The sequence below is a fragment of the Pelodiscus sinensis genome, chromosome 30 (genome assembly GCF_052426305.1).
Source record: "Pelodiscus sinensis isolate ZL-2025 chromosome 30, ASM5242630v1, whole genome shotgun sequence".
NCBI lineage: Eukaryota > Metazoa > Chordata > Testudines > Trionychidae > Pelodiscus > Pelodiscus sinensis.
The window spans coordinates 4181870-4253401 of NC_143081.1; the positions used below are offsets into that span (position 1 = coordinate 4181870).

The following is a 71532-nucleotide window of genomic DNA, read 5'->3' on the forward strand; positions in this document are numbered from 1 at the left end:
AAGTGGGGGAGGGGAATTGCTTAGTAATTTGAGCATTGGTCTACTAAACCCAAGGTTGTGAGTTCAACCCTTGAAGGGGCTTCTTTAGGGATGGGTGTTAAATCTGCCAGGGATGGTACTTGATCTTCCTGTGAGGTCATGAGACTGGACTTGATGACCTCTCAAGGTCTCTTCCAGCTCTATGAGATCACTATATCTCCCTGAATTTATAATGGAGATTGCCTATCTCCTAGAACTGGAAGGGACCTTGAAAGGTCATCAAGTCTAGTGTGCTGCCTTCTCAATAGGATCAAGTACCATCCCTGATGAATTTTTGCCCCAAATCCCTAAATGGCCTCACCTCTGCAAGGATTGAACTCACAACCCTGGGTTTAGCAAGCCAATGCTCAAACCACTGAGCTATCCCTCCCCCCTAATTTAATAAACAGGGCTCTCAAACAGCCATTAACATCGGTGGCAATTGGTTCCAGGTTCCCTCTGCCAAAATCGTTGGCCCCGTCTTCTGGGTGACACAAATTACATCCTGTCTTTCTCCAAAAACTTCTGCTTCTTTGGGTACTGCATTGTGCAGGGACGGATCAGCCGAAGGCTTTGGTAGAGCAGGAAGAGCTTGTCTACGCTAGAATCACTACAGAGGAAAAATTTTGCCATCGGTCTAATTCCTTCATCTCTCTGAGCCGAGGTAGCTTTATCAAATCTGGGCACCACGGTTCAGAAAAGAGGTGGCGAAATTGGAGAGGGTCCAGAGAAGAGCAACAAAAATGGCGGAAGGTCTAAACCAGTGTTTCTCAACGTTTTTTTCATCAAGTACCCCTTTCGAAAAATTGTAAGTAACCCCAGTACCTACAGTTTTCACAATTTTTTTCTACCATTTTAACATGTTTGTTTAAACAACTTAATTGTAGCTGGGTGGACGATGAAATTTTTGAGTGTAAAAAGTACAAAAATAGTAAAGCGCTGCAAAACTTCAAACAAAATTTCAGTTTTCTTCAAATTTCAGTCATGTTGACGTACCCCCTCAGATTCCTCTCAAGTTCCCCTGAGGGTACTGGTACCACTGGTTCACTAATACTGGTCTAGGAAACAGGAACTAGGAGGGAGTTGGAGGATTGTGTCCAGGTCTGGGCACCATATTTCAGGAAAGATGTGGAGAAATTGGAGACAGTCCAGAGAAGAACAACAAGACTGACGAAAGGTCTAGAGAACATGAGCTATGAGGGAAGGCTGAAAGAATTGGGCTTGTTTAGTTTGGAAAGGAGAAGATTGAGTGGGAACATGAAATGAAAGCGGTTTTCAGATATCTGAAAGGGTGTCACAAGGCGGAGGGAGAAAAATTGTTCTCCTTGGCCTCTAAGGATAGAACAAGAAACAATGGGCTTAAACAGCAACAAGGGAGGTTCAGGTTGGACATTAGGAAAAACTTCCTATCTGTCCGGGTGGTTAAACACTGGAATAAATTGCCCAGGGAGGTTGTGGAATCTCCATCCCTGGAGATATTGAAGAGCAGGTTGGACAGACACCTGTCAGGGATGGTCTAGATGGTCTTTGGTCCTGCCGTGGGGCATTTCCGTTATTTTGGAAGAAAATCGAACTAACAGAGGGCTTTTTCCCATGTTGGCAAACCTCATTCCAGGAGGAATAAAGCCTCTTCTGAAAAGCTCTTTCGGAAGAGGGGCTATGTCTAGACTGCAAGCCTCTTTCGAAAGAGAGCGTCTAGACTGCACGTTGAACTTTCGAAAAAGCGGCTTGCTTTTTTGGAAGAAAGCATCCAGCGAGTCTGGATGCTCTCTTTCGAAGACGGCCTATTTACATTGAAGAACGCCTTCTTTCGAAAGAGGAACTTTCGAAAGAAGGCGTTCTTCCTCGTGAAATGAGGTTTACCGCCATCGAAAGAAAAGCCGCGTTCTTTCAATTTAATTTCGAAAGAACGCGGCTTGAGTCTGGACGCAGGGGACGTTTTTTCGGAAAAAGGCTACTTTTCCCGAAAAAAACCCTGAGTCTGGACACAACCAGGGTGTGTGTAGTCGCTCCACTGCTATTATGTCGAAATAGCCCCACCCCACGGCTGTTCTATGTTACTCCTCCCCAATGCCTCCTGGGAATGCACATTAGGGCAGCCTGCCTGGGACTAATTTTGAAGCTTCCATCGAGTGTGGATGTGCTATTTCGAAATAAGCTATTCCAGAAGATATCCAGAAGAAATAAGCTTACAGTTTAGATGTACCCTCTTTCTCTCTCCTTCCCCCCCCCACAGCCCCTCTTCCCCCCCACAGCCCCTCTATCTATCTATCTATCTATCTATCTATCTATCTATCTATCTATCTATCTATCTATCTATCTATCTATCTATCTATCTATCTATCTATCTATCTATCTATCTGCCTAGCTTAGTAGCTAGGGTCCTGGACAATGGGTGGAAGCTAATTGGCTTCTGTTCCTGGTGATCACTAACCCTGTTCTGCAACCTTAGGCAGTCACAGCCACCGCCTCTTTGTGCCTCAGTTTCCCCCACTGTCAGAGGAGGGCCTGGCTATGATTCTGTCACTGGGAAGTGCTTTGCAGCCTAAGTGTCGTTTCCGATGGGCTGTGTATTTACTCTTCATTTCCCCAGTGCACAGCTGTGCCAAAAGGCAGTTCCCATTGAGATGAACTTGTCGGTGGTTGTCGCCTTGATGTTCACGCAGGTGTAAGAGGATGTGTATGAATACCTCCCCAAATTCCTTAGCTCTCATGGGGGAGCCCTGAAGCTGGAAGACCTGGGGGCGGGGAGGCTGCTTGCTCTTCTAAGCCCAATAAGAATGCCGAGCGAGAGGCATTTCACCGAATTCACGGAGTCAAGCAAAGGAGACTGCGGCTGTCCCATTGGGAGCATGCAGAGATTACGCCGGGAGACTGAGAGCGTGCGAAGAGAGAGCGAGAAGCCAGATTCCGCTCCCCAGATCCAGTCATCTTCAGCCGAGAGGCAGTAGCTCCGCACTCAGGATTGAAGGTACGTGATTCCATGCTAGGGGAAAACCTGAGGCCCTTCCACACATGTTACTCAGTGTTTTCTGCTGATTCAAGTCTCACCACAGAGCACGATTAATGGGTATTTTCCCCGTATCTGGATTTTAGGGTCTGCTTCTTATCCTGCAGGGAATCCTGCTGATGAAAAGGAAATACTCATCCATCCATCCGTCCGTCTGTCTGTCTGTCCATCTATCCATCTATCCATCCATCTGTCTGCCCATCCATCCATCCATCATCCTGCCCATACATTCATCGTCTGCCCATCCACCCATCCATCCACCCATCCATTCATCCATCAGTCTGCCCATACATTCGTCATCTGCCCATTCACCCATCCATCCATGCATCCAACCATCAGTCTGCCCATCCATCCATCCATCTGTCTGTCCATCTGCCCATCCATCCGTCCATCCATCCCTCCTTCCACCCATCCTCAAGTCTGCCCATCCATCCATCCACCCACCCACCTGCCTTCCTGCCCGCCCACCCACTCATCCATCCATCATATGTCCACATATTCACATGTCCACATATTCATTCTGCTGATACCATTATTGGACCTAACCAAGTGAGTTATAAGATCAAGAACACATATTCCTGCGCATCCAGAAATATAATCTACGCTATCATGTGCCGAAAGTGTCCGTCTGCTATGTACATTGGACAAACATCTCAGACACTTCGCCAAAGGATTAATGCCCACAAAACAGATATCAGACAAGATCACAAAGAGAAAACAGTTTCTTGCCACTTTAACCAGAAAGGACACTCTCTAAATGACTTAGCCACCTGCATTCTGCTACAAAGACCTTTTACATCTGCACTTGAAAGGGAATCCTCTGAACTGTCATTCATGTTAAAATTCGACACTTGCCAACAAGGACTTAACAAGAATTTGAACTATCTCACCCATTACCAAGACAGTTTCCCCAATTATCACCTGTAATACCATTAACTCACAAACATCCCACTCTCCCTACCTTTAATATCATCAATTCACAGACACTTACCTTCCTTCCTCCCCCTTCCCCCCCCCCCGCATCCCCCTTCTGTTCTGCAATGTGATTTGTCCTTTTCATATTTGTTCATTTTTTTTAATTGTATCCTTTGGTATATATGGTTGTGACTACTTTCTTCCACTATTTGATCTGAGGAAGTGGGTCTGGCCCACGAAAGCTCATCATCTAATAAACCATCTTGTTAGTCTTTAAAGTGCTACATTGTCCTGCATTTTGCTTCAACTACCCCAGACTAACACGGCTACATTTCTATCACTATCCATCCATCAGTCTGCCAATCCATCAATCCATCCATCCATCCATTTTTATTTTAGTGAAGCCAGAGATATTTAAATCCCCGCTTCATTGACTATGTCGGGTAGCCTATTTTACATGCTTCTGTTGGCAGAGGCATGTAATCTAGATGTACCCAGAGAGAGAGAGAGAGAGAGAGAGGAGAGGAGAGAAAGAAAGATTTACCAAGGGCAAGTCATGCCTAACCAATCTGGTTAGCGTCTATGATGAGGTAACTGGCTCTGTGGATGTGGGGAAGTCGGTGGATGTGATATACCTCGACTTTAGCAAAGCATTTGATACGGTCTCCCACAATATTTTTGCCAGAAAGTTAAGGGAGTCTGGATTGGATAAATGGACTATAAGACGTATAGAAAGCTGGCTAGACTGTCGGGCCCAACGAGTTGTGATCAACAGCTCGATGTCAGGTTGGCGGTTGGTTTCTAGTGGCGGGTCCTGAGGATCGGTGCTAGGGACGGTTTTGTTCGACTTCTTTATCAATGACCTGGATGAGGGGATGGATTGCACCCCCTCAATCCAAAACTGGACGCAATACTCCAGATGTGGCCTCCCCAGTGCCGAATAAAGGGGAATCATCACTTCTCTAGAGCTGCTGGCAATGCTCCTCCTAATGCACCTAATATGCCATTCTCCTTCTTGGCTACAAGGGCGCCCTGTTGACTCCTCTCCAGCTTCTCATCCACTGTCATCCCCAGGGCCTTTTCTGCCGAACTGCTGCTTATTCAGTGACAATGTTTGGGATTCTTCCGTCCCAAGGGCAGGACTCTACACTTGCCCTTGTTAAACCTCATCCGATTTCTTTTGGCCCAATCCTCTACTCTGTCTAGGTCACTCTGGACCCTCTCCGTGCCCTCCAGCATATCTACCTCCTGCCCTAGCTTAGTGTCACCACTGAGAACAGCCTCTTTTCACCCCCTTGGTACCCCCCTTCAGGGAGTTCAAGGCTGCTCTCAAATCTCCCCTCACTCTTCTCTTCTTCAGACTAAACAAGTCCAAATCCCTCAGCCTCTCCTTGTAGGTCATGCGCTCCAGCTCCTGAATTATTTTGGCTGCCCTCTGCTGGACCCTCTCCAGTGAATCCACGTCCTTGCCGTGCCGGGGGCCCCAGAACTGGACGCAAAGTGACCTGGTTGAATATGGATCCTAGTTATTTTGGAACTTTTGTGCATTGTTCTTACTTTTTCTCTGTCAGGGTAGCCACACTGAATGGAGGAAAGGAAGGGGGAAAATCAGACGTCCGCCAGAGAATTCATACTCCTGGGAATCAGCAATGCCCCGGAAGTGCAATTTCTTCTCTTCTTGCTGTTTCTAGTGATCTACGTGGTGACCATGGCCGGGAACATCCTCATTGTGTTGCTAGTGGTGGCCGATCGGCACCTCCACACCCCCATGTACTTCTTCCTGGGGAACTTGTCCTGTTTGGAGACCTGCTACAGCTCCACCCTCCTGCCTCAGCTTCTGGCCGGGCTCCTGACGGGAGACAGGACCATCTCCGTTCCTGGCTGCCTCACACAGCTCTATTTTTTTGGTTTCCTGGCTGCCTCAGAATGTTACCTCCTTGCCGCGATGTCCTATGACCGGTACGTAGCCATATGCAAACCCTTGCACTATGCCGTCCGCATGAAGGCTAGGAACTGCCTCTTGCTGGTGGCTGGGTCTTGGACCGGTGGCTTTCTGGGCAGTACAATCATGATGGCTTTGGTGTCGCAATTACGTTTCTGCGCCCCCAACGAAATCGATCATTTCTTCTGTGACTTCACCCCCTTGATTCAACTCTCCTGCGGGGACACCAGCCTGACCACATGGGTGACGTTGATTCTTTCCTCCATCGAAACCCTGGCCCCCTTCCTCTTGACCATGACGTCGTACGCTTGCATCGTGGTCACCATCTTGCGGATCCCTTCCACGAGCGGGAGACAAAAGGCCTTCTCCACCTGCTCCTCCCACCTTACCGTTGTCACCGTTTTTTACGGCACCATAATCATGGTTTACGTGGTGCCGAAAAATCGCACCCTGAGAGAGTTGAACAAAGTGTTCTCTGTCTTCTACACCCTCCTCACTCCCTTGGTCAATCCCCTGGTCTACAGCCTGAGAAACAGAGAAGTTAAGGAGGCCCTCGGAAAAGTTCTCCATACATTCTTTGGACCAAATTGTCAGCAGAAGCTCCACAGAAGCCAGCGTGACACTGCAAGTTAAAACAATGGCCCAGCTGGTCCATAGTAGTCAGAAGCTGGGTTTCATTTAAGAGGATTAAACCAAAAGTCTGGTAGGGCTGCCTCTACGGTAACTGACATTCAAACCCTCTGGTACTGTGATAGGAGAATATTGGGATATAGTGAGTTCTCAGACAGCTGCATCATCTTCAGAACATCAGAATGGCCAGACTGGGTCAGACCAAAGGTTCATCCAGCCCAGTATCTTGTCTGCCGACAGTGGCCAATGCCAGATGCCCCAGAGGGAAGGAACAGACCAGGGACTCCTCACGTGATCCCTCCCCTGTCACCCATTTCCAGAGAATCAGAGGCTAGGGACCCCATTCCTACCCACCCTGGCTAATAGGCATTGATGGACCTAACCTCGAGGAATGTATCTAGCTCTTTTTGGAACCCTGTTAACGTCCTGAACTTCACAACTTCCTCTGGCAAGGAGTTCCACAGGTTGACCGTGTGCTGTGTGAAGAAAAACTTCCCTTGTTTGTTTCAAGCCTGCTGCCTATTCATTTTATGTGGTGACCGCTAGTTCTCATATTGTGGGAATAGGTAAATAACTTTTCCTTAGTCACTTAGTCTCCTCTTTTCCCAGGTGAAAATTCTAAGCCTTTTAAATCTCTCTTTTTACTCTCCACTGCCCTAGTACCCATTATACCGTATAGCCGCTCCTCCCCCACCCCCACCTTCTGCTGCCCCCTAGTGCCCATTATACAGTATAGCTGCTCCTCCCCCACCCCCACCTTCTGCTGCCCCCTAGTGCCCATTATACAGTATAGCCGCCCCTCCCCCGCCCCACCCTCTGCTGCCCCCTAGTGCCCATTATACAGTATAGCTGCCCCTTCCCCACCCACCGTCTGCTGCCCCCTAGTGCCCATTATACAGTATAGCCGCCCCTTCCCAGCCCCACCCTCTGCTGCCCCCTAGTGCCCATTATACAGTATAGCTGCCCCTTCCCCGCCCACCCTCTGCTGCCCTAGTCCCCATTATACAGTATAGCCGTGTCTCCTCCACCCCACCCTCTGCTGCCCCCTAGTGCCCATTAGACAGTATAGCTGCCCCTTCCCCACCCCACCCTCTGCTGCCCCCTAGTGCCCATTATACAGTATAGCCGCCCCTTCCCCCCCACCCTCTGCTGCCCCCTAGTGCCCATTGTACAGTATAGCCGCCCCTTCCCCACCCCACCCTCTGCTGCCCTAGTGCCCATTGTACAGTATAGCCGCCCCTTCCCCGCCCCACTCTCTGCTGCCCCCTAGTGCCCATTATACAGTGTAGCCGCCCCTTCCCCATCCTTATCCTCTGTTGCTTCCTATTAATGTTTGTACAATAGTGGATTATGTGAACCTACATTGTCATTTCTTCTCATGCACTCAGGAAATCTTTCTTACACCCCCATCAAATATTTCACACCCCTTTTGACACTGCCTCCTGGCCAATTATCAGTGAGGTTATGGTATAAATCCCACCCTGAACATCAGTGTTGGGAGCTAGAGGAAGAAAGTCCAGGGGCAATTTTCCCTCTTCCTTTGGACCCTTCAATGAACGCTGAGACATCGCCCCTTGAATCATGCATTTGTCTTTATTTCCCGACCCATTCCAAGCCAGCCCCTTCTGGAAACCCCTGGCACATGCGCGTTTTGTGTGGAAAATCCCATTGCAGAATCGTTCTGTATCTGTCACCCCCAGCAGATTTTCCCGACTCTCCTGACTTTCACCCCAGAACTCGGTCAATTGTCCAGGCTCAGAGTGTGTCATCGTGGTACATGGTAATCCAAGCCATGAAGCCACTGACAGTTCTAAAATCAAATGGGCTGTTTTGAGGTGGTAGAATTTCTCTCAGGCTTGGTCTACAGCAGGCCAGGCCGTTGGGTTTAAGGTCAACCATGCCAGCTATGCAAAATCATAGACTCCTAGGATTGGAGGAGACCTCAGGAGGTCATAGCTGGTGTTGCGTAGGCGAAACTGGTTGACCTTAAATCAAATCGCCGTGGCGTCCCCACAGTGGAAGACCAATCGGAGCACAAGCTCCTGTCGGCTTCCCTTACTCCTTGCAGATCGAGGAATTCTGGACACTGGCGAGGACTGTCCTCAATGTTCAATTTACTGGTTTGCAGTAAACCTCCTATATCAAATGCTAGATGATTGACCTCTGGGATTGACATTGGTCCTGCCTTGGACAGGGGGCTGGACTTGATGATCTCCTGAAGTCTCTTTGAATCTTCTGCTTCTATGGATCTTCTCCAAACAATGGGCACTTAAGAACAATTTGCACCTTCTCTATCAGCTTCATGTAACATGAACACTCTAATTCACTATTTCTCCCCCTTTCTTCTTCCCCACCCCACATCTCCTACTGATATTGGAACTGGACTTTCAATGCTCCAGTCATCTGAAGAAGTGGATTGTATCCACAAAAGCTCATGATGCCCTCCGCATGTTTTGTTAGTCTTTAAGGTGATGCTAGACGCCTCATGGTTTTGTAAGTTTTTGCAAATAGAGTGATTACTCCAGCAAACATTTTGGATGAGCGTATCTGCGAGGAGATCTTGCAATACTTTTCCTGCTAACAGCTTGATTCAGCTAAGAACATGAGAAAGTCCAGACTGGGTCAGATCAAAGGTCCATCCAGCCCAGTGTCCTCTCTGTCGACTGTGGCCAATACCAGGTGCCCCAGAAGAAGGGAACAGAATAGGGAATCATCAAGTGATCTCTCTCCAGTCATTCCATTTCCTGACAATCAAAGAATAGGGACACCATTCCTGTCCATCCTGGCTAATAGCCAGCGATGGACCTAACTTCAATGAATTTGAGTAGCTCTTTTTTGAACCTTGTCAAAGACCTAGTCTTCACAATATCTTCCAGCAAGGAGTTCCACAGGTTGAATTTGTGCTGCATGAAGAAAAACTTGCAGGATTTGAAGCCAAACTTCCGGATCAGAAGCAAACCTTTCTTGCTTTCAACATAACACCTTGTATGTCGATCAACAGTTTTCAACCTTTTTTGTTTTTCCTTTGGGGTATGTCTAGACTACAGGCTTACTTCGACATAAGTTTTGTCGACAGAATCTGTCGACAAAACTTATGTCGACATAGAGCGTCTAGACTACATCCAGTTCTGTCAACAAAGCAAGCCGCTTTGTCGACATAACAGAGTGGACGCAAAGTACAGTGTAAATGCAATAATGCCTTCTATCGACAGAACTCTGTCGACAAAGGCGTTATTCCTCGTAGAATGAGGTTTACATACGTCGACAAAACTGCTGAGTTTTGTCGACATTATGTCGACATAACTCAAAGTCAGTGTGGACGCAGGTATAGTTTTGTCGACAAAAGTCCACTTTTGTCAACAAAACCCTGTAGTCTAGACAGACCCTTGCAGACCCCCAACAAATCTGAAATGGAGACACAGACCCCTATGGAAATCTTAGCCATAGTCTGCAGACAGAGAGGGGTCTGTAGAGGATGGATTGAAAACCACTCATTTAGACAATCATGCCAAAAGCTTACTGAAGCAGACACGTGCTTGAGCTGATGGATTGTGATGTGCAGAAGAGAGGAAAAATGTATGTTTGTGTTATGTGTGTCTAATTTTTTCTACTAGTTGATTGTTGCTTGGTCTTGATTGCTCTGCGGCCTCCACAAATGAATGCACATAACGGCATTATTGAGAGAGAGGTACATTCATAAACCCATATAACCCTAGAACACTAGAACTGGAAGGGACCTCAAGAGGCCATCGAGTCCAGTCCCCTGCCCTCTCGGCAGGACCAACCTCCCAAAAGAAAGATCAGACAGACAGAGAGGCAGCCAGCCAATAAGTGAAATACGTGTCTTTGGGTTTGGTCATTATAATGGAAATATTAGTCAAACCATTAAAATGCTGCATGGACGAGGGCCATGAAAATTGTCTGTTCACTGTGTCTCATGCTTTCCCATCTTCAGCTCTGGAACGGGTCGTGTTTCTTGCAGTCGTGGTCAGATTGATCGACATCATTTCAGATGCTCCACTTGGTGGGACTCATCTTTTAGCCTTCTAGACTCATGGAATCACATTATTGTGGGGTGGGAGAAGACCTCAGGAGACCATCAAGTCTCAGGACCAACCCCAACTCAACCATCCCACCCAGGGCTATGTCAAGCCGGGACTTGAACACCTCTAGGGATGGAGATTCCAGCCCCTCCCTAGGGAACCCATCCGAGGGCTCGGTCCCCATCCTCGGTCCCCATCGACGGCGAGGGGGCGGCTTCCTGCTGAGGATTACAAGTGAGTGAGACCTCCCCCACTGCAACATGAGACCATTGCTCCTTGTTCTGCCATCTGTCCCCACTGAGAACAGCCTCTCCCCATACTCTACATGCCAGGGATCCCTCTGCCCCACAAATAACCCCATGTACCCAACAAGTAGAAGAAAAACAAACACCTTCCCTAAAGGTAGCAGGTTCAAAACAAATTTCACGCAGCGCACAGTCAACCTGTGGAACTCCCTGCCAGAGGAGGTTGTGAAGAGCAGGACTTTCACCGGGTTCAAAAAAGAACTAGATAAATTCATGAAGGTTAGGTCCATCAATGTCTATTAGCCAGGATGGGTAGGGGATCTGCTGACCCCGGAACCCTTCGTCGGCAGATCCCTGTCTAGACTGCTGTGCTGTGCCAACAATCAGCTGATCGGCACAGCACGGTGGCCATTTTGATTTAAATGAAGTGACGATTATTTAAATCGCTGCTTCATTTCTCTTTGCCATCCTGCCTAATCTACATGGCTCCGTCGATGGAGCCATGTAGCTTAGATACACCCATATTGTCATACAGAAAAAAAATCAGTAACCAAGCCAACTTAATTACATTAATATATTATTACAGAGACGCTCTGGACCCATTCTCTAGTTCTTGGGATGCCCTGAAATGAGAGGTGAGATTAGACAATTTTTATTCTCCTCTTGCTTTTCACCATCAGCAGTACCCTAAACGCCAAACATTTTACATTTTACATTCCATGAGGAGTACAGCTAGTTCGGATTAGAAGCCTAATCCGAACTAGCTACTCCGTGCCGCATGTAGCCGCGCGGCACGGGGTTCGAACTGCCGGCATTTAAAAATGGAGCCGGCCGGCTTTATGCAAATGAAGCCCGGGAAATTCAAATCCCAGGCTTCATTTGCAATTGCGGTATGCCTACATTACCCTCCTATGTCGAATTAGGAGGGTAGTGTAGACATACCCCTAGAGAGTTGACCTCCCAAGTCTGGTCTCTTTCCCTACCTCTCGTCTTTAATACACCGATTTAGCTCTTTATCATCCATGAACAAAGGGAAGGGAGAGACACAAAGGACATTCATTCAATAGTTGATCAAGAGTGAACCCAAACAACCAGACCTGTGACAGTCAACAAGACACAGTTCTGTGTTCAGTGACTCCAGAACACAGCTGAATGTATCGTGTTGCGGTATTGCCAACGGGGACTTAATTCGCTATAATCGACTCCTCGCAAAAGCCACCAATCTATTGACTGATTTCCTGAAGGCCTCCTTGAACTCTTTGTTTCTCAGGCTGTAGATGAGCGGGTTGACCAAAGGGGTCAGGACGGTGTAGAAGACCGAGAAGACTTTGTTCAGGTCTCTCAGCGTGTTTGTTCTTGGTATGACGTACACCATGATGAGGGTCCCGTAGAAAGTGGTCACAACCATCAGGTGAGAGGAGCAGGTGGAAAATGCCCTTCGCTTCCCGGTGGTGGAGGGGATGCTTACAATAGTGGTGATGATATAGATGTAGGACGTCAGGGTTAACAGAAAAGGGGGAAAGATATCTATGGAAGCAAAGCAGAAAGCCACAAGTTCTATCAAGTTGGTCTCGCTGCAGGCGAGTTGGACGACGGGGGTGAAGTCACAAAAGAAGTGGTCAATGTCTCTAGGGCCACAGAAAGTTAACCGGGACATCAAACATATTAATATGGTGACGACCACAAAGGCAATGAGGCAAGAAACCGTTGCTAACTGGACGCAATGTCTCCCGTTCATAACTCTTCCGTAATGCAAGGGTTTACAGATGGCTAAATACCGATCATACGACATCACGGAGAGGAGGTAACACTCCGCCGCGGCAAGGCCAGCGAAGAAATAGTACTGTACGAAACAACCACCCACAGAGATGCTTCCATTCCCACTCAGGAGGCTGGCCAGCAGCCTGGGCAGGACGGTGGAGATGTAGCAAGCTTCCAAGCAGGACAAAATCCCCAGGAAGAAATACATGGGGGTGTGAAGGTGCTGATCTGCCACCACTAGCACAAGAATGAGGATGTTCCCAACCATGGTCATAATGTAGATCAAGAGAAACAACAGGAAGAGACAACTCTGTAATTCGGGGAGGTTTCCAAATCCCAGGAGGATGAATTCTTTGATGGCGGTTTCATTTCCGACTTCCATGTCTGCCATGGGGACCACCTTTGGACAAGAAAAACACATTGGGGGATTTTTCCATGCAGTACCTCATATTTCACAGTAGAAATGTTAAGTCTTTCACCTTCATCGCGTGTGACGTGCCCATATTGCTAATGCAGCATCTTTCCAGCTGTAGACTCTAGTTTTCCAACTTCGCCAAAAAGAGATCAACAAGTTCTCTACCGAAACACACAAGTGACTGTACTCTAAAAGTTTCATTTTTGCGCCCTCAGTGGGACCCTACATTCCTAATATTTTATAGCAGAAACCATATCCTAGGCTGGGATCCCACTTCTGATCCTGTTTGGTGTCCTCCCCCCATGTTTTCGGAGCAGAAATTTACTACAATACACTAATAACCCTTAATATAAACACATAACAGCCATACTGGGTCAGACTAAAGGCCCATCTAGCCCAGTAGCCTGTCTGCCAGCAGTGGCTAATGCCAGGTTCCCCAGAGGGAGTGGACAGAAACCTGTGGAACTCCTTGCCAGAGGTTATTCGGAAAATAAAGACTTTAACAGGGCTCAAAAAAGAGCTAGATAAATCCATGCACGTTTACATATTCACACAATATAAGAACTAGGGGTCACCAAATGAAATTAATAGGCAGCAGGTTTCAAACAAACAGAAGGAAGTTTTTCTTCAGTCAGTGCACAGTCAACCTGTGGAACTCCTTGCCAGAGGATGTGGTGATGGCTAGGACTTTAACAGGGTTCAAAAAAGAGCTAGAGAGATTCCTGGAGGTTAGGTCCGTCAATGGCTGTTAGCCAGGATAGGCAGGGATGCTCTCCCTAGCCTCTGTTTGTCAGGGGCTGGAAATGGATGACAGGAAAGAGATCACATGCTGATTACTTATTCTGTTCACTTCCAAAGCACCTGACATTGTCCATTGTTGAAAGATAGGATACTGGGCTAGATGGACCTTTGATCTGACCCAAGTATGGTAGTTCTCATTTTCTTAGGTAGGTAATCTGGCTCTTCTTTGAACCCTGTTAAAGTCCTGGTCTTCACAATATCCACTGGCAAGGAGTTCCACAGGTGGTCTGTACACTGCATGAAAAAAACTTTCCTTTTTTTCATTTTAAACCTCCTGCCTATTAATTTCATTTGGTGACCCCTACTGCTTATGTTATGGGAACAAGTCAATAACGTTTCCTTTTTCACTTTCTCCACACCTGTCTTGATTTTATAGCCCTCTATCCTACCCTCCCTCACTTTAGCCTCCTCTTTTCTAAGCTAAAAAGTACCAGTCTTTTTAACCTCTCTTCATATGGCACTCGTTTCACATTTTTTGTTCTTTTCTGAACGTTTTCCAATGCTAATCTATCTATCTATCTATTGAGATGAGGTGACCACATCTGTATGCAGTATTCATACAGAGGCAATACAATATTCTCTCTCTTATTTTCCATCCCTTTTAAAATTATTCAAATTAGTCTGTTTTTGTTTGTTTGTTTGTTTGTTTGTTTTTGGCTGCCATCTATTGTTTTTAATAGGGATTGAACACTATTCTTCTAAGATACAGAGTTGAGGTCCCAAATCTTACCTCTTGCCTATCTCTCTATCTCTCTTCTTTAATATCCTGATTTATCTTGTCAGCCTTTTAAAGAATTCACCCTCATTGTAATCAGGCATTATAAAGTGGAAGGTGACAACTATCATTCTGAAAGAAGATTGGAGGAGTGTTCTGTGTCCCACCTCTCATAATGCCAAGAGGCATTTTACTCCCCGAGAAACACCAATTTTCAGCTGGAAAAAAAGTTAAAACCTCAACATATTTTTAAAATATATATTTATCCGTTATTTTTGCTTTTGGTCATGGAATTCAGGGAAAATTACCAAGTTTTTCTCAGCCCCAAACCAAAACGTTTTCCGGTTTTGCCTGAAAATGTTCCTCCTCATTATGTGAGTGTGTGTGTGTGTGTGAGTGTGTGGTGTTGTTGTTGAAGAGTTTTGCAGGAAATCAGACATGTTTGGGAAAAGCTACATCTGTGTCAAAACTTCCATTTTGCAGTTGAGAAACCTTTAGATGACAAATGTTTGACTAGTCTTAATGCCCATAAAAGACTTGGTTTTTGATTGGCATTATCAGACTATCCCCAGGTACATTTATAGTATCTTAAGATTAAAAAAAACCTTTGTTTCTGGGCTTAAAGCAGCATCTCTCTGGGATAATGAAGAAATTGGTTATAAAATCCCAACCCCTCCCTTTCTTGGGGATATTTGATACAGTCTATGCTATCAAACAGAGACCTCCCTGGGTATATGGACCACTGGACTGATCCCTTCTAGACCCTTTTCTATGGTCCTGTCCAACTCCAGGAGTTTCCTCTTATTACGGTGAGAGAATTTTAGGAGTTAAGTGCGAACAGCGACATTTGACGTGCCCAGCCTGTAGCTGGACCCTTTGTAGCTACACCCAACGTGGCTTGGGGCTGCAGAGAAGTTACATGGGACTCCTCTTCTCAGACACCTTCCCGGTGTCTGCAGCTTTCTTTTGGCTGGGCTTGAGTTGTTAGGTTCTAGGGTTAGAAGACACCACCGGGAGCATCGAATTGGACTTTACATCTCGTAAGACATGTCGACGCTGCGCTGTGAACCCAGGTTAGAAGGATTAGCACGTGGGATCCAGTATTCTCAGACCAGCGTTTCAGCGTCCGCACTGTCCTATCCTGATTTTTTACCCTTGATCTATTTCTTTTTCTCGTAGGGCTGTGTCTCTTAAACTGTTCAAGATAGCCACAAGTGACCAGAGATTTGGGGAGTTAAAACACAATAAAGACACTGAGTTTTCAGAAACTACAGCTATCTATCTATCTATCTATCTATCTATCTATCTATCTATCTATCTATCTATCTATCTATCCCCACACACCCTATCTATCTATCTATCTATCTATCTATCTATCTATCTATCTATCTATCTATCTATCTATTCCCACACACCCTATCTATCTATCTATCTATCTATCTATCTATCTATCTATCTATCTATCTATCTATCTATCTATTCCCACACACCCCCTCTATCTATCTATCTATCCCCACACACTCTATCTATCTATCCCCACACACTCTATCTATCTATCTATCTATCTATCTATCTATCTATCTATCTATCTATCTATCTATCTATTCCCACACCCCCCTCTATCTATCTATCTATCTATCTATCTATCTATCTATCTATCTATCTATCTATCTATCTATCTATCTATTCCCACACACCCCATCTATCTATCTATCTATCTATCTATCTATCTATCTATCTATCTATCTATCTATCTATCTATCTATTCCCACACACCCTATCTATCTATCTATCTATCTATCTATCTATCTATCTATCTATCTATCTATCTATCTATCTATCTATTCCCACACACCCCATCCATCTATCTATCTATCTATCTATCTATCTATCTATCTATCTATCTATCTATCTATCTATCTATCTATCTATCTAATCTCCCCCCTTCCCCTGCCCGCACTGGCTGGACAACAAACATCAGTGAAATACCTTAGCTCCTGGTTGCCATTTCAAAATCTCGTGCCGTTGAAACAAAACTATTGGATTTTTACCTTGAATTCGGTTGCACGCGAGACTGATTTTCTGGTGCCCCCTCTTCCCTCTGTGATGTAGAGCCTGGGGTTCTATTTCTGTAGCATCTCGTCTATCATCCTCTGCTCCCCATTCTGCACCATTGCCCGGAGAGCGAGTCACGTGGCGTGGGCCTGGGGTTGCGCGTTGCCGCTGAGAAACGTCCTCGCCAAGTTTCGCATTTATCTCTCTTGTGGGAAGGCCGTCACCTCTTGCTGCTCCCATTGGTTAATGAGAAGAGAAACTCGCTAACGGGCTTGCATTGTGCACTACAAACACCAGAGGGAATGGAGACCACTCAGGAACAGCAGAACGGCCACCCTGGGTTAGATCAAAGGTCCATCCAACCCAGCATCCTGTCAGCCAACAGTGACCAATGCATGATGCCCCAGAGGGAGTGAACAAAATAGGGAATCCTCACGTGATCCCTCCCCTGTTCCCATTCTCAGTCCGTGACAAACCAAGGTGAGGGACACCATTCCTACCCATCCTAGCTAATAAGTATCGATGGCTCTAACCTCCACGAATTTATCTAGCTGGGGTGGGTCTTGCTTTGGGCAGGGGGCTGGACTCGACGACTCGTGAGGTCTCTTGCAACGCTTGGATTCTGTGATATTAATGACCGTTGGGTCACCAGCTTTCATTTTGATCATTCAGAAAACACACTTTATACCTAAATTCTATGACATAAGAACGTTAAACCAGCCATACTGGGTGAGACCATACTGTTATCCAGCAGAGGCTAGTGCCTGATGCTTCAGAGGGAATCAGCAGAAAAGGTCATTTACTGAATGATCCATCCCAGTTTCTGCCAATTGTTGGCTAAGGAGACCCAACGCATGGGATTACGGTCCTGACCATCCTGGCTAATAGACATGGTAATGGACTGATCCTCCATGAAATTATCTAATCCCTTGTTGGCCCCAGTTGTGGTTTTGGTCTTCATAATATCCCCTGGCATAATATCCACAGGTTGCCTGCCAATCTAGACGTGCTTTTCCAAAAATGCTTTTCCATTAAAAGCATTTTCGGAAAATCATGCCAGTGTAGACCTAGCCCAGGTGTCTGGCTGGAAGGTCTTGCCCACATGATCAAGGTCTACTTGGCCCCCTTAGCTAGGGTTTGGAAGGAATTTTCTCCCAGGTCAGATTGGCGGACACCTTGGTTTTCTTTGGGGTTTTGCATTTTTTCCCCGCTTTCCTCTGCAGCCTGAGACATAGTCACTGGCTGGTTTTAACGGGAGTGGATTCCCTAGACCGTGGAATCTTTCAATGGTAACTCAGCCGGCGGTTATGAGCCTCTTACAGGAGTGGAGGCGTGAGTGTCTCTGGTCTGTGATGTGAAGGACATCAGACTAGAACAATAACATGGTCTGTTCTTGTGGGCTCCTGGGAGCAGAGTTACCTTGCCCCTCCACAGGTACAGGTGCTGGCAACTCCCTTTGGCTGTGGATCACTATTCCCAGCTAAAGGGATGTTTGGTGCATGGAATAATTCTGGACACACTGGGTGGAGGTGAAAACAAGCAGAGGATTTATTGAACACACAGCGCTGGTGGAGTACCACCCAGGGGTTAGCTGGAGTACCACCCAGGTGTTAGCCTGGAGAGCACTAACTCAACCAAAACATACACTAGATCATATAGGCAGCAGATGGACGGAGGGGAAGTGATTTGATAGGTCTAGCAGAGGAAATGAGATGAGCACATAAGCCAATGAATTACAAAGATGACACAGTATCTCCGCCGTCTAGACACATTTAGTTCAAAAATTGAAACCTTTTTCGAAAGATCCCAGTAAACCTGAGTTTTCACTTCCGAAATAGCGCTTTTTTGAAAGAGCGCCATGCTGTGATTATGCAAATGAAGCACGGGAAATTCAAATCCCACTTCATTTGCAATTTCGAAGTGTCTAATTTACTTCTCTCTGTCGAAAGGGGAATGTAGTCTAGATGTAACCTAAAATATGTGTCAAAGACAAAACATGATCAAAACTTTTAAACTCTTCCTTTATTTTATTATTACTTATTAGATTTGCAAAGAAAAAAAGATATAACTTCACAGGTCTCTATAACTGTGACATCGCAAATATAGAGTTGTCGACTTGAGTCCCACAACCTGAACTCGAGTCTGACTTAAGTCGCCGAGATGACTCGACTTGAGACTTGACTTGGGTTCATTGTTTGTGACTTGAGACTCGACTTGAGACTTGCTAATTTTGTTAAATCGACTTGTGAAAAAAATGGTCTGAAAATGCCGATATTGATGGCTTGTACAAAAGTGACTTGACATTTTTTAAATTAATACTCAAGACTCAACGTGGGACTTGACTTGAAAGTGACTTTAGGGACTCGAAACTCAACTTGAACTGTAGTGACTAGAGTCTCGACTCGGACTTGACAATGACTGCTTGAAGACAACACCGGGCAAATGAACTGAGAATTATTTTTCTTTCTTGCTTCCTCTCACCAGCTTTCCTCTCCCCAAATTCTCCTCCATCCATGAGAAGAGAAAAACACCAGGTAAAGCATATCAAACAAACACCGGTCGCCTAAAGGCAGCAGCTAATACCTGTCGGAAAATTCAGTGTAATCTGTGTCTGACACAGTTGTCGGCCAGGATATTCCCAGATGTGCGAACGAGCTATGGACTCATCTTCAAGTGATTTGTAGTGAGGTATCAGTGCGCCATTCTCTTCAGCTACTTTGAAATAGCACCTTCTGAAAGCTCATGGGAAATCCAAGACTAGAAGGTGGGGAGAGATAGCTCACTGGTTTGAGCGTTGGTCTATTAAACCAAGGGTTGTGAGTTAAACTTTTGAGGGGATCATTTAGGGATCTGGAGCAAATCAATCAGGGATGGTACTCGGTCCTGTCATGGGGGCAGGGGACTGGACCCAATGACCTCTCAAGGTCCCTTCCAGTTCTATGAGATAGGTATATCTCCAAAAAAAAGAGAAGACTCTGTATAATCCACACACCTAAGCTATGTCTACACTGCAGTTATTCCAGAATAGTTATGCTGAAATAGCTTCTTTCCAAATAGCCTGTCTACACTGCAGGGAAGCCTCAATATGAGTCTGAGGCTGGCTCCCGTAATGTGGACATGCTATCTCGACTTAGAGCTCCAGGAGGCAGTGGAGACAAATGACTTAGAACAGCCTTCGAGAGGGACTAGTTCAAAATAGCAGTAGTAGAGCATCCACGCATACCTGATTTCAAAATAGCTCTTTCAGAAGAGGCATCATTCCACGTGGAATGTTTTTACGGAAGTTGGAATAAGCCGTCCGTTATTTCGAACCTATTTCGAAATAACAAAATGGCTGTGTAGATGCTCGCATAGTTATTGTGGAATAACGGCCACTATTCCGAAATAACTCTGCTGTGTAGACGCACCCTAGGGCTATGCCTACACTGGCGGGTTGTTGTGCCAGAAGTATGCAAATGAGGCTAAGCGTGGAATATCACCGAGCCTCATTTGCATACCTAATGAGCCACCATTTTTGCAGAAGAGGCTCTTGCACTAGAAGGAGCTGTCTACACTGTCCCTTCTTGCGCAAGAAAAACCCTCTTGCGCAATGCCGCTACGCTGATTATCAGGGCTCGGCAAACCGCGGCGAGCCCCGCTCGCCAGCCATGCTGTCCAGCGATGTGCACATGCGAAGATCATTCTGCACATGTGCAGATTGCCCAAACCCGGCTCTTCCGGCTTGTAATCTACTCACCGAGGGTGAGTAGGTTGCATTATTTGACGAGCCCTGCTGATTATTTGCAGGAATAACGGCATTGCGCAAGAGGGTTTTTCTTGCGCAAGAAGGGGCAGTGTAGACAGCTCCCTCTTGCACAAGAGCCTCTTCTGCAAAATGGTGGCTCATTAGGTATGCAAATGAGGCTCGGCAATATTCCACACTTAGCCTCATTTGCATACTTCTGGCGCAGCAACCTGCCAGTGTAGACATAGCCCTAGAGTGGATCACTGTCTCATGGAGTGGCTCTGAGACCATGTAGAGTGAGAGATAAGAACAAGAAAGCTCTTCAGCCTAAGTTGAGAAGCAGCTGGCTTTATCGCTCGAATGGTAGCGGCTCCTACATTAAACTCCAGAAGTCCCAGGTTTGAATCCACCTTGTGGCAGTTACACATGATCCTAACACCTCAAGTCCTCCTTAATAGCTGAGTCTTCTTTCACAAACCCAAAGCACACAACTATCTGATCGTGCAGCAACGTCCATCTTCCAGAATCTCCTCCAGTGGGTTACCAATGGAGATCGGTCCATTTTATCATCTGAACTCTTGCAGAAGCCAGAGCCTTACTGAGAGCTTTTCTCAGGGCTTGCTGGACCTCTTTGTTCCTCAAGCTGTAGATGAGGGGGTTGGCCAAGGGGGTCAGGATGGTGTAGAAAACAGAGAACACCTTGTGTAAGTCCTTTGAAACATGGGCCGTTGGAACCAGGTAGACCATGTTCAGAGTTCCGTAAAACATCGTGATGATGACAAGGTGCGAGGAGCAGGTGGAGAAGGCCTTTTGCCTGCCGGTGGTGGATGGGATCCTCAGGATGGTGGTGATAATACAGAAGTAGGATGCCAAGATTAGTAGAAATGGGGCCAAAGACCCGATGGAGGACATAGTGAAAACGGTGAGTTCTAGCAACTGGGTGTCGCTATAGGACAGCTTTACAATGGGTGGGAAATCGCAGAAGAAGTGGTCCATGACGTGGGTGCCGCAAAATGTTATTTTCGTCATGAGAAGGAGTACGACGGTGCTGCCCAAAAAGCCGCTTGTCCAGGAGCCAGCCGTGAGCTGGAAACACATCCGTCCATTCGTCAGAGTGGTGTAACGGAGGGGAAGGCATATCGCTACGTACCGGTCGCATGACATCACGGCGAGCAGGTAGCATTCAGTGGCGGCTAGCATACTGAAACAATAAAATTGTGTCAAACAATCCCGGATGGAAATGGTCCCATCCCCCGTCAGGAGACTGGAGAGAAGCCGGGGTAGAATGGTGGAGCTGTAGCAGGTTTCTAAGCAGGACAAGTTGCCCAAGAAGAAGTACATGGGAGTGTGAAGATGCTGATCAACTACCACTAGCACCATGATGAGGAGGTTCCCAGCCATGGTCACCATGTAGATCCCTAGAAAGAGCAGGAAGAGGAGGGGCCGCCGTTCAGGGAGATCCCCAAATCCCAGGAGGATGAATTTGGCAGGGGAGGTTTGATTTTGACAGTCTTCCTTGGCCATGGGACGGATCTAGGGTAAATGAATAAAATCAGCCCTAGCATTCCAAGGCGATAAACTCAACTTTTCATTCAGCTCAGTGTGGCACTAGATGAAAATGGACAAACTCTGCAGTAAAAGTTCAAGATGACAAGGGAGATTGGGAAAAATGTATAACCCTAATTTCTGGAGAAGTAGCAGGCCGAAAACCTGTAGAGCCCCTTTGGAAATCCCAGCTACAATAAAATGTCCTCTGTTGCTGAATAATAAAAAATCATAGAATCCCAGGCCTGGCACAGACCTCATGAATCATTGAGTCTAGCTCCCGGCCCAAAGCTGGACCAACCCCAACTCAATCATGCCAACCAGGGCTTCGTCAAGCCGGAACTCGAAAACCTCTAGGGATGGAGATTCCACCCCTTCCCTAAGGAACCCATTCCAGTGCTTCCCACTTGCCTAGGAAAATCATTTTTCCTAAGATCCAACCTAGCCCTCCCCCAGTAACATGCAATCAGAATTAAAATGAATAAAACCCCTGAACATTCACAGCAAAAGGCTGGCGATGAACCTAATAGATTTCTCTTTACAACAAAACAGAACTCTCTGGGTATGTCTAGACTACAGGGTTTTGTCGACAGAAGTTTTGTCGACAGATACTGTCGACAAAGCTTCTGTCGACAAAGAGCGTCTAGACGACATCCAGTTCTGTCGACAAAGCAAACCGCTTTGTCGACATAAGAGTGTGGACGCAAAGGACAGTGTAGATGCAATAATACCTTCTATCAACAGAACTCTGTCGATAAAAGGCATTATTCCTTGTAGAATGAGGTTTCATACATCGACAAAACTGCTGAGTTTTGTCGATGTTATGTCGACATAACTCAAAGGCAGTGTGGTATAGTTTTGTCGACAAAAGTCCACTTTTGTCGACAAAATCCTGTAGTCTAGACACACCCTCAAAGATGTTTAGAATGCAGTAGAGAATGAAATAAACCAACCTAAGAAAGAAATCTCCTTTCGGCTGGCTTAAAAATTATTCAGTGAAGTTATCATGGTCTATTATAAATAAAAATTATTATAAAAACTCCGCTTTGGAAGGAACAATCTGTTTCACACACACAGAATGGGAAGCGACGGTCTAGAAGGAGTCCTGCAGAAAGGGATCTAGGGGTTATAGTGGACCACAAGCTAAATATGAGTCAATAGTGTAACGCTATTGCAAAAAAAGCCAACATGATTCTGGGCTGCATGAACAGAAGTGTTGTGAGCAAGACACAAGAAGTTATTCTTCCTCTCTACTCTGATTAGGCCTCAGTTGGAGTATTGTGTCCAGTTCTGGGCCCCACAGTTCAAGAAAGATGTGGAGAACGTGGAGAAGGTCCAGAGAAGAGCAACAGAAATGATTAAAAGTCTAGAAAACATGAGCTAGGAGGCAAGGCTGAAGGAATGGAGTTTGTTTAGTTTGGAAAAGAGAAGACCGAGAAGGGACATTATAGCGGTTTTCAAGTATCTAAAATGGTGTCACAGAAAAGAGGGAGAAAATTTGTTCTCTTTGACCTCTGAGGATGAGAAAAGAAGCAAGGGGCTTAAACTGCAGCAAGGAAGGTTGAGGTTGGACATTAGGAAAAAGTTCCTACCCGTCTTGGCGGTGAAACAGTGGAATAAATTGCCTAGGGAGGTTGTGGAATCTCCATCCCTATAGATATTTAAGAGCAGGTTAGACTGACACCTGTCAGGGATGATCTAGACGGTGCTTGGTTCTTCTGTGAGGGCAGGGGACTGGACTTGATGACCTCTTGAGGTGCCTTCCAGTTCTAATATTCTATGATTCTGTGATTCTATTCAGTGTCTTTAGCATATTCCCATTAAGAGAAGGAACTAAGATAATTTGCACAAAATATGCATAGCACCTGCTTCAAGGATACTATCACTTATTATGCACGTCACTTTAATCGTGTGCTTATGTTCCATTGAAATTAAAGGGTGAAAACTTGGCAAAACTCTCCTTGATTGAAACACAATCACTGAGTTGGCTTAAACAGGATTCAAGCACACGTTTAAAGTTAAGCACATCCTGAAAGTCTACCCTGAATTCGAGCCTGAACATAAAACATTCCAAGTCACATGGAGGAAATCAGAACTTTCCCAGTGACCACTTATACAGCCTGTCTTGTACAGAAAGCATACACCTTACGCAATAATTTATTATCATTTTGCAGAGTCTGGAGGTTGTTGCCACAACTTCTGTCTTTATTGATGCCATCAAAGGGTGCACTTACGCTGTGGAGCTATTTTGGGATAAGTCTGGTATCCCGAAACAGTTATTCTGCATCTTAAGAGCAAGGCCGTTATATCAAAATGTAATGGGCGTGCTATTCAGACGTCCCTGTAAACCTTATTGCATGAGAGTTAAGGGACATTTCAGAATAGCCTTATTTTGACATTTAGTATGCAGAGAGCGTCATACTATGTATGGATAAGTAGCAGTTCCTCAGAAAAGGATCTGGGGATGACAGATGATGAGAAGCTGGAGATGAGTCAACATTGGGCCCCTGTAGCCAAGAAGGCTAATGGCATATTAGAATGCATTAGGAGGAGAATTGCCAGCAGATCTAGAGAAGTGATTATTCCCCTTTATTTGACTCTGGGGAGGCCACATCTGGAGTATCTGTCCAGTTCTGGGCCCCCAACTATAGAAAGGATGTGGATGCATTGGAGAGGGGCCAGCGGAGGGTGACCAAAATAAGGGGGCTGGAGCGCATGTCCTATGAGGAGATGCTGAGGGATTGGGGTTTGTTTACTCTGCAGAAGAGAAGAGCGAGGGGGGATTTGAGAGCAGCCTTCAACTCCCTGAAGGGGGGTTCCAAAGAGGCTGGAGAGAGGCTGTTCTCAGTGGGGGCAGATGGCAGAACGAGGAGCGATGGGCTCAAGTTACAGTGGGAGAGGTCTAGGCTGGATATTAGGAAAAACAATTTCCCTAGGTGGGTGGGGAAGCACTGGGCTGGGTTCCCTAGGGAGGGGGTGTAATCACCATCCCTAGCGGTTTTTAAATCTTGGCTTGACAAACCCATGTCTGGGCTGTTATAGTTAGGATTGCTCCTGCCTTGGGGAAAGGGCTGGACTTGATGACCTCCTGAAGTCTCTTCCAGCTCTATGATGCTATGAGAGCCAAATTTTGAAATTAGCTCTTTCGGAACCACCTCGAAACCAGCTACGCAATTTGAGTAGCACAAATTGCATCTCTTATTTTGAGGTAAGGGTGCTGTGTAGATGCACCCTAAGGTGCTGCGTGAAGGTGACAATGTCTGTAGGAGAGGTGGGTTCAAATCCCATCTTTGCCAATCTAGCCAGCAGCTGGGTATCCTCACACCTCATGAAGGAGAGGGGGGCTTTTCTTTCATTGGCTGAGATGATTTAGTTGGGATAGGAGACATTTTAGCAGGGGGATGGACTCCGTGACTTCCTGAGGGCTCTTCCCACCCTATGGCAGTGAGACATTTGTGAATGCATTAAAGTTTAAGCGGTGATATTTCTTTTTCCTTCTATTTTATGCTCTCCCCCCTTGATACTCATCGCTTTAAGACAATGGTCTCCAACCTTTTTAACCATGAGATCACTTTTTGAATTTCAGTGCAAGTCCAGATCTACCTCAAACACACATACCCTGGCCCAGCCTCCTTTGTGCTCCTTCTCTGAGGCCCTGCCCCTACTCCCTCAATCCTCCCTACCTCTCCCAACTTTCCTCGCTTTCACCAGGCAGGGACAGTGGGTTGGGGCACAGGCTCTGGTCTTGGGCTACGGGATTTGGAGTGTGAGAGGGGATTTGAGCTATGCCTGGGGCAGGGACGTGGGATGCAGAAGGGGGTTCAGAGTACAGGCTCTGTAAGGCTCTGGGGGGTCGGGGCTAGGGCAGGGGCTTGGGGTACAGGAGGGGGTTCATGACTGGGGCAGGAGATTGGAGCTGTCTCCAGCTGGACACTGCTTACCCCAGGGGGCTCCTGGGTGAGGGTGCAGTGGGGTAAGTCAGGCTCACCCCTGCCCTGGGCCTGCACCACTCCCAAAGCAGCCAGCAAACTCCTTCCCTCCCAAGCCCTGTGGTGCTCCCCCCCCCCCAGTTCTGTGGAGATAGAATACAGGGTGGGGGGCACCTTAATATCAGTACTCCCTCCTCTCTTTCCCTGCTGTGTACCAGGGAAAGGCAGCTCCAAGGCAAAGGGTAGGAGATGTGCAGCAGTGGGGGGAGGGGCAGATAAAGTGCTGGCACTCGAGAGCCTCTTGGCCAAACCAGTCAGGAGCCGCTGTCAGAGGCTCCCAGCTCAACCGGTAGATCCCCAATCGCCTGGCTGGCGAGCCCCGCTTTGCGGTATCTGGAGGTTCAATAATGAAAAGGGAAACCAAACATCTGCTCCACTCAGAAATTCAAAGCTCCCACCCAGGCAGGGAACTCAGCTGATGGGCGGGTGGAGGTGCATCTCACTGAAGAAGCCACTAAAAGGAGCTGCTGTCTGCTTGCACTGAGGAGCTCCCAGAGCCGGTAAAAAGGGAGATAAGGAGACAATTAGGGTGTGTCTAGACTACTGAGTTTTGTCGACAAAAGTGGACTTTTGTCGACAAAACTATACCTGCGTCTACACTACCGCTGAGTTCTGTCGACATAACGTCGACAGAACTCAGCAGTTTTGTCGACGCTGGTAAACCTCATTTTACGAGGCATAACACCTTCTGTCGACAGTGTTCTGTCGACAGAAGGTGTTATTGCCTGTAGGGTTGCGTCTAGACTACAGGGTTTTGTCGACAAAGCAGCTTGCTTTGTCGACAGAACTGAATGTGTCTAGACGCTCTATGTCGACAGAAGTTTTGTCGACAGTATCTGCAAATATTGTGCCCATCTATAAAAAGGGGAATAAGAACAACCCAGGAAACTACAGACCGGTCAGTTTAACATCTGTCCCAGGGAAGATAATGGAGCAGGTAATTAAGGGAATCATATGCAAACACTTGGAAGGTAATAAAGTGATAGGGAATAGCCAGCAAGGGTTTGTGAAGAACAAGTCATGCCAAACTAATCTGATAGCTTTCTTTGATAGGATAATGAGCCTTGTGGATAAGGGAGAAGCGGTGGATGTCATATACCTAGACTTTAGTAAGGCATTTGATACGGTCTTGCATGATATTCTTATTGATAAACTAGGCAAATATAACTTAGATAGGGCCACGATAAGGTGGGTGCATAATTGGCTGGATAACCGTAGTCAGAGAGTTGTTGTTAACGGTGCTAAATCCTGCTGGAAAGGGATAATGAGTGGAGTTCCGCAAGGGTCTGTTTTGGGACCCGTACTGTTCAATATCTTCATCAATGATGTAGATATTGGGATAGAGAGTACGCTTATTAAGTTTGCAGATGATACCAAACTGGGTGGGGTTGCAACTTCTTTGGAGGATAGGGACATAATTCAAAATGACCTTAGCAAGTTAGAGAAATGGTCAGAGGTAAACAGGATGAGGTTTAATAAAGAGAAATGCAAAGTGCTCCACTTAGGAAGGAACAATCAGTTCCATACATACAAGATGGGAAGCGACTGTCTAGGAAGGAGCATGGCGGAAAGGGATCTAGGGGTCATAGTGGACCACAAGTTGAATATGAGTCAACAGTGTGATGCTGTTGCAAAAAAAGCAAATATGATTCTAGGTTGTATCAACAGGTGTGTTGTAAGCAAAACTCATGAAGTCCAATCATTGTGGAAGCTCTCTTTCGAAAAAGCAGAGAGATTTCTCCTTGCTCTATTGCTGTGTAGACACTTTCTTTTGAAAGAAGTTTTTCCAGAAGATCTCTTCCAGAATAGCTTCTTCTGAAAGAAGCCTGCTGTGTAGACGTAGCCATATATGTGTGGAAAGAAAGAAAGAAAGAAAGAAAGAAAGAAAGAAAGAAAGAAAGAAAGAAAGAAAGAAAGAGTTCCTCTCATCTCAAAGAATAAAATGGGTCCTGTCTAAAGAACTCTATCACTTCCTCCCTATTTTCCTATACCCTAAAACTTGCTCTATCAGATTCTGTGCCTGTTTTTGAATGCGATCAATTTCACAATAGCTTTTGTCAGGGACTTTTTGACCTCCTTGTTCCTCAGACTGTAGATAATGGGGGTGATCATGGGATTCAGGACTGTGTAGAAGAGCGAGAACACTTTGTGAAGGACCGTGGACGTGTTGATTGATGGAAACACATAGACAATGATCAGGGTCATGTATAAAATGGACACCACAATGAGGTGGGAAGAGCAGGTGGAAAAGGCCTTTTGCCGCCCGATGGAGGACGGGATTCTGAGGATGGCGGTGATGATACAAACGTAGGAAGCCAATGTCAATAGCAAAGGCACAACCGTTCCTATAGCAGAGATAATTAATGTCACGAGTTGTAGAGTTCGGGTATCACTACAGGAGAGCTTCATCATGGGTGAAAAATCACAGAAGTAATGGTCAATTTCTTTGGAGTCACAGAACGTTAATGAGAAGAAGAAATAATTTAGTGTGCCAACAACCAGAAAAGTACACAGCCAACACCCCACCACTAGCTGGCAACACACCCGTCCGTTCATCAGAGCTGCGTATCGGAGGGGATGGCATATCGCTAAATACCGATCGTAAGACATGGCCATGAGCAGCAGGTTTTCTCCCGTTTTCATGATACCAAACGAATATAATTGCGCAAGGCAGCAGTGAACACAAATTGTCCTGTCCCCAGTCAGAAGCTCTGCCAGGAGGACGGGCAGGATGGTGGAACTGTAGCAAATCTCCACACAATCCAAGTTCCCCAGGAAGAAGTACATGGGGGTGTGAAGATTATGATCAACGACAACTAACGCAACAATGAGGAGGTTTCCAGCAATCGTTACAATGTAGATGAGTAGAAACAAGAGGATGAGAAGAGGCTCCAGTCCGGAGACATCCCCAAATCCTAAGAGGATGAATTCCATGATGAGGGTTCGATTTCTTCCGTCCTCTTTCTCCATATTATGAATCTAGAAATGTAACACCATAAGATATTGAGGTAGCAAAGGCATTCAACTTCCACCGTCAGTTACACTTGATAGAAACACGGAGTAGGTGATTTTGGATCACTGCGCCTCTGCCCGGCAAAAGTGGGGTTGTCAATAAACCGGGAAAAACTCATTTCAATAAGAGTTTGAGCTTCCAAGAACTAAGAGCATGGAACCCTATGGAATTACAGAAATGTTCCTTTCAACTCCATGAAGTTCTCATGAACTTTCAATATGGACTTCTAAGTTGGGATTTTTGAAGGAGGATCGAACCTCTTTAGTCCGGCACTCACTGGTCCAGACAGATCCATTGTCCGGCATGTTTTAAGTTAGCCAGATGTCCAATTTCATAGGTGTAGCCAAGTTCCTCTTGGTCCTAAAAAAGTTTGTTTACAACCACTAGTCCTGGCTCTGATTGTTCTGTGCTGTTATTTAGCTCTAATATACCCCAACATGTCTTCTTAGATCCCAGCAGACTATAAGAAGTGTTGGTAATGCTGCTAGACAATATTGACCTCTCCGGTCTGGCAAATTCTCTGGTACAGAATTGGTCAGGTCCTGAGGGTGCTGAACATCAGTGTCATATCAACAAATCTCTGTGACATAAAAAGATCATTACATTGGTTAGGAAAGATACTCAGAGTTCAATTACAGGTAGGTCTACCCTTTAGTTGTGAGTTGAAATGCTCACCTTGGGAATACGTACATGCTCTTACATTGATGAAGCTAGCAGAGTAAACTAACCAGCTTCATTTGAATGTACACAAGTTCAACTGACATGACATCCAACAATTGATACAGAAAACGAAGTGAAAAAAATGAAAACACATGAAGAAGTCTACGGAGGTCATGGGGGAGGTTTAGGTTGGACATTAGGAAAAACAATTTCTTGATGAGAGTGGGGAAGCAGTGGGATGTGTTTCCTAGGGAGGAGGTGGAATCTCTGTCTGTAGAGGTTAAGTCCCGGCTTGACACATCCCTGGCTGGGATGATTGAGTTGCAGTTGGTCCTGATTTGGGCGGGGAGCTGGACTCTATGACGTCCTCAGGTCTCTGCCAGTGCTAGGAGGCTATGTCTAGACTGCAAGCCTCTTTCGAAAGAGGCTCTTTCGAAAGAGAGCGTCTTGACTGCACACGGAACTTTCGAAAAAGCGGCTTGCTTTTTCGAAAGAAAGCACCCAGTGAGTCTGGATGCTCTCTTTCGAAGAAGCTCTATTTACATTCAAGAACGCCTTCTTTCGAAAGATGAGCTTTCGAAAGAAGGCGTTCTTCCTCGTGCAATGAGGTTTACCGCCGTCGAAAGAAAAGCCGCGTTCTTTCGATTTAATTTCGAAAGAACGCGGCTGCAGTCTAGACGCAGGTGAAGTTTTTTCGAAAAAAGGCTATTTTTTTCGAAAAAACCGCTGAGTCTGGACACAGCCGGAGTGTATGATTCTAAGGGTATGTCTACACTTGCAACCTATTTCTAAATAGGAATGCAAATGAAGACTTTCGAAATTGCAAATGAAGCTGGGATTTAAATATCCCGCGCTTCAATTGCATAATAGACTTACGGCGCTATTTTGAAATAGCGCTATAGTGAAATAAAACACACTGAATAGATGCGTTATTTTGAGAGAAAACCCTTCTCTTGAAATAATGTTAAACCTCATTTTAGAAGGAATAAGGGTTATTTTGAGAGAAGGGTGTTCTCTCGAAATAACGAGTTTGCACAGTGTGTTTTATTTTGAAATAATGCTCTTTCGAAATAGCGCCCTAACAGGATTATGCAAATGAAGTGCTGGATATTTAAATCCCAGCTTCATTTGCAATTTTGATTGTCTTAATTTGCATCCCTATTTCAAAACAGGAATAGATACACAGACAGAATTAGATGAATACATGGACACAAAGAGAGAGAGAGAATGAGATAGTGAGAGAGAGAGAGAGAGAGAGAGAGAGAGAGAGAAAGAGAGATCGTTTAGTTACCCAGTTTATGAGAAATAAAAAGAGATCCTTACTGTTACAGGAAAGGAACTGGAGACAATAACTGTGACAGCTCCTCCTACGACTCAATTCTTGATCTATCCTGCCTTCTAAATACCTCAACATCTGGTGTGTGAAGTACTCCTATATACACTCTCTACACCAGGAGTTTCAATGGCTCATTGACATTGGTGGAACATCCGTGTAGGATGGAAGAATGGAAATGGAGAAAGAAAAAAACAACCCGCCTGTACACAGTGAAGAAAAACGGCATTTTATTCAAAATAATAAATGAGTAATAAAATTCATTTGGTGGAAAATAAAATTCTTACACGAGACTCCAATAAACTAGAACGACTCCTGGAGGACAGGTCCATCCATGACTTCTTGATGTCAAAAGCTGGAAATGGGTGACAGGATATGGGTCCCAAAATTATCAATGGTTTTGTTAATTCCCTATAAAGCACCTGGCTTTGGCCCCGGTTAGAAGACAGGGTATGTCTACACTAGCCCCCTAGTTCAATCTATGGAGGTTAATGAGGGCGACTGAAACTGCAAATGAAGTGTGTTATTCCAGGAGGAATACCAGCTAATTCGATTTAGGGCTTTAATTTGGAATCTCGTTTCACTATCGCGTGTAGATGCGGGCAGTTACTTTGGGCTAGTCAATTTCTAAAATGGCGACTGGCCAGGAGCATGCAAATAAAGTACGAGATATTGAAATCCCGTATTTCATTTGAAATTTCGGTTGCTCTCATTAGCCTCCGTAGATCGACCTAGGGGGCTAGTGTAGATGTACCCACGGGCTACTGAACTGGATGGACCTTTCCTCTCACCCAATATGAGCCTTACTTATGTTCTAAATGTGAGAGCCGTTCTTTGTTCTTTCTCAACCACCTTTTGCTATAACCAATCTGCAATTGGTTCATAGAATCCCAGGGCTGACAGAGACCTCAGGAGTCAGCAAGTCCAGCCCCCTGCCTGAAGCAAGACCAGACCCAACCTAATCATCCCAGCCAAGGCTTGGTCAAGCCGGGACTTAAAAACATCTAGGGATGGAGATTCCACCACCTCCCATTCCAATGCTTTACCATCCTCCTAATACAATAGTTTTTTCACTAATATCCAACCTAGACTTCCCCACTGCAACTTTAGACCATTGCTCCTCATTCTGCCATCTGGGTTCTCTCGCAGTGCTACCCGGAACTGGGGTTCCACTCAACCTTCTCACCCACTCGCCTTCAATTCCTCTCACACTGTGCTGCTGTGGATAGCTGCCGACTCATTCCTAGGCCGACACTTCCTGCAGTATTTACAAAGGAAGGAATACGTGTAGCTGTGGGTACAAGCAGGATCTCTGACCAGGCTCTGCACTAGTTAGGCCTCAGCTGGAGTACTGTGTCCAGTTCTGGGCGCCACATTTCAAGAAAGATGTGGAGAAATTGGAAAGGGTACAGAGAAGAGCGACAAGAATGATTAAAGGTCTAGAGAACATGACCTATGAAGCCAGGCTTCATGAACTGGGCTTGTTTAGTTTGGAAAAAAGAAGATGAAGGGGGGACATGATAGCGGTTTTCAAATATCTAAAAGGGTGTCACAAGGAGGAAGGAGAAAATTTGTTCCTCTTGGTTTCTGAGGACAGGACAAGGAGTAATGGGCTTAAAGTGCAGCAGGGGAGGTTTAGATTGGACATTAGGAAAAAATTCCTGCCTGTCAGGGTGGTCAAATATTGGAATAAATTGCCAAGGGAGGTGGTGGAATCTCCCTCTCTGGAGATATTTAAGAACAGGTTAGATAGACATCTGTCAGGGATGGTGTAGACGGAGCTTGATCCTGCCTTGAGGGCGGGGGGCTGGACTCGATGACCTCTCGAGGTCCCTTCCAGTCCTAGTATTCTATGATTCTATGATTCTATGAGCCAACAATGTAAAGTTACAGTGGAGACCACCTCCAGCTCCCCAGCCTAGGACTTCACAGATGCACGGCCCTGCCTTGCTCACAATCCCGAGACGCGGGATTTCATTACTTGGTTCGCCTTCCGCTCAATGAGGAGAGGAACATGAGCCCTCATGCGAACCAAGTTGAGATTCTCCCCCGGATGCTTCATTTCAGGGGACCCTGGTTTAGGTTAAGCTACCGAGAAGAGTGTTAATTAGAAAATAAAGAGGGTACGTGATTTTGCCAAGCAGAACACAGCGCCAGCACCGAAATAAAAATACAAACAAAGGATAACACACGAGTTACATTAAGCATGAAGGTGCAGTGTCTCACCCTGACTGATGACACCAGCAAAGTGGCAGAATCTCAAGGCAAAAGCTTTGCTACGATAGTTTTTCAGGCTTCTCAAAATACCCTAGAAATCTCTTTTGTCTGAGTCTATATCCTCCCCCCAATTTCGTCTTTGTTCCTCAGGTCTTTCCAGGAGTCCTCTTGCGCAGGAAGGGAAGAAGAACTGGTGATGTTACCCTCCGGTCTGTATAGATTTCGTGCAGGGCGGGAACCCTTTGTTTCGATACTTAATTCCCAGACCATTGTGTGGAAAAATACAAACATCTCAAAATGGTGCCCAGAGACACCAGCCTGGCCAGTGCCCTTGGAGAGTCAGAGCAACCATTAATTACCGGCTCTCTGGAGACTTCTCAAGAAGGTTCACCAGGTGGGAAAGAAACTTCTCCCAAGGCCCATGATTTTCCCTAGTTGCTCGTTACCCGGAATAGGCCCTCCCAACCAGCTCACTAGACGAGTCATCTCTCCTAGTGGGAGTTTCCAGGAGTAGCTACACTGGAAATAGCGACAGATGCATTAATGACAACATCAGATACAACCATGATACATGCATACAAATAGGAACATCATAGGCAGGAAATCAGAATTGTTCCAGGGACACCTTATACAGCCTGACTTGCACTAAAGGCCTAATTATTCTCCAATAATAATCTTATCACAATATCACTCTGAAGAAAATGGCAGACATTGCTTCAACGGCCAACTTCCTTACTGCTCCTTTTGGCTAGCTCACGTAATCCTCTTGTTTCTTAGGGTACGTCTAGACTAAACTGTAGTTTTGAAAGAGGATATGCAAATTTCTAATGGAATTTGCATATCTTCTTCCGATCTCACTTTCGAAAGTAGGTCATTCGAAAGTGAAAGTAGTCTGGACACGGGTTTTTTTCGGGGAAAAAAAACCTTTTTCAAAAAATCACGTAACCCTCCTTTTGTAATGGCCCTTTTTGTGGTCTTACGTGGGAAACATCGTTTACGTGTTCCCATAACACAAGACCGAGGGGGCCCCAAAACATACAGAAGGTAGTGTTTCTTCACACTACCCACAACTAACCTGTGGAACTCCTTGCCAGAGGATGTTGTGAAGACTGGACTTTTAAACTGGGTTTAAAAAAGAATTAGATAAATGCATAGATGTTAGGCCCATCGAAGGCTATTAATCAGGATGGATAGGAATGTTTGTCAGAAGGTGGGAATGGATGAAAGGGGAAGGATCACTTGATGGTTTCCTGTTCTGTTCACTGTCTCTGGGGCACCTGGCTTTGGCCACTATCAGCAGACAGGACAGTGGGCTGGACTGACCTTTGGTCTGACCCAGTCTGGTGGTTCTTATGTTCGTATGTTCACCTCGGACAGGGGAGATATTGAACATGATCTTCCACCCTGCTGCCCACATGAATTCTCTAACCACCAGGTTATCTGGAATGATTGATCTTTGCTGAAAACATTTGGCTCATTGGAGAAAAATGAGTGAATCCCTTTGGGATGCACAAATCAAGGATGCAGCCCAAGAAAGGTGGACACATGAGGCCAAGGATAACTCTGCAGCACGGGAGCTTATGGTGCCAGACGGCTTCTCTTTGCAAGTTATCTCCCTGTGTCACTATCTGTATTGCTATGGCCATGAGGCCAAGGATAACTCTGCAGCCAGGGAGTTTATGGTGCACCCTTTGGTGGTGGGAAATAAAATCTCAAAACCCTCTTTTAATTACTTTTTAATGAATTATGCCAAAATCCATCCATTCTTCACACAGCGTGTTGTCAACCTGTGGAACTCCTTGCCAGAGGAGGCTGTGAAGGCTAGGACTATAATAGAGTTTAAAGAGAAGCTGGATAAATTCATGGAGGTTAGGTCCATAAAAGGCTATTAGCCAGGGGATAAAATGGTGTCCTTGGCCTCTGTTTGTCAGAGGCTTGGGAGAGGGATGGCAGGAGACAAATCACTTGATCATTGTCTTTGGTCCACCCTCTCTGGGGCACCTGGTGCTGGCCACTGTCGGTAGACAGGATACTGGGCTAGATGGACCGTTGGTCTGACCCAGTATGGCCGTTCTTATGTTCTTATGTAAATGGCTCCACCTTAAGACGAAAGAGAGAGAGAGAGAGAGAGATTATATATCCCTTTGTCTATGCCCACCATAGGGACTTGTAGGAAGGGACAGCAAGAGGATGTGTGTGGGAGGGGGAGGTAAGGATAACCACGGGAACCTAAGCAATTAAAAGGAAAGTGGGGAATTCCCAGTGTTTTTCGGAAGAAAAAAGGCCATAATAGAAGAAAAAAAAAGCCCCCAGGGTGACTCAGATTTTACTCTTTAATTCTTTTTTTGGGGGGAGGGGAGTTAAAATCTCTTATGTAGTGTATTGCTTGGTTGGATACAGGATGCTACCCTGGCTGACATCGTTAATGTTACCTAATGCAATTTGAATAATCATTTCCTATTTATTTTCGCACATTCATGTCTTTTTATTTGGGTCAGGGAGGGAACCGAGTGTTGAACGTTTGTGCCAGATGGCTTCACTTTGCAAGTTATCTCCCTGTGTTTCTATCTGTATTGCTATCCATCTCTTTCCACATATCGATGTTTTAATGTGGCCTTCACCCTGAAAAGATGGATAAACAAGCAAGAAATTTAACCGGGCAGCAAACGCAGAGATTCCTGCATCTCCCACGGACTTTCATCTTTGGTTTACCAAGCTACAGATCTGCGTAGATCACCACCCATTAAAAGTTCTCCACCCGCTGAAGGGACAACACTTTTTACCGGCATTCTTCTTCTTCGTCTTCTTCGTCTTCGTCTTCTTCAAATTCTCCACCCACTGGAGGGGCAACACGTTTTACCTACATTCTTCTTCTTCTTCAAGTTCTCCACTCACTGGAAGGACAACACTTTTTACCGGCATTCTTCTTCTTCTTCTTCTTCAAGTTCTCCACTCACTGGAAGGACAACACTTTTTACCGGCATTCTTCTTCTTCTTCTTCTACTACTACTTTTGAATGTCATGTTCAATGCTATATTTCTTCATCAAAGTTGGACATCCAAGCTCTCCAACCAGTGAACAGTGTCACTGGTTAGATTGTAGATATCCTCCAATGAGCCCGTGAATTTTCGTATTGGGCATTCCCCACCATTGTGGTGCATATTTTGCGGACTGCCACAATCACAAAGTGGAGATGACAACACATTCCACTTATTCAGTAGATAACCGCACCTGCCCTGACCAGTCCTAAGCCGAGTTAGGACACACCACGATCTCCGGGGAAGATCGAAACCTTACTGCTCAGTGGTGGGAACCGATAGAAGATGTTTGTTTGGGACGTCTACGTGCTGTAATTCTGCTGGCCAAAGTCCTTAACATTGGCTGTGACTTCCTTTCCAAGCTGCCAGGGAGGCTTGCAGGATTTTAGAGGTGATGTTTGTGGCTGATCAAAGTATTTCTGGATAGGAAGAGGTTGGCTGCTGTGGTTGATATGTTGGTAGAGTCTGCATTCCTGCTCCCGTTGACGGATGTTGGTGAGGTGATGTTGCCAGCGGCGGTAACCATTCTACGGCAGTAGGCTTTAAAATTCCTGTTGTCACTCGCATGGCGCAATTCAGTTGAGTGTTAACTAGTTTTGTGTGGGCACCTTCTGACCATACAGGAGATCAATATTCAGTAACAGAATACACCAGGGCTATTGCTGAGGTCCTCAAGGTGCATACTGCAGTTCCTCAATGGGGCTCTAATCAAAACAGAAGATCATAATCAAGGATGAACCAATGTCTTTCATTTCAGTGGGAGTGGGAAAGTCCCAGAGACACACAACAAGGCTGTGTCTAGACTGGCCATTTTTTCCGCAGAATCAGCTGCTTTTGCGGAAAAACTTGCCAGCTGTCCACACTGGCCGCTTGAATTTCCGCAAGAACACTGACGATCTCATGTAAGGTTGTCAGTTTTCTTGCGGAAATGCTATGCTGTTCCCATTCGGGCAAAAGCCTTCTTGTGCAAATCATTTGTGCAAGAGGGCCAGTATAGACAGCACAGTACTGTTTTGCGCAAAAAAGCCCCGATGGCTAAAATGGCGATCGGGGCTTTTTTTGCGCAAAAGCACGTCTAGATTGGCACGGACGCTTTTCTGCAAAAAGTGCTTTTGCGGAAAAGCATCCGTGCCAATCTAGACGCTCTTTTCCAAAAATGCTTTTAACGGAAAACTTTTCCGTTAAAAGTATTTGCGGAAAATCATGCCAATCTAGACGTAGCCCAAATATTCATCTCCTTGCAGAATTTCTTCATGAGTGTTCCTGTCTGGATGAACAAAGAAGGGGTCTTTCCCAAAATGTGTGTCTCGGGAAAAGCCCATAAACATTCTGTCTTTTTAAGGGCCAAGTTTCGTATAATGAAATGTGCATTAATTGTGTGAAAGATGACTATTAAGAAAGAAAGAAAGAAAGAAAGAAAGAAAGAAAGAAAGCCTTGTTCTCAGAATAAAATGGGCCCTTCATCTCTATTTCAATATTGGGGAAAATTTGTCCAATCAGATTCTGTGCCTGTTTCTGAAGGCAACCAGTGTCCCAATCATTTTTCTCAGCGACTCTTTCACCTCCTTGTTCCTCAGGCTGTAGATAATGGGGGTGATCATGGGATTCAGGACTGTGTAGAAGAGCGAGAACACTTTGTGGAGGACTGCAGACGTGTTGAGTGACGGAAACACGTAGACAATGATAAGGGTCACGTATACGATGGACACCACAATGAGGTGGGAGGAGCAGGTGGAAAAGGCCTTTTGCCGCCCGATGGAGGACGGGATTCGCAGGATGGAGGTGATGATACAAACATAGGAAGCCAGGGTCAATAACAAAGGCACTACTGTCCCAATGATAGAGCTAATTAATGTTGTCAGTTTCAGAAACTGGGGGTCGTAGCAGGAGAGCTTTATCACGGGTGAAAAATCACAGAAGTAATGGTCAATTTCTTGAGATTCACAGAACGTTAATGGGAACAAGAAACTAGTCAATACACCGACCACCAGAAAACTGTACAGCCAGGGGCCCGTCACTAGCAGGCAACACACCCAGCCGTTCATTAGGGCGGCGTATCGGAGCGGGTGGCATATCGCTAGATACCGGTCGTAAGACATAGCCATCAGGAGCAGATTTTCTGCCGTTGCTATGATGGCAAAAAAATAGGTTTGCACCAGGCAGGCCTTCACAGAAATGGTTCTGTCCCCCGTCTGAAGACTGGCCAAAAACTTAGGCAGGATGGTAGAGCTGTAGCAGATCTCCACGAAGGCCAAGTTCCCCAGGAAAAAGTACATTGGGGCATGAAAGTGAGGTTCAACCAGAACTAGCACAATGATGAGGGTGTTTCCAGCCATAGTCACAAGATAGATCAGTAGAAACACGAGGAAAACAAGCGGCTGCAGGTCAGAGACATCCCCAAATCCTAAGAGGATGAATTCCAGGATCACAGTTTCATTTCTTCCTTCCATTTTCTCCATTACATGGATCTAGAAACAAAAAACCATGAGATATTAATACAATTAATGCAACCACATTGTGCAGAAAAAATGGCGTAGGTGACTTTGTACATCTGTGTCACTAGACAAGGGGGAGGGATAGTTCAGTGGTTTGAGCATTCATCTATTAAACCCAAGTTTGTGAGTTCAATCCTTGTGCAGGCTATTTAGGAATTTGGGGCAGAAATTTGTCAGGGATGGTACTTGGTCCTGCTGTGAAGGCAGGGGACTAGACTTAATGACCTTTCAAGGTCTCTTCCAGTCCTAGGAGATAGGCAATCTCCATACACATTTTTTTAGATGAGAAATCTGAAATTGTCACTCCTTCTGACACCCTTTTAGATACTTGAAAACCACTATCATGTCCCCTCTCAGTCTTCTCTTTTCCAAACTAAACAAGCCCATTTCTTTCAGTCTTCCCTCTTAGCTCCCGCTCTCTCAACCTTTCATCATTCTTCTCTGGACCTTCTCCAATTTCTCCACCTCTTCCTTGAAATGTGGTGGCCGGAACTGGACACAATCCTCCAACCGAGGACTAATCCGCACAGAGTAGAATGGAAGAATGACTTCTCATGTCTTGCTCACAACACTCCCGTGAATGTATCCTAGAATCAGGTTGTTGTTTTTTTTGCAGCAGTGTCACACTGTTGACTCATATTTAACTTGTGGTCCACTAGGACCCCTGAAGTCCCGCTGATCCAAGGCTCCACACTGTCCCTTTGAAATGAGATGGCATTGTCCTTTGAAACATCTCCTCTTCCCCCCCCCCGCTTTGCTTCCTCTATCTAATAGGAGCAATGCGGGGGAGAAAGGATGAAAGAATTGACCTGTCAACTAGTGGACTGACTATGGGATTTGCTTATCAGGTAGTCCACTAGTTGACTAGTCCTTAACATCCTTAACTGACACTGGCGCAATAACTGTTGGTGACAGAAAAACGGAACTGAAGAAAAAACGCAGCCACATACACAGTGCAGAAAGACTATGCATTTGTTTCAAAATTCGAAGGAGCAATCAAAGGTATGTAGTGAAAAGTAAAATATGCTGAGAAGGAGCCAACAATGGGAACAAAAATCATGACGGGAGATTCCCATCAAAGGCTATTAGCAGGGATGCAGAGGGATGACGTTCCTGGACTCTGTTTGACAGAATCTGGGAATGGGTGACAGGGAATCGGTCCCTTAACGATTAACTGGTTTTTTTGCATTCCCTGTAAAGCACCTAGCATTGATCGCAGTCAGGACACAGGACACTGGGCATGATGGACCTTTGGAAAATAGATGCATGTTTTTGGCACCCCTGTAAACCTCAATCTACGAGGAAGAAAGGGTGTACCGAAGAAGGGTTTTTTTCCCCAACATTTGGCCCTAGGGAGCCGGCCAAATGTCGGAAAAGCCTATTTCGGAAGAAAAGCGGGAAGAGATGCCAATTGTGGTTTGCCATTGATGTATCTTTTCCCGACGTTTCTTTGTAGCGTCGACACAGCCGATGTGACCGAAAAATGGAAATGCAGAAAAAAACACACCCGTAAACACAGTGAAGGAAGAGTATACACTTGTTTCAAAATTTGAATGAGCAATCAGACGTAGGGAGAGACCATTAAAATACACTGAGAAGGAGCCAATGATTTTAAAACAAATTCCCGAAGATGATGTCCATCGATGACCCTTAAAAGGGCAACGCCTGCTTTCCTGTTAAAAGGGCTAACTTTTTTTTTTGGGGGCTCAACAAAAAACCCCTGGTGTTCTGCAATACAAAAAAAATATTGTTTGGTGTTCCTTAGTCTTAAAAAGTTTAAGAAACACAGCTCTAATCCACCAGTCTGGGGTCCCGCTTCCACTGTGCTGCTGTGACCAGCTGCTGACCCACTCCCGGTCCCATCATTTCCACAAGTCGGGATCTTCCCAGCTTCACTATCCAGCCTAGTTCCAAACACCGAACAGGTACTAGGTTTGATTCCCCCCTTAATGTGGAGAGGTGCATGCCCCTTTGTGCTAACCAAAATGAGATTTTTCCCATACACTCCACTTCAAGGAAACCTGGTGTTGGTTCAACCCCCAAAAAAGTTTATGAACTATAAAGAAAAAATTGTAAGTGACAGTATAGGCTAGAACCCCATTCGAGCAGCATACCAGTAAATACAAAATCACGTGAATCAGGCATAACAAACAAGTTTGCTTAACTGCAAAGGAGCCGTTTCTCACCCTGGCTGATGATGCCAACAAACAGGCAGATTCTCAAGGAATCTGTTGCTGCAGCTTCGGTTTCTCGAGTTTCCAGCCTGGAGATTACTTATGCCTGGGTCCAGCACATTCCACCCGTTCTGTCTTTGCTCCTCAGGTCTTTCCAGCAGCCCTCTTGTGCAAAGGAGAACTGGTGAGGTCACCCCATGGTTTATATAGATTGAGCACAGGGCAGGAACCCTTTCTTTCAGCACTTAATTCAGAGACCGATTTGTGGAAAAACACAAACATCTCTAGATGGTGCCTAGAGACGTAGGCCTTGTTGGCCTGCCCATGGACAGTCACAACAACCATTAATTACGGGCTCGTGGGAGAGTTCTCAGCAAGGCTCGTCATGAGGGAGAGATGCTTCTCCTCAGGCCCATTGGTTTCCCTAATGACTCGTTAACTCCAATAGGCCCTTCTCAACCAGCTATCTGGACTAATAGCATCTGGCCTCATGGGAGTTACCAGGTGTAAGTACGTTGGAAATAGACACACCCAATAATCAGAACTTCAGAGACAACAATGACACATCTACGTGACTTGGACAATCATATGCAGGAAATCAGAACTTTTCCATTGACACCTTATACAGCCTATTTTGCACAAAAGGCCTAATCATTGTGCAATAAATATACCATCCCAACATCACAGGATACTTCTAGACTACGTTCTTTGGGTTTTTTTCGAAAGAGGAGATGCAAATTCTGCAGGAATTTGTGTATCTTCTTCCAATCACATTTTCGAAAGAGGCTCTTTCGAATGTGTGTTTGGATGCACTTTTTTTTCAGAATAAAAACCCGTTTTCGAAAAAAACCTGCTCTTCCTAAAAAAAAAGGAGGTTTACATGTTTTTTTGAAAAGAAGGGAGTTTTTTCCTGAAAAAAAAAAATGCATCCAGACTACTTTCACTCAAAAGATCCTCTTTCAAAAATGTCATTGGAAGAAGATATGGAAATTCCCGTGGAATTTGCACATTGTCTTTCAGAAAAATACACGTAGTCTAGACATGCAAACACTGTAGATTACGGTGTGCATTGACACAGCTACTGTCTTTATGGATGTTCTCCTTGGACAAAGCAAGACATCCTTTTCATTATTACACGAATACCTGAGCTGTTTGGATTTTTTTAATTTCTAACTCAAAAGATTTAATTTTGAGCATGTGGCTTTAATTTTCACACGTGCCAACTACACGAGAATCCTAAACCTCCCTTCAAATGATGCGAGATAAAAGTCTAGTTTTTGCACAACATTTTCCTTTCTATTCTGCTGTGGTGGTTTTCAAATTTCTCAGAAAACTGAGCTTTGATTTCTTGTCTGGAGGCCTGGATTTTACCGAGATTTTTAGTGCATTTTGTTGCTATTCCCTTTCACAGAAATTCATGTGTCTCTTGGCTGTTAATTTCTCCCTCCTAGAGATGATGTAATTTCCCTTGATACTTCTGCTACTGGGAATTGGAAATGATTAAACAGAGGAATGTTTCTATTTATTTGAGATAGGAAAACCATGTTAAAGGGGCAGTCTTATTATGAACCTCAGAGCGGAAGTCCTGGCAAACAACTGATTCCAAAGCGAAAACAATAGAGATGGAAGACCTCTTGACCCGAAAATTGAAACAAGAGAAAAAACAGGTGGTCTCATTTCAAAGAAAATTAATGTGGACAGAATCTCTCATCTCTGCTCATCTTACTTATGACATGAGTCCATCTACTAGCATACTAATAAAAAAACGAACCCATGTCAATTCTCTTTTATGGGAAGTAAATTATATGCTTCCAGGTCAATTTGATCTCTGGGCCTGGAATTTCAAATGCAAGACACGAAGAGCCCTAAGCTACCAACTGAACAAAGTGACATTGGCCGTGATTCTTATAGGTGCCTAAGGGATTTAGACACCTGGCTGCATTTGAAGAGGCATTCTTGGCTAAAGCTCCCAAGTCAGTCTGATTGCTGCACCTTGAACTCCAAATGCAGGACAGCTGCCACCTACATAAAGTTTCCTTCTCCTTGATCTCATGGGCTGCGATTTTTATAAGAACCTAAGGGATTTACATAAGGACATAAGAACGGCCACACTGGTTCTGACCAAAGTTCCATCTAGTTCCATTTCCTGTCTTCTGATAGTGGCCAATGCCAGGTGCTCCAAAGGAAATGAACAGAACAGAGAATCATCTAGCTATCCAAACCCCACTGTCCATTCCCAGCTTCTGACGATCGGAAGCTACAGACACCATCTTTCCTCAATAGTCATAGATAGATCCATCCTCCATGAATGTATCTAGTTCCTTTCCGAATCATGTTGAAATTCTAGACGTTACAACATCCTCCGGCAAGGAGTTCCGCAGGTTGGCTGTGCCCTGTGTGAAGGCAACTAACTGCCTTTGAACTTACCCAGAGGACAACAGATCCCTGGTCAAGTCACTTCTGCATTTCAAGTGGAGGGGGGACTTATTTGGGAATCTGCCATGGCTATGGGGAATACTCTGTCTTCGGCCACAAATCACTCTCATTACCTTGTTCCATGCATAGCCTTTAGCTATTAACCAGGCTTATCTGAGCTGCCTTCCAGAGGTGAACATCTGATTCCAGTGCAATTTGGTTGAAAGAATCAGGAAAGGGGAAACTGCAAAATATTCTCGAAGTTTTCCCTAGTGTTTCCCAGTGCAAATTTCCCCATAGCAGGAGTGGGGGGAGGGGGAGGGGATTTTTCTCCTTGGCCTCTGAAGACAGGACAAGAAGCAATGGGCTTAAACTGCAGCAAATGCGGGTGAGATTGGACAGTAGGAAAAACTTCCTACCTGTCAGCGTGGTTCGACACTGGAATAAATTGCGTAGGGAGATAGTGGAATCTCCATTACTGGAGAATCCCTAAAGATTCTGAAGTCCCGGCTTCTATGATTCACTTTGAAGAGAAAGAGAGAGAAAGATTGTGCAGAGAGTATTGCACAGGATAGTACGGCTGTGTCTAGACTGGCAAGTTTTTCCGGAAAATCAACTGCTTTTTCGGAAAAACTTGCCAGCTGTCTACACTGGCCACTTGAATTTCCGCAAAAGCACTGACGATCTCATGTAAGATCTCCTGTAAAATCATCAGTGCTTTTCTGGAAATACTATGCTGCTCCCGTTTGGGCAAAAGTCTTTTTCCGAAAGACTTTTGCACAAAAAGGCCAGTATAGACAGCCCAGTACTGTTTTCTGCAAAAAAGTCCCGATCGCGAAAATGGCGATCGGGGCTTTTTTGTGGAACAGCGCGTCTATATTGGCCACAGATGCTTTTCCGCAAAAAGTACTTTTGCGGAAAAGCGTCCTGCCAATCTAGACGTGCTTTTCCGAAAATGCTTTTAACAGAAAACTTTTCCGTTAAAAGCATTTTCGGAAAATCATGCCAGTGTAGACATAGCCTACATCTTTTTCCCAAGTTATGTCTAGCCTGCTGCTTTCCATCGGAAAAATATATTCCACAATTTGTGTACCTTTTTCCGATAGTTTTATGGGAAAAAGCTTTTCCAAAATTTGACCTGTCTACACTGCGCCAAATTTTGAAAAATACGCTCCTCTTTCGGAAAAGCCCTTCTTCCGTGAAGACACAGCTTCCAAAAAACCATGTCTTCTCTTCTGCAAAAAATGTCAGAAGAGTAGACACATTCCGTGGATGTGGTGGATTTTTTCCTGGATACCAGAGGTCTCCGTAGTCTCAACATAGCCTTCCTGTGTGAAAGTGAAAACTTCTCCACCGTAAGCAGGGAAGATCGTGGATGTGTACCCTGCATTCCTCTTTTGAGGGAAGAATGCAACTGCAGCTGAGCAAAATTGTAAATGAAGCACGGATTTGAATTTCCTGCATTTCATTTGCATAATTGTGGAGCTTTTTCAAAATATCCTATTTTGGGAAAAAAGCGCTGTTTATTATTTTGGAAAAGAAACCCTGCTTTCAAAATAACCCTTATTCCTTAAAAAATTAGGTTTAAGGGTTATTTCGAAAAAAGAGGGTTTTATTCCAAATAAGAAACGGCGTTTTTTCCCCCAAAAGATTATTTTGAATGAGGGTTTTTTTTTCAAAATAACCCCATATAGACAGTGTTTCTTTTTCCAAAATAGGGTGTTTCAAAAAAGCGCTCAGATGACATTATGCAAATCATAGAATCATAGAATACTAGGACTGGAAGGGACCTCGAGAGGTCATCGAGTCCAGTCCTCTGTCCTCACGGCAAGACCAAATTCTGTCTAGACCCGTGGTCCCCAACACGGTGCCCGCGGGTGCCATGGCGCCCACTGGGGCATTTCTCTGCGCCCGCCAAGTGTTCAGGGCTAGCCTGGCTCCGGGCACGTGGTGCATACGTGGTGCCGGAGCCGGCCCTGGGCGCGTGGCGCACGGTGAGCGCCGGCCCCGGGGGCACCGCGGATTCACCCCCCATGGCGCATGGGGGGGAGAGAGCGCCGGCCCCGGGCTCCGGGCGCGCGGCGCTTGGGGAGAGAGCGCGAGCGCTGGCCCGGGCGCGCGGCGCTTGGGGGAAGGAGGGGGGAAAGAGCGCCAGCGCCGGCCCCCGGCGCGCGGCGCTTGGGGGGAGCGCCGGGCGCGCGGCGCTTGGGGGAGGGGTGGGAGAGAGCACCAGCGCCGGCCCTGGGCGTGTGGCGCTTGAGGGGAGAGCGCCGGCCCCCGGAATGCAGCTATGGGGGGGCCCCGCCCCCGGCTATGGGGGGGCCCCGCCCCCGCCCCCCCGGGTGCCCGGCGGGTGAACGGCCACGCCCCCTGGCGCCCGGCAACCCCAAATGGTTGGGGACCACTGGTCTAGACCATCCCTGATAGACATTTATCTAACCTGCTCTTAAATATCTCCAGTGATGGAGATTCCACAACCTCCCTGGGCAATTTATTCCAGTGTTTAACCACCCTGACGGTTAAGAACTTTTTCCTAACGTCCAACCTAAAGCTCCCTTGCTGCAGTTTAAGCCCATTGCTTCTTGGCCTGTCCGTAGAGACCAAGATGAACAAGTTTTCTCCCTCCTCCTTATCATACCCTGTTAGATACTTGAAAACTGCTCTCATGTCCCCCCTCAATCTTCTCTTTTCCAAACTAAACAAGCCCAATTATTTCTGTCTTCTTTCATAGGTCATATTCTCTAGACCTTTCATCATTCTTATTGCTCCAACTGAGGCCTAATCAGCGCAGAGTAGAGCGGAAGAATGACTTCTCGTGTCTTACTCACAACACACCTATTAATGCGTCCTAGGATCTGGACGCATTTGCTTCTCTGGACCCTCTCCAATTTCTCCACATCTTTCTTGAAATGGGGTGCCCAGAAATGGACACAATCCTCCAACTGAGGCCTAACCAGCGCAAAGTAGAGAAGGAAATTCAAATCTGAGCTTCTTTTGCAATGTCGCTCAGCTGCATTTGCATTCCTCTCTCGAAAGAGGAGTGTAGGGTAGACATGCCCATATTGAAAGTGATCTTCCAACCCGCTCTCCGAAACAACACTCGTCAGGATGAAATGGTTCAAAGGGGCTTAGATCAGCATCTAAATCCTCAACAGTTCTGATTGGCTTGCGCTGAAAATATTCTGCTTGTTGGAGTAAAACTCATGAATCCCCTTGGGCTGCATGAATCAAGGATTTGGTCCAGCAAAGACAGACAATTGAGGCCATAAACTTTAATTTATTTGCGAGTGAAACCCTGGGAGTATACGTTTCTGTGGAGGGTGACAGATGCCCATCTGATGCTAGATCAGCTGAAATTGCATTCTGTTTCCATAATATATACCCGTGTCGATATTTATATTGATATAAGCATCCGTACACTTACAGATATTTTAAGGTGGCCTTTACCCTAAAAAGATGGATGAAATTTCACACACGGATGCTCCCAACCCCCTTTGGACTTCCATCGTTTGTTTCCCAAAAGACAGATCCATGTAGAATCTTAATAGACAGCAGTTTAAAACAAACCAAAGGAAGTTTTTCTTCATTCAGTGCATAGTCAACCTGTGGAACTCCTTGCCAGAGGATGTGGTAAAGGCTAGAACTTTAACAGGGTTCCAAAAAGAGCTAGATAGATTCCTGGAGGTTAGGTCCAATCGATGGCTATTAGCCAGGATGGGTAGGAATTGTGTCCTTAGCCTCTGTTTTTCTGGAGTTGGTGGGATCACGGGAGGATTAACTGTTTCTGATCCCTCCCTTTGGGGCATGTGGTATTGGCCACTGTTGGCAGACAGGACGCTGGGTTGGATGGACTTTGGTCAGACCTCATCTGGCCGTTCTTATGTTCTCCACCCACTGAGATGGCAAAATATTTTTACCTGTGTTTCAGAGACATAACGAAAACAGAGGGTCCTCTTCAGTGGGCAATCAACGTCTTTGCTGTCAGTGGGAGAGGAAGCAACCCAGAATCTACAAAAGATGTTAATCGCCTTGTAGAAATTCAGCACGAGTGTGCATGTCTGGATGAAAGAGGCCGAGGGCTTTGCCTGAAAAGTGTGTCCGGGAGAAGGCCCACAGATGTTCCCGAAAGAATGTCTCTTACAATATAAAGCTTTGTATAAACAAATTGGCATTAAAAGACAGAAAGTTTGTGTGTGCGTGTGTGTGTGTGTGTGTGTGTGTGTGTGCAAAATAAGAAAGAAAGTTTGTGTGTGTAGAAAGAAAGTCTGTGTGTTTTGTGTCTGTGGAAAGAAAGAAAGGAAGAAAGGAAGGAAGAAAGAAAGAACCAACCAACCAACCAACCAACCAACCAACCCTCCCTGTTCTCAAGGAGTAAAAAAGAAAGGAAGAAAGGAAGGAAGAAAGAAAGAAAGAAAGAAAGAACCAACCAACCAACCAACCAACCAACCAACCAACCCTGTTCTCAAGGAGTAAAATGGGCCCTGTCTAAAGAACTCTATCACTTCCTCCCTACTTTCCTATAGCCTAAACTTTGCACTACCAGATTCTGTGCTTGTTTCTGAAGGTGACCACTTTCCCAATTGCTTTTCTCAGGGACTCTTTCACCTCCTTGTTCCTCAGACTGTAGATAATGGGGTTGATCATGGGATTCAGGACTGTGTAGAAGAGCGAGAACACTTTGTGGAGGACGGTGGAAGTGGTGAGTGATGGAAACACATAGACAATGATGAGGCTGATGTATATAATCGTCACCACCATGAGATGGGAGGAGCAGGTGGAAAAGGCCTTTTGCCTCCCGGTGGAGGATGGGATTCGCAGGATGGTGGTGATGATGCAAACATAGGAAGCCAGGGTCAGTAGCAAAGGCACAACCGTCCCTATGGCAGAGATCGTTAACGTCGCCAATTGTAGGGTCCAGGCGGCATCACAGGACAACCTTATCATGGGGGAAAAATCACAGAAGTAATGGTCAATTTCTTTGGCATTACAGAACGTTAACGGGAACAAGAAACTATTCAATACGCCAACCACCAGAAAACTGTACAGCCAGGAGCCCGCCACTAGCTGGCAACACACCCGGCCGTTCATCAGGGCGGCGTATCGGAGAGGGTGGCATATCGCTAGATACCGGTCGTAAGACATGGCCGCCAGCAGCAGGTTTTCAGCCATTGCTATGATGGAAAAGAAATAGGTTTGTACCAGGCACCTCTTCACCGAGACGGTTCTGTCCCCAGTGAGGAGACTGGCCAGCAGCCGGGGCAGGATGGTGGAGCTGTAGCAGGTCTCCAGGCAGGACAAGTTCCCCACAAAGAAGTACATGGGGGTGCGAAGCTGCGGATCCGTCACAACTAGCACAACGATGAGGATGTTGCCGGCAACAGTCACAATATAGATCACTAAAAACACGAGGAAAAGAAGGGGTTGCAGGTCACCAACATCCCCAAATCCTAAGAGGATGAATTCCATGATGAGGGTCTGATTTCTCCTCTCCGCCTTCTCCATCGCATGGATCTAGAAACACAAAAGCATGAGATATTGATGTAGCCATCCGTTACAGTGGACGAAACCCCAAGGTTAGGTTCTAGGACTGGTTTTGTTCAATATCTTTATTAATGACCCAGATGAGGGGATGGATTGCATCCTCAGCAAGTTTGCAGATGATACTAAGCTAGGAGGAGAGGTAGATACACTTAAGGGCGGAGATAGGGTCCAGAGTGACTTAGACAAATTGGAGGATTTGGCCACAAGAAATCTGATGAGGTTCAACAAGGACAAGTGTAGAGTCCTGCACTCAAGATGGAAGAATCCCAAGCATTGTTACAGGCTGGGGACCAACCAGCTAAGTAGCAGTTCTGCAGAAAAGGACGTGGGGGTTATAGTGGATGAGAAGCTGGAGATGAGTCAATAGTGTGCAAGAAGGCTAATGGCATATTAGGTTGCATTAGGAGACGCATTGCCAGCAGATCCAGAGATGTCATTATTCCCCTTTATTCAGCTGTTGTGAGGCCACATCTGGAGTACTGTGTCCAGTTCTGGGCCCCCCACTACAGAAAGGATGTGGGCGCATTGGAGAGGGTCCAGTGGAGAGCGACTAAAATGATTCAGGGGTTGGAGCATATGACCTATGAGGAGAGGCTGAGGGAGTTGGGTCTGTTTAGTCTGCAGAAGCAAAGAATGAGGGGGGATTTGATAGCAACCTTCAACTTCCTGAAGGGAGGTTCCAAAGAGGATGGAGAGAGGCTGTTCTCAGTAGTGACAGATGGCAGAACAAGGAGCAATGGTCTCAAGTTGTGGTGGGAGAGGTCCAGGTTGGATATTAGGAAAAACTATTAGGAGGGTGGTGAAGTACTGGAATGGGTTACCTAGGGAAGTAGTGGAGTCTCCATCCCTAGAGATGTTTAAGTCTCGTCTTGACAAAGCCCTGGCCGGGTTGATTTAGGTGGGATTGGTCCTGCCTAGGGCAGAGGGCTGGACTTGATGACCTTCTGAGTTCTCTTCCAGCTGTATGTTTCTATGATTCTATGATTCTATAAACATGGATTAGGCAACCTGACACATGTATCTCTGGACTGGAAATGTGCAATTGTCAATAAATGGGAAGACTTATCTCATTAAGAGGTTAAAGCTTCCAATATACATGAACCAAGAGCAAGACCAATATAGATGAACCTACTGAATTACAGAAATGTTCCATTCAGCTCTCTTACACGTTCAAAAAAGATTATGGGACTGGGATTTATCAAGTATCAGGAACACACCAGTGTCATAGGAACAAACCTGTATGACATTAAAAAAAAAAAGATCAATAGATCGGAAAGGAAAGATACTTAGAGTTCCACCATGGGTTCTTCTACTCTACAGCTAGCAGCTGAAATTCTCAGATGGGGCAAGAGGGGAATCTAACACCATAGTAAGACATGCAAGCAAAATTTTAAAAATGAAAACTCATTAGCCAAGCAGGCTAACGGCGTATTGGGGTACGTTAGCAGGAGCATTGTCAGCAGAACTAGGGAAATGATTGTTCCCCTTTATTCGTCACCGGGGAGGCTACATCTGGAGTATAGAAAGGATGTGGACGCATTGGAGAGAGTCCAGTGGAGGGTGACCAAAATGATTTGGGGGCTGGAGCACAGGACCTATGAGGAGAGGCTGAGGGATTTTTGCTTGTTTAGCCTTCAGAAGAGCAAGGGGGGATTTGGTAGCAGCCTTCAAGTCCCTGAAGGCAGGGTCCAAAGAGGATGGAGAGATGATGAATAGGTGACAGAAGGAGGATCAATGGTCTCAAATTTCAATGGGGGAGGTCTAGGTTGGAGATTTGGAAAAACGATTTCCCTAGGAGGGTGGGGAAGCGCTGAGATGGGTTCCCTAGGGACGGGGTGGAATCTCCATCCCTAGAGGTGTTGAAGTCCCAGCTTGACGAAACCCTGGCTGGGCTGATTGAGTTGGGATTGGTTCTGCTTGTAGCCAGACAGGAACTCCCCTGTAACATCCATCTTTGCTTGCCTGGAGCACGCAGGGCACACAGAGCAGTAAAAGCCTTGAACAGAAGGCCCGGATATGGCAGGCTCAGTGACCGTGAATGGCTGTAAACAGAGATACGCCAGTTGCTGACCACGAGGCTGCCAAGGAGTGCCCTTGACTAAATCCCATATTGATACAAACATACAGCCGCCCGCGGGGGGAGGAATCTCTCGCCCAGGAAAAAAAATAGTTCTCTCTCTTGCAAGTGTAAATTAAGTTGAAACTTCCTTGTAAGAACTGGCGTCACAAAAACAGACCAGTACAATTTGGCATCTTAGATAAGAAAGAGGATATGAGTCCCTATGGGTATAAAGATGGGTCCAGCAGCACATTTACTCGGAGTGTCAATCTACCATCTATCTGCTGGTCGGGTTAGGTGTTTGACCTCCCGAGGTTCCACGGGGACGCCCACCTCATATTTGTCTTTCCTAGGAGTTGAGGGACCGGCCCTGGCTTGACCCGCTGGAGTCGAGAAGCACAGAAGGGGGTAAAAATTATACCTGGATGTGGTCCTTTGTCTTAAGTGTACACATAGATTTAGAGCTCTTTAAAGGTTAAGCTGTCACTTGGTACCATTATTTCTATTTTCTATCTTTATTTTCTTTGTAACCATTTTTAAGATCTATATTTGCTAGCACTTAAGAAAGAGAGCAATAGCCATTGTAACCATATGATTTATAAGCTTCTTTAATACACCTGTAACTGTTTAAGCTTTAACCTGACTCCTTCAATTGCTGTAACAGAACCAAGCACAATTTAAACGAACTTCAGCCGGTCATAAGGGACAGGTATAGGAGGAGCTTGGGCGTTTTGGATGGTGTCACTCCCAGATCCGTTGGGGCATCTCTCAGTCTTCCCTAGACTGCCCACTGCGAAGGGATCCTGTATACTAGCAGCTGAAATCTGAGATGGAATAAGCTCTTCCTATTAACTCAGGGCATCTGTCAGCCTGTTGGCTGCCCTCTGCGATGGGACCCCGGTCCTAGCAGTAAAGGCATGGACGTTAAACCTTTTCTCGGTAACACACACACACACACACACACACAAACACACACACTGCCCTGACCGTCGGCTGACACTGCTTTGCGCTGGGGGCTGGACTCGTTGACTCCTGAGGTTTCTGCCAGCCCTGGAGTTCTGTGACTCTATGACTATCTCTGTGATAAGAACACACTGGTGAAAAGAGAGGAATTACACCCAAAATTAATTTGGCCCATGCTGCTGAGAGAAATTAGGAATCTCTTTTTTATCAAGAAGAGAGAATATGCCTGGAGAAACATGAATAACTGAAGGAAAAATGAAGCACTGTATAGACCTACTCAGATGACTATTTGGACAGAGGAAAGAATGAGAGCGAGAGAGAGGTATTTCTCCATTTTACAAGCAACAAAATACAGATCCTTGCTGTTAAACCAAAAGCAGCAGAGAAAATAACTCTGCCATCTCTTCCTTTTTCCTCTCCTGCATGTTTCTTGCCACAGCCCACCTTCTGATCTCTTCATCCACCGACTTACAATGCACCCCTATGAATTGTGTCTACACCAGGCGTTGCTACAGTGCAAGATCAGGGTATGACTGAACAATGAAAATGCTGGAAAAACCCACGTACACAGTGAGGAAAGAAAACATTGGGTGAAAAATAAAACACACACACAACGCGACAAGAAACAAGAAACATTTCTGGAGGTTAGGGCCATCGGTGACTATTAGCCAGGATGGGCAGGAATGGTGTCCCTAGCCTCTGTTTGGCAGAAGCTGAAAATCGATGACAGGGAATGGGTCACTCAATGATAGAATCCCAGAATCCCAGACTGGAAGAGTCATCATTCCAGACCACTGCCCAAAGCGGGACCAACCCCAACTCAATCATTCCAGTCAAGCCGGGACTTAAACACCTCTAGGGATGGAGATTCCACTCCCTCCCTAGGGAACCCATTCCAGTGCTTCCCATCCGCCTCGGGAAATGGTTTTTCCTCATCTCCAACCTAGACCTCCCCTACTGCAACATCAGACCGTTGCTCCTTGTTCTGCCACCTGTCACCATGTCTCTTCATCCTCTTTGGAACCTGCCTTCAGGGAGTTGGAGGCTGCTATCCAATCCCCCCTCACTCTTCTGAAGGCTAAACAAGCCCAAATCCCTCAGCCTCTCCATTGTTCTTCATTCTGCCATCTGCCACCACTGGGAACAGCTTCTCTCCAGCCTCTTTGGAACCCCCCTTCAGGTTGATGATGGCTGCTGTCAACTCTTCTGTTCATTCCCTCTAAAGCTCCTGCCATTGGCCACTATGCGCTAGATGGACCTTTGGTCTCACCCAATATGGGCGCTCTTATGTTCTACACCTGAGGGCCCTTCGTTGTTCTTTTTTGGGCAGATTTTCCTTGAACCCATCTGTGAGAGGTTCCCCCAGGTGCTAACAGGAATTGGGGTTCCACTCAACCCTCTAACCAATCAGCCTGGGCTCTCTCTCACACTCTGCTGCCGTGGACAGCTGCTGATTGGCTTCTGGTCCTGCCCATCCTGCAGCATTCACACAGGCAGGGACACACCCAGCTGCGGGTACAAACAGGATCTCTGATCACCCTCTGCATGAACCAACAGAGGAGCTAGAGTGAAGTTCATCCCCAAGTTTCCCAGCCTAGGACTCCAGAGCTGCCCTGCTCTGTCCTGGTCAAAACACTGAGCCAGGAGACGTTGGTACTTGGTTCATCTTCTCCCTCAATGTGGAGAGGAACATGCATCCTTGTGCTAACGAAGCTGAGATTCCTCCCTCTCCTTCTCCCCTCCCCCCAGCTGTGTCTAGATGACAATGATCTATCAGAAACAGGTGCGCAAAATGCTCTTTGGAATTTGCATACCTTTTTCCGATTGTTGCGGCTTTCCTGAAATTCGGGCCAGCGAAACTGTGCCATATGTCGGAAAAAACTCCTCTTTCGGAAGAACCCTTCTTCCTCGTGGAAGGAGGAAGACAGCTTCTGAAAGAGCATGTCTGCTCTCCCGCAAAAAATGTCGGAAGAGCAGACGTGTTCCCTGGATGTGGAAACGTTTTTCCAGAATACCGAAAAAACGCACACTGTAGACATCGCCCCAGACTCTTCACTTCAAGGCCCCCTGGTTTAGGTGAATCACAGAATCATAGAATACTAGGACTGGAAGGGACCTCGAGAGGTCATCGAGTCCAGTCCCCTGCCCTCATGGCAGGACCCAATACTGTCTAGACCATCCCTGATAGACATTTATCTAACCTACTCTGAAATATCTCCAGAGATGGAGATTCCACAACCTCCCTGGGCAATTTATTCCAGTGTTTGACCACCCTGACAGGAACTTTTTCCTAATGTCCAATCTAAACCTCCCTTGCTACAGTTTAAGCCCATTGCTTCTTGTTATATCCCCAAAGGCCAAGATGAACAAGTTTTCTCCCTCCTCCTCATGACACCTTTTTAGATACCTGAAAACGGCTCTCATGTCCCCCCTCAATCTTCTGTTTTCTAAACTAAACAAACCCAATTCCTTCAGCCTTCCCTCATAGGTCATGTTCTCTAGACCTTTCATCATTCTCGTTGCTCTTCTCTGGACCCTGTCCAATTTCTCCACATCTTTCTTGAAATGTGGTGCCCAGAACTGAACACAATACTCCAACTGAGGCCTAACCAGTGCAGAGTAGAGCGGAAGAATGATTTCTCGTGTCTTGCTCACAACACCCCTGTTCATGCATCCCAGAATCAATGACGACAAGAGTATTAACTACCAATGAGAGACGTTAAGTGATTGTAAGGGATAGAAAACCGATCTTAGCAGATTTCCAGCAAACACACACAGAAGTGGGTCTCCTATTAAGCTCATCACCTATTAAACCATCTTTTTAGTCTTTAAAGTGCTACATAGTTTTTCCTTTCATTTAAGCATAACTTAGTCGTTCGGTTTAATTGTGAATTGGCAGTTTCTCACCCTGACTGACGCCGCTGGCACAGTGGAAGATTCTCAAGGCACCTGCTGCATTGGCTTTGCAGCGTCGTTTTCTCGGGTTTGCCTGAGCAGCCGGGAAATTGCTTTCCTTTGGGCCCCGCACGACCCCCCCGTTTCAATCTTTGTTTCACGGGAATTACCCGGAGTCCTCCCGTGCGGAGACTGAAGAAGAACTGGCAATGTCACTCCTTCTTTTATGCAGTTTTAGCACAGGGTGGGGACTGTCTGTGTTGAAACCTAATTCCCAGGTGAGTGGGTGGAAAAATACAAACATTTCAAGATGGAGTCTGCTCAGGGGATCTGCTCAGAGAGTCAGAATAAGCATTAATGAGGGGCTCTCTACAGTGATCTCAGCAAGGTTCACCAGGTGGGACAGAAACTTCTCCTAAGGCTCGTTGTTTTCCCGAACGGCTCATTAGGCCCTTCCCAATGAGCTCTCCGGACGAATAGCATCTGGCCTAGGGGGAGTCAACAGGTGTCAATACATAAGAACGGCCATACTGGGTCAGACTAAAGGTCCATCTAGCCCAGTATCCTGTCTGCCGACAGTGGCCAGCACCAGGTGCCCCAGAGAGGGTGGACTGAAGACAATGATCAAGCGATTTGTCTCCTGCCATCCCTCTCCAGCCTCTGACAAACAGAGGCCAAGGACACCATTTTATCCCCTGGCTAATAGCCTTTTATGGACCTAACCTCCAGGAAATTATCTAGCTTCTCTTTAAACTCTGTTATGGTCCTAGCCTTCACAGCCTCCTCTGGCAAGGAGTTCCACAGGTTGACTACACGCTGGAGATACATTGGAGATAGATACACACATGGCCGTCACAACCACAGATACAAAAGTGACACATGAACACACATAAGACAATCGTATGCAGGCAATACGACCTTAAATCACCTGACTGGCACCAAAGGTGCAGTCATTATTGGGCTATTCAGATCACTATGGGGCATTCACTCGGGGAAGGCAGGGTGGTGGGTTCTAGTCCAGCCCACCATGGGAGCTGTATGCCCCAGGGATCGAGTTGGCTCCCGCTTATGGAAGGCAGGATATGTGACCCTCTGAACGTGGTCTGGTGGAGTGGGTTCTGGAATGGAGTAGGGGATGGGGCATTTGCCTGGGGAGGGTAGGGTGGTGGAATGAATTTCCCAGGGAGGTTGTGGAGTCCCCATCTCTGGAGATATTTAAGATGGTTAGATAAATGTCTATCACCGATGGTCTAGACAGTCCTGGGTCCTGCCATGGGGGCAGGGGACTGGACTTGATGACCTCTCAAGGTCCCTTCCAGTCCTAGTATTCTATGCTACTTGCCATAGGTTGACTGTTCATCTCAAGAAGGCCTTTGACGGGCATTACAATGGGATATTTTGTTACAATGAGGGCCCTTGAAGAGTTCAACTATCTACCAATGTCTTCCGCAATTTATCCGTCTGCCGCTGATTATGTGTTTACATAAGAACAGCCACACTGGGTCAGACCAAAGGATCTTCTAGACCAGTGTCGTGTCTGCCAACAACAGCCAATGTTAGGTGCCCCAGAGGGAGGGAACACAACAGGGAATCCTGATGTGATCCCTCCCCTGTCACCCACTTCCAGACAAACAGAAGATAAGGACACCATTCCTACCCATCCTGGCTAATAGACATTGATGAACTTAATCTACAGGAATCTATCTAGCTCTTTTTGGAACCCGGTTAAAGACCTAGCCTTCACCACATACCCTGGGAAGGAGTTCCACAGATTGACCGTGTGCTGCATGAAGAAAAAAACTTCCTTTTGTTTGTTTTAAACCTGCTGCCTATTCACATTCCTGCGCTTCATTGATAAAGCAGTAAATTAGTCAATGAGGCTGAGGCAAAGAATTTCATAGGCCAACCGATTCGTTTTGTCTTACAAACAGGTATCCGGCTTCTACATTCTACCTTTAATACAAAGCCACTCACTTTGTGAAGATGATCATGTCTTTGCTTTATAGATTTTTCCCCATTAACCATAATAACCTGCTATTTTTTCCACATAGGAGAATAAGTTGTTGACCGTTGACGTGGAATTGGAGGGTTGATAGTTTAGGATAAAATATTGTCTCTCTGCTAAGTATAGACCTTTCATCATTCTTGTGGCTCTTCTCTGGACCTTCTCCAATTTCTCCACATCTTTCTTGAAATGTAGTGTCCAGAACTGGACACAATCCTCCAACTGAGGCCTAATCAGCGCAGAGTAGAGCGGAAGAATGACTCCTCGTGTCTCGCTCACAACACTCCTGCGAATGCCTCTCAGAATCATGTTGGCTTTTTGGCGAGAGTGTCACACTGTTGACTCCTATTTAGCTTGTGTTCCACAGAGCCGGCAGGACCAAGCACTGTCTACACCAGGGCTACTCAACTTTGGACCACGGCACATGCCAAGAGCCACAACTTAAGTGTGGTTGAATGTACATACAAATATACATGCAAATCTATGCAAATAGCTTCTTTCACACTGATGGGCATGAATACAAAGATTAAGGCAAGACGACACAACATGCAGGCCCCACTGAAGTCAGTTCTCCTGATATTAATAAAATGCACCGTTGACCCCATTTCCACCTATATGACAGCACTTTGAATGAGCATTGAGCTGCTGACTTTAGTTCAGGTCTGAGGCCTTACACCAGGGGCAAGATGTCAAGCTTTTTCTTTCTCCTATGCATCTGTCAAGCATTTAACAGTCGGGAGGAATAGCTCAGTGGTTTGAGCACTGATCTGCTAAACTCACATTTGTGAGTTTGATCCTTGTGGGGGGGCCATTCGGAGGTATGGACCAAATCTACTGGAGATAGTCCCTGGTGTTCCCTTGAGCACAGTGGATAGAACTCAAGGTCCTTTCTAGCTCTACGAAATGGATATATCTCATGTAAAAAAATTCTAGTGTCCATCTCTCTGCTGCCCATCAAGAAGTCTGTGCATTTTCCTTTCCTCTGCTATGTAGCCATCCAATTATCTATTTGCCTAGATTTTAATTGCCCATTTCCACTTCGGGCATTGTGCCGTGTCAATCTGTTCATTTTGCTAATCACCTCTCTGTCCACTTCTCTTATGGAGTTTATAGTCACTAGCGATCTATCACTATCACTATTTATCTATCTACCTATCGATCCCCACAAACCCCCTCTATCTATCTATCTATCTATCTATCTATCTATCTATCTATCTATCTATCTATCTATCTATCTATCTATCTATCTATCTATCTATCTATCTCCACACACACCATCTATCCATCTAATCTATCTATCCATCTAATCTATCCATCTTATCTATCTATCTATCCCCACACACACCATCTATCTATCTATCTATCTATCTATCTATCTATCTATCTATCTATCTATCTATCTATCCCCACACACCCCCTCTATCTATCTATCTATCTATCTATCTATCTATCTATCTATCTATCTATCTATCTATCTATCTATCTATCCCCACACACCCCCTCTATCTATCTATCTATCTATCTATCTATCTATCTATCTATCCCCACACACTCTATCTATCTATCTTTCTATCTATCTATCTATCTATCTATCGGACACTAAACTCAATATAAAAAATACATGATGATTTTTGTAACTACAGGTGTTTCCCTCCGACTGTGTGAGCAGCAACGGCCAGGCAGGTGGGAACTGGAGCAGGGACTAGGGCATTGCTCAGGGCCGCCAGGCCGTGGGTATCGCCTGTGACAAGAGCTGTCACACACGAGCCGCTGACCAGGGAGGTGGCCGTGACTAGTGGCCCACAGTGTGTGAGGTCCTTGGAGTTCAGGATGCAACTGTTTCAAGAGGTCTGGTCACCGAGCTGCAGCGACAGAGCCCAGCGGAACGAGGCCTGATCGGTGTCATGCTAATTTCATTGCCTCTTGCCTAGGATAAAAATAATAATCAATTAGAATCTCTGCTGCGCTCTGTGCTCGTTAACACCAACCTCGTTAGCGACCCAGGCAGCGACGAGAAATCTCTCCCGCTAGCTGGGCTCCACCTGCGTCTCAGTAGGATTCACAGGAGGCCGCACGGCTCATTATAACTTCTCGCGCCTTAACGAGCGTCGGGAGAGCTGACGAAGCGCTCGGCCAATTAAGGGCCAGCGGCAGACACAAAGTTGCTGGATGTTTTAATGGGTCCCGCGGGGGCCGTTAGAAGGGAAGCCGTGGGAAATGTAAGTCCCAGTCGGGCTCATTAGACAGGAAAGTCAGAGACATTGATTAAAGTTAGACAAAGTAGAAACCGGGGGGAGGGAGGGATGTTTCTGTGTTAAGGAGCCCCCTGATGTATGAAGTGAAGGGTCAAGAGTCCTGTCAAAGTGGATCCCTTCATTCATAAATTCCTGCCGAGTCCTGCCTAGCCAGGGGATGTAGTGGGGTGGGGGAATTGTAGGGAAACCGACGTGTAAACAAGCCGGAGAGTCCCTGAGGGTTCACACAGGCAGCATGGCCCAGTCACAGAGAGAGAAAAGCAAATCCAGGTTTGCAGGCCGCTGTGACAGAGACCAGCCAACCTGCCTGGGGGGGTAGCACGGTTTGCTGTCCGGCCTTTGACCTTCAGTGCTGCTAGCAGTCTCACTGTCCTCACACATGCACCCTACCCACGATGCTCTGGTGCCACCTGAACAGAGAGATCTGACCCAGAATGCCCTGGGCCCACCTGCACTCAGAGCTCTGTCCCACAATGCCCTGGGCCAACCTGCACCCAGAGTTCTGTCCCAGAATGCCCTGGGCCCACATGCACACAGAGTTCTATCCCAGAATGCTCTGGGCCTACATGCACGCGGAGTTCTGTCCCAGAATGCCCTGGGCCAACATGCACACAGAGTTTTGTCCCAGAATGCTCTGGGCCCAGCTGCACACAGAGTTCTATCCCAGAATGCTCTGGGCCCAGCTGCACACAGAGTTCTATCCCAGAATGCTCTGGGCGCAGCTGCACACAGAGTTCTATCCCAGAATGCTCTGGGCCCAGCTGCACACAGAGTTCTATCCCAGAATGCTCTGGGCGCAGCTGCACACAGAGTTCTATCCCAGAATGCTCTGGGCCCAGCTGCACACAGAGCTCTGTCCCAAAAAGCTCCGGGCCCAGATCACAAAGAAGCTCTTTCCCATAATGCTCTGGGCCCACATGCACACAGACCGTTTTCCACAGTGCTTTGCACCCACATGCGCACAGAGCTCTGTCCCATAATGCTCCGGGCCTAAAATCATACAGCGCTCTCTCCTGTAATGCTCTGGACCCAGATTCACACAGAAGCTCTGTCCCACAATGCTCTGGGCCCACATGCACACAGAGATCTCTCCCATAATGCTTTGGGGCACATGTACGTAGAACTGCATCCCACAATGCTGTGGGCCCACCTGCACAGAGAGTACTGTCCCATAATGCTCTAGGCCCACATGCACACAGAGGTCTGCCCCACAATGCTCTGGGGCCACGTGGACATGGAGCTCTTTCCCACAATGCTGTGGGCCCAGATGCACGCGGAGTTCTGTCCCAGAATGCCCTGGGCCCACATGCACACAGAGTTCTGTCCCAGAATGCCCTGGGCCCACATGCACACAGAGTTCTGTCCCAGAATGCCCTGGGCCCACATGCACACAGAGTTCTGTCCCAGAATGCCCTGGGCCCACATGCACACAGAGTTCTGTCCCAGAATGCCCTGGGACCACATGCACACAGAGTTCTGTCCCAGAATGCCCTGGGACCACATGCACACAGAGTTCTGTCCCAGAATGCCCTGGGCCCACATGCACACAGAGTTCTGTCCCAGAATGCTCTGGGCCCACATGCACACAGAGTTCTGTCCCAGAATGCCCTGGGCCCACATGCACACAGAGTTCTATCCCAGAATGCCCTGGGCCCACATGCACACAGAGTTCTGTCACAGAATGCTCTGGGCTCACATGCACACAGAGTTCTGTCCCAGAATGCTCTGGGCCCACATGCACACAGAGTTCTGTCCCAGAATGCCCTGGGCCCACATGCACACAGAGTTCTGTCCCAGAATGCCCTGGGCCCACATGCACACAGAGTTCTGTCCCAGAATGCTCTGGGCCCACATGCACACAGAGTTCTGTCCCAGAATGCCCTGGGCCCACATGCACACAGAGTTCTGTCCCAGAATGCCCTGGGCCCACATGCACACAGAGCTCTCTCAGTGCCTCTCAGTCCTTTCCTTCAGCGCCTTTTATCAGCCCAGCCCCACGTCCGGGAGCACCGTCCTGACCCACAGCCCTCTTCCCGTGACTGACTCGAGTGATGTGTCTGAGCCGGGCCCTGTAATCCTGCCCCCAGACCGTTTCCCACAACGGCCAACACGTCCCCGCTGGGATATACGGTCCCTTCTGTCCTGGAGAGTCCTGCTCCAAGCCCGCCTTTCCCTCGGATCCTGACTCTCCACTAGTCCTGTTTCGCTCTGCCCCCCGGGCTCCCCACACGGAGCTGAGACACGAGGACATGTACACGCTCGCACAAGCCTACCGCCCTGACGGCGCGCACAGGGACTTTCTTGGGCACACGCGGGATAGGCAGCCGCATGAGGCACCAGAAAATTCAGGCCCAGGTTAACTAGCGCTCTAAAGTGTGTGGGGCACCAGAAAATTTGGACCCAGGTTAACTTGCGCTCTATAGTGTGTGGGGCACCAGAAAATTTGGACCCAGGTTAACTTGCGCTCTATAGTGTGTGGGGCACCAGAAAATTTGGACCCAGGTTAACTTGCACTCTATAGAGTGTGGGGCACCAGAAAATTCGGGCCCAGGTTAACTTGCGCTCTATAGAGTGTGGGGCACCAGAAAATTTAGGCCCAGGTTAACTAGCGCTCTATAGTGTGTGGGGCACCAGAAAATTTGGACCCAGGTTAACTTGCACTCTATAGAGTGTGGGGCACCAGAAAATTCAGGCCCAGGTTAACTTGCGCTCTATAGTGTGTGGGGCACCAGAAAATTCGGGGCACTTCTGTGCCCCAGGGTAAGTAGTGCCCTTTACTGTGTATGCCTAATGCTGGTGCAAACAGCCTTCATCTTCTATCCCCACCTCCTGCTCTGCCCCCCGGCCCTGGGGGTCCAATCTCCCAGCCCCTCACCCCCTGTCTCCCTGCTCCGGCAGCTGAATCACCCGCCTCCCACCCTTGGCTTCCAGCTCTGGAGGCCCCAATCCCTCACCAGCCTCCCTGCCCGGTTCCCGCCCCCACAGAGTGGCGGCCCTGCTCCCTGGCAGGGTGGGGGGTGGGGATCGGGCTGTGTAGGGCACCAGAAGTCACAGGGACGCCCGAGGGCGCTGGTCTGCGGCAATGGCCATGCGGGGTACAGCTGCCCTGGGTTGTATCACTCGCACAGCCGGGCTCTGAGCCTCGTTCTGCAAACGCAGGGGCATGGCGCCTCCTATGGCATTGAAACAACTCGGCAGAGATTGTGTCTCAGGCTGGAGCCAGGCTCTGAACACACACAAAGACACACGCGCACAGACACAGACATGCAAACACAGACATACACACGCACATGCACAGGCAGACACAAACACACACTCATATGCAGACACCCACAGACACACAAATGCACACACCAACACACATGCACAGACACCCTCACAAACATACACACAAACACACGTGTACAAACACACACACAGAGACACACACAAACAGACACACAAACACAAACACACACCTGCACAGGCATCCACACACACGCACACACTCATATGCAGACACACAAACAGGCATGCACACATGCATGCACGCACAGACACACAAATGCACACACAGACAGATATGTACAGACACACTCACAGACACACATACAAACACATGTACAGATACACACACATGCACACACACAGGCACACACACACAGACACACATGCACACACACAGGCACACACACACAGACACACAAATGCACATAGGCACACACACAGTCACACACACAAATACACATGTACAGACACACACACACACAAACACACACATGCACAGGCAGACACATACACACACACACATGGAGACACACAAATGCACATAGGCACACACACAGTTACACACACAAATACACATGTACAGACACACACACACACACACATGGAGACACACAGACACACAGACACACAGACCCACATACAAACACACACACAGACACGCAAATGCACACACAGGTATGCACACACGTACAGGCACACACAGACACACACATACAGACGCACATGTACACACACAAAAACTAAGCAGATCCTGTACAGTCCAGCAGGGGGCAGTACCACATTGTAAGTACTCACATTGGGGCAGAGTCATACATACAAGGAAGAGGCCTCAGCAAAGGCCTAAAGACAGACAGACAGACAGACAGACACACACACACACACACACACACACACACACACACACACACACACACCTTTAGAATCTATGCCACTGCCACAGAAGAGCATTTTGAAAGGAGATCCCAGAAGTCCCCTACCCCCAACCTCCACGGACATCCAGTCTAACTCCGGTGCCTAATTCCCTTGGGCCCCATTGCAAACCCCAGCCTCATTCTTCCATGCAGCTCGAAACACCCACATTGCCCCGCATTCCCCACAAATCAATGCATCAGCCCGTTAGTACTTGCAAAAACCTTCCTCAATCAATTCATTTCGGGGGGAGTGGGGTTACAATTTTCATTTACACCCAGGGCGCTCCAGGCAAAAGGAATATTTTCCACATGTATTTTATCTCTTCTTCTCCCAGACCACGTCTGCCCTTGAAACCTCACACCTTAACCCACAAAACTAGGCCGAAAAACGCCTCAGGGCAGGACCTCGGTTGGCACTGGCTCTGTGGCGTAGATCTGGGGTCAGATTTGTAAAGATCGTTACACACCCAGTGTGATTTTCTAAACTCTCGAAGCACCTAATCCCCGTTTAGGAGTCTGAATCATAGAATTATAGAACACTAGGACTGGAAGGGACCTCGAGAGGTCATCGAGTTCAGTCCCCTGCCCTCACGGCAGGACTAAATACTGTCTAGACTATCCCTGATAGACATTTATCTAACCTGCTCTTAACTATCTCCGGAGATGGAGATTCCACAACCTCCCTGGGCAATTTATTCCAGTGTTTGACCACTCTGACAGGTAGGAACTTTTTCCTAATGTCCAACCTGAACCTCCTTCTTGTGAACCTCCTTCTTGATCACTTAGGAAAGTTAGATGTCAGCAAGTCACCAGGTCCTGATGAAATGCATCCCAGGATACTCAAGGAGCTGATAGAGGAGGTATCTGAGCCTTTAGCTATGATCTTTGAAAAATCATGGCAGACAGGGGAGATTCCAGAAGACTGGAAAAGGGCAAATATTGTGCCCATCTATAAAAAGGGGAATAAGAACAACCCAGGAAACTATAGACCGGTCATTTTAACGTCTGTCCCAGGGAAGATAATGGAGCAGGTAATTAAGGAAATCATATGCAAACACTTGGAAGGTAATAAAGTGATAGGGAATAGCCAGCATGGGTTTGTGAAGAACAAGTCATGCCAAACTAATCTGATAGCTTTCTTTGATAAGATAACGAGCCTTGTGGATAAGGGAGAAGCGGTGGATGTCATATACCTAGACTTTAGTAAGGCATTTGATACGGTCTCGCATGATATTCTTATTGATAAACTAGGCAAATATAACTTAGATAGGGCCACGATAAGGTGGGTGCATAATTGGCTGGATAACCGTAGTCAGAGAGTGGTTGTTAACGGTTCTAAATCCTGCTGGAAAGGGATAACAAGTGGAGTTCCTCAAGGGTCTGTTTTGGGACCCATACTGTTCAATATCTTCATCAATGATGTAGATATTGGGATAGAGAGTACGCTTATTAAGTTTGCAGATGATACCAAACTGGGTGGGGTTGCGACTTCTTTGGAGGATAGGGACATAATTCAGAATGACCTTAGCAAGTTAGAGAAATGGTCGGAGGTAAACAGGATGAGGTTTAATAAAGAGAAATGCAAAGTGCTCCACTTAGGAAGGAACAATCAGTTCCATACATACAAGATGGGAAGCGACTGTCTAGGAAGGAGCATGGCGGAAAGGGATCTAGGGGTCATAGTGGACCACAAGTTTAATATGAGTCAACAGTGTGATGCTGTTGCAAAAAAAGCAAATATGATTCTAGGTTGTATCAACAGGTGTGTTGTAAGCAAAACTCGTGAAGTCATTCTGCCGCTCTACTCTGCACTAGTTAGGCCTCAGCTGGAGTACTGTGTCCAGTTCTGGGCGCCACATTTCAAGAAAGATGTGGAGAAATTGGAAAGGGTACAGAGAAGAGCGACAAGAATGATTAAAGGTTTAGAGAACATGACCTATGAAGCCAGGCTTCATGAACTGGGCTTGTTTAGTTTGGAAAAAAGAAGATTAAGGGGGGACATGATAGCGGCTTTCAAATATCTAAAAGGGTGTCACAAGGAGGAAGGAGAAAATTTGTTCCTCTTGGTTTCTGAGGACAGGACAAGGAGTAATGGGCTTAAAGTGCAGCAGGGGAGGTTTAGATTGGACATTAGGAAAAAATTCCTAACTGTCAGGGTGGTCAAATATTGGAATAAATTGCCAAGGGAGGTGGTGGAATCTCCCTCTCTGGAGATATTTAAGAACAGGTTAGATAGACATCTGTCAGGGATGGTGTAGACGGAGCTTGATCCTGCCTTGAGGGCGGGGGACTGGACTCGATGACCTCTCGAGGTCCCTTCCAGTCCTATGATTCTATGATTCTATGATACCGTTTCAGATGTCTGAGGGGCCAAGGCCCTTTGTGAATTCCCATTAGGCCCCTAAATACCTTTAAAATCTGGACAGAGGCTTTCACCCAGCTGTTCCAGCCTGGAGGTGATACGTATCTGACTTGGAAATCTCAGATCAGGCCCAGGCTTGGCCCTGGACTCCCGGCGTGACCACGAGCAGAACTTTTAGCTGACAATTTCAACTTAAAAGGAATGGGGATCGGGTGTCCAAATCCCCTCGGTGGTCTAGAAAAAAAAAAACAGACTCTAATCCGGTGGGCCATCTCCCCAGCTGGTGTTAACCTGCCTTGGTACCATGTGTGACCAAGCGAAGATTGCATTCTCCCGGTGATGCTGCTTGTGGGTTCAAGCATCCTTGAATAACCCCGTATGTGTGTGTGTGTGCCTCAGTTTCCCCCGGGCACGGCACCGGTGCCTAGAGGCGGGTGGGAATTGCGGTGTGAGCGCCTGCTCCGTGTAAACACAGCGGCTGAAGCCATTTGCAACCTGAGCTGGGGAGGGGGTGCGATGGGGTGACCCCGTTTGCCCAGGTCTCAGGACAAAGGCTGGAGGAGGAACCTGAATGAGTCTCACTGGCTTGGGGTCCACGGGAAGGGGATCAGGGCCTCTGCTTTGGGGCCCCCGTCTCCCTAAGACGGATGATCCGGGCTGCTCCTCGTTCCTGTGCTGACAAGTCTGTTCTACGCTGAGTCCCTGCGGACTCATAAAACTCCTGTTTTCCCTGCCAGCTCAGAGTCCCATCTGTGCCCTCGGTGACACCGTTAAAATCACTGAAGCCGGATCCCAACTAGCGTAAATGGGCTGTAGCGACTTTGGAGTGCACTGACATAAATCAGCCATTGCCCCATTGAAATCACGGTGCCAGACAACAGCTGATATCCACCAGGCCTACCTCCATTGGTGTAAAAACTCTAGATCCCTCAACTGGCGTACACGACCCCTAAATCCATTTGGAGTCAACAGGACCTGAGGGCGACCAGGGTGACAGCAGAAGTCACTGAATCGGCCCGTTACCTCAGTGTTCCCAGCTGGGAAATGGGGATAAAGTCTCTTCCCTTAATCTTAGGGGTGTGTTGGCAGCAAATCGTGCATGTCAGTGACTGACAGGCCCTAAGACACCCCAACGCTGAGGTATGTGGCTAGGAAAGGTGGATTTGCAGCATCTGAGGAAACAGCGTGGGTGCCTCAGAACCTCAGCTTCTGGTGGTGGAGTGATTCAGTGGCTGGAGCCCATGACCTACGAGGAGAGGTGGCAGGATTCGGGCTTGTTTAATCTGCAGAAGAGAAGAGTGAGGGGGGATTTGAGAGCAGCCTTCAGCTCCCTGAAGGGGGGTTCGAGAGAGGCTGTTCTCAGGGGTGGCAGATGGCAGAACGAGGAGCAATGGTCTCAAATTGCAATGGGGTGGTCTACGTGATTAGGAAAACGATTTCCCGAGGCGGGTGGGGAAGCACTGGGATGGGTTCCTTAGGGAGGGGGTGGAATCTCCATCCCTAGAGGTTTTGAAGTCCTGGCTTGACCAAGCCCTGGCTGGGTTGATTTAGTTGGGTTGGTCCTGCTTTGGGCAGGAGGCTGGACTTAGTGCCTCCTGAGATCTCTGTCAGCCCTAGGGTTTGATGAGGGTCCTCAGACGGCTCAGAAACCGTTAGCTTGACCATCTCAAGACATTGCAACCCCAACCATTGGACTCCAGAACTGATTCCCATTGGCCCCAGCGTTACCAGGATTCAGACCCATGGGCTATGCCCTCTTGTAGATTAACGATAAAAAAAAAAGCAAATCTTGGCAGTGATGGGATACTGCTATCTCATCCAAATTCAGCAAGTCCCATTGTGGCTGGCGTGTGGAATTACCACTGACAAACGTAGTGTGGTAATAGAACAGTCGCGGATGGATCGAGGCATTTTGCGATTTCGAAATAGCGCGTCCACACTGAGTGGACCCTGAACCGAGGTTAAGGCTGGCTGGAACCAGTGCCGGCAGGGCATCAGGTTAGGACTTAGTGTGTGGGGCTGCTGCCTGAGGCTAACTGAGCTCTGTGCTTAAAGGGACCCGACCCCGGACAGACAGTTCTCAGGGTTCCCCACTTGCTTGTCTACCTCGATGAGGGACAGCAAAGCAGTCCTGACTTGGAGTGCCCTGAGTGCCCGCACTGGGGACACCACAGCACTCGGCCACATGGAGCCAGAGCTGCCCCTGGGCACGCCGGTGTGTCTCGTGGGGTCGTTGCCATCAGCCCGGCTGCACTTGCTGCAGGCTGCCCTCCGAGGGGGTCCATCGAGGGGCTGTCAGGATCCAGGAGGCCCTGAGGGAGAGCGTCCACCCCAAGAAGCCCTCAGAGCCTCCCCGGTCCTCCCCACCGGGGGCTCGTGCCCCATTCCTCCCTCACGTCCTTCCACTTACCCCTCCCTAGCCCCCTTCCTGATGTCAAATAAAAGACACGTGTGTTCAAAAATAGAAACTGGGTTTATTGAACAAAACTGGGGGTAATGGACCTCTGGGGAGACTGGGAAAAGGAGGTGGGAGAGGGGAAGGGAGAGGCTGCGGGAGGGGTTGGGGAAACCTGGGAGTAGGGAGCTGGAAGGGGGAAGCAAGGGGAAGAAGGGGAAGGGGAAGCTCGGGGCTCAGGGTTGGGGGTCTCCCCGGATCAGCCTGACTTTCATGCAAACCTGCACCTGGGTTTTCATGTGGCCGTTGGTGGCCAGGCTGGCAGCTATCCTGCCATAGACGGCCATGTTCCTCTGTCTAGAGCTGAGATCATGGATGTTGGGGGCATCCCCCCCAAACCTGAAGAAGGTCCATGATCTCCACCCTGGACCAGGAAGGCTCCTGCCTTCTCCAGCCCCTGTCAGGCTCCTGGGAGCTGGCAGACTGCTCCTGGGGAGCGGTGGAGGGCTGGCTGCCAGTGGCTTGCTGGCTCCTGTTTTGGGGCCACTGGATCAAGTGCCCCGGTGGCCACTGCTGGCTCTGGGCTGGCAGGCTGGGAGCTGGCACAGGCCCTGTGGCCAGGGTCTACCCCTTTAATGGCTCCGGGGCTGGGGGAGAGGAGAGTAAGTTTTCCTGGTTGTGCCCAGAGTGGCCACCAGGGCTCCCTGGGAAGGGCTGGAGGCCCCTATTTCAAATTAAGTGTCTACACAGCCCTTAATTCGAAATAGCTATTTCCAATTTGGTGTTACTCCTCGTAGAATGAGGTTTACCAAATTCGAAATAAGGGCTCCGCTATTTCAAATTTATTTTGAAATAGCGGTTTGGCTTTGTAGACGCTATTCAAGTTCATTCGAAATAAAGAGTGTTATTTCAAATTAACTTTGTAGTGTAGACATACCCTTAGAGAAACAAATTCAAACCAGGCCACTAGTCTGTGAAATGAGAACGAGGAATATGAATAAAATGTATTGACCACGCCAATATAGCGTTGATGACGATTATGATGATTATACCACCGAAAGGCCCAACTTGAAATCAGGTTTCATTGGTACTCTTCATGGTGCAAAATCATGGAACACTAAAACTTCAAGGGACCTTCCAGACCAAGCACCATCTAGACCATCCCTGACAATATTTTATTGATGGAATTTTGGTGGTTCCTTTCCTTTTCTATGGTTAAATCTACTATATATTTTAGAGAGTGTGCTGTTTTTATCTCACACAGTACATTCTTCGACCACCAAATTCAGTATATAGCTTCGTCTTATCGTAACTGAAGGGAACATAAGGGTTTGGTTGTGCCAGGAAAACGGGATGTACCTAGAATGGGACTGTTCTCCTAAAACCATACAGAAAGGAGACAGACTCACCAAATCAAGGACAGTCCTCAAACTGGACATAACTGAGGAAATGCTGAAAGAGGAGGAACCAAGATTGAGACAGAAAAATAGGATATCCCTGGAATAGGAGTGCCTCTCAATAAATCTTACATACAATGGAGACATTTGGAGTAAGTAGTTAGTCAGGGTTGGTCCTGCTTTGGGCTGGAGGTTGGACCTGATGACTTCCTGAGGTCTCTTCCAATTCAGTGTTTCTGTGATTCTAGGGCTCTGTTTTGATGCAGCTAAATCAGTGTTTAAGATTTGAAAACTAGAAGTAAATGTTATCGGAGACCAAATTGTCTAGAGTTCTTTTTTTGTTAAAACATAGTGACTCATAAAAGTTTACAGGGGGAAGAAAAAAATACAGTGGATGGAATTCCTATTTTAAAAACACGTACTAAACATTAGGTGGAAAAGTTGTTACAATCCCTTTTTAAAGTATTCCAAAATAAAAATTAATGTAATCAAAATAACAGTGTTATTTATATATATATACAAGAAATTATTTAAATAAAGCATGCACATTTTCCTTGTACATTTGTATTTTACAAAAAAAAAAAAACCCACCCTTTACTTGAGTTAAGGATCCGATCAATATTGGGTAAATTTGCTAATTAGAAATACACAGTGAACTTCCACATATATTCTGCATATTAATCCAGCAAAGACAATATAAAAACAAGCTGCTGGAAGCAAAAGCTTTATACATTAAAATTAAAAATGACTGTTTAATATGGAATCTATAGGTACCAGTATATTCAGACAGAAATACATGGGTGGGGAAAAAATGCTTTCTCCTGGAAAATGCAGAAGACTATATATTTGAACTTAACTTAGGGTATGTCTAAACTGCAGAGGAACACGTTTGCTCTTGTGAAATATTTTTTCGGAAAAGCAGACACATTTTTTTCAGCATCACTGTAAATCTCATTTTAAGAGGAAGCAGGGCTGTTCCAAAAGGGTTTTTTCCCGTCCTTTGGCCCAGTGTAGACGAGCCAAATGTCGGAAAAGCCTCTTCTGAAAAAAGAAGCAGAAAAAGCTATGCAATTGTGGTTTGCAATGTGAGTATCTTTTCCCAGAAGAACTGTGTAGTCTAGACACAGCCTTAAAGAGGATTTTTGCAAACTTAATGTGGAAAGTTTCTTCAAACTGATTTAGGTGAGTCACATTTGAGTTCTCCTTTGAGGCTTTGTTTGAGCGTTAACTCTTGTTCAGATTCACAAGAGATTCATGATCTCTTTATAGAAGGCTACTATATATGAAGAGGAGTGAGTCATAAGTCAGTCTTGGTGTTTAAATTATAAATTGGTCCATTATATTAGATATTTAAGTGAAAGGCGAGAATCCTTCTCTTACTCATTTGCTTGAGTTTTTGATTGTTCATAAGGGGCGCTTCTAACTCAAGTTTTCTGACCTTTTTAGGCTGGTATTTCAAAGTTTCTAAGGTAGGTACCTACTGCAATGCAACAAGTTGACTGATGAATCCCTATATATGCTTTCGAAAATGGAGCTCAGTTGAATTTCTGTGTTTTGTTTTAATTTTTGTTCCTTGTCCAAATGCTTTTTGCAGGAATATGCATTTCTACCGCTGCCATTACGAGCAATGAATACACTGTTGAAAATGGAACTAAGATGAATTTCTGGGTTTTGCTTTAATTTTTGTTCTTTGCCCGAAAGCTTTTTATAGGACAACACATGTTCAGCACTGCTTTGGGGAATATTGGATCAAGTTCTGATCTCCAATTTGATGAATGAAAATCTGATGTAAATTCACATCCATTAGTGGAGTTCCTTTGAATTTAATTGTCATTGACATTAATGTCCATTGTGATATAATACAGACGCTCCCCAAGTTACGAACGAGTTACGGACCAACACTTGGTCCGTAACTCGAAGTATTCATAACTTGGATCCCATAGAGTTACATGGCGACCGCGCTGTTGGTAACTTGGATCGCCATTCTTAACTCGGATCCGCATTTACGATCGCTTTGGTCCTAAGTGTGGATGGTCGTAAGTGGAGCTGGTCATAACTCGGGGAGTGGCTGTATTGTAATGCTGATTTTTGATACACAAGAGTCACCGCTTTTAGTTTGTGCCGCAAAAGTTGGCAATTGAATTCAAAATATAATGCAAAGGGTGTGGTTTCTTTAAATGACTGTAATATGCTTAGGGGCATCATGAAAGTTCCTTCAATGGAGGTATTTAAATGAAGGCTGAACAGCCATCTGTCTTAGATGTTTAGACCCAACTAATCATGTACGTTAGCCGGGGAATGTGGGAGGGAAACTAGATGAGCGATGAGG

The 71532-nt window shown here is 46.5% G+C and overlaps 6 protein-coding genes across 6 annotated transcripts; 1 reads left to right on the plus strand and 5 right to left on the minus strand.

Moving 5' to 3' along the window:
* Positions 1–5528: 5528 nt before the first annotated feature.
* On the plus strand, positions 5529–6518 carry LOC102444837 (olfactory receptor 5AP2-like). The gene has a single exon (XM_006124806.3). It carries the CDS (start codon positions 5529–5531, stop codon positions 6516–6518), a length of 990 nt encoding a protein of 329 aa, XP_006124868.3.
* Positions 6519–11995: 5477 nt separating this feature from the next.
* LOC102445075 (olfactory receptor 6N1-like) lies at positions 11996–12955 on the minus strand. Its single transcript, XM_089774192.1, has one exon. The coding sequence runs from the start codon at positions 12953–12955 to the stop codon at positions 11996–11998; it is 960 nt and encodes a 319-aa protein (XP_089630318.1).
* Positions 12956–20814: 7859 nt separating this feature from the next.
* Positions 20815–21798, minus strand: LOC142821104 (olfactory receptor 5AP2-like). Its single transcript, XM_075911908.2, has one exon. It carries the CDS (start codon positions 21796–21798, stop codon positions 20815–20817), a length of 984 nt encoding a protein of 327 aa, XP_075768023.2.
* A 6017-nt stretch (positions 21799–27815) lies between these two features.
* On the minus strand, positions 27816–28778 carry LOC102445571 (olfactory receptor 10K1-like). Its single transcript, XM_006124809.3, has one exon. The coding sequence runs from the start codon at positions 28776–28778 to the stop codon at positions 27816–27818; it is 963 nt and encodes a 320-aa protein (XP_006124871.3).
* An 8787-nt stretch (positions 28779–37565) lies between these two features.
* On the minus strand, positions 37566–38528 carry LOC106732142 (olfactory receptor 10A2-like). Its single transcript, XM_014574458.3, has one exon. The coding sequence runs from the start codon at positions 38526–38528 to the stop codon at positions 37566–37568; it is 963 nt and encodes a 320-aa protein (XP_014429944.3).
* A 9161-nt stretch (positions 38529–47689) lies between these two features.
* Positions 47690–48655, minus strand: LOC102445816 (olfactory receptor 10A2-like). Its single transcript, XM_014574459.3, has one exon. The coding sequence runs from the start codon at positions 48653–48655 to the stop codon at positions 47690–47692; it is 966 nt and encodes a 321-aa protein (XP_014429945.1).
* Between the last annotated feature and the right edge of the window lie 22877 nt (positions 48656–71532).

What these genes read in the sequence shown, in the direction of transcription:
- LOC102445571 (XM_006124809.3), bottom strand. Translation starts at nt 28,778, where the DNA reads ATGGAGAAAGAGGACGGAAGAAATCGAACCCTCATCATGGAATTCATC.
- LOC142821104 (XM_075911908.2), bottom strand. Translation starts at nt 21,798, where the DNA reads ATGGCCAAGGAAGACTGTCAAAATCAAACCTCCCCTGCCAAATTCATC.
- LOC106732142 (XM_014574458.3), bottom strand. Translation starts at nt 38,528, where the DNA reads ATGGAGAAAATGGAAGGAAGAAATGAAACTGTGATCCTGGAATTCATC.
- LOC102444837 (XM_006124806.3), top strand. Translation starts at nt 5,529, where the DNA reads ATGGAGGAAAGGAAGGGGGAAAATCAGACGTCCGCCAGAGAATTCATA.
- LOC102445075 (XM_089774192.1), bottom strand. Translation starts at nt 12,955, where the DNA reads ATGGCAGACATGGAAGTCGGAAATGAAACCGCCATCAAAGAATTCATC.
- LOC102445816 (XM_014574459.3), bottom strand. Translation starts at nt 48,655, where the DNA reads ATGGAGAAGGCGGAGAGGAGAAATCAGACCCTCATCATGGAATTCATC.